Source organism: Manacus candei, unplaced genomic scaffold (assembly GCF_025592945.1).
Source record: "Manacus candei isolate 608988 ecotype Guabito, Panama unplaced genomic scaffold, ASM2559294v1 h1tg000050l, whole genome shotgun sequence".
Classification (NCBI taxonomy): Eukaryota; Metazoa; Chordata; class Aves; order Passeriformes; family Pipridae; genus Manacus; species Manacus candei.
In genome coordinates this window covers 2170974-2243062 of record NW_026138098.1, presented here as the reverse complement: position 1 = coordinate 2243062, position 72089 = coordinate 2170974, and the positions used below count along the sequence as shown (strand labels likewise).

At 40.4% G+C, this 72089-nt stretch overlaps 1 protein-coding gene across 3 annotated transcripts; it reads right to left on the bottom strand.

Moving 5' to 3' along the window:
• Nucleotides 1–16056: 16056 nt before the first annotated feature.
• Nucleotides 16057–67601, bottom strand: PLPP4 (phospholipid phosphatase 4). Of its 3 annotated transcripts, XM_051800422.1 has the most exons (8): nucleotides 66108–66374; nucleotides 49280–49388; nucleotides 45464–45554; nucleotides 42128–42191; nucleotides 40528–40652; nucleotides 23741–23911; nucleotides 18875–19063; nucleotides 16057–17531 (listed from the first exon to the last, which is right to left on the bottom strand). In XM_051800422.1, the coding sequence occupies exons 1-8, from the start codon at nucleotides 66287–66289 to the stop codon at nucleotides 17521–17523; spliced, it is 942 nt and encodes a 313-aa protein (XP_051656382.1). In that variant the 5' UTR covers nucleotides 66290–66374; the 3' UTR covers nucleotides 16057–17520. The 3 variants fall into 3 exon arrangements, with proteins under 3 accessions (XP_051656382.1, XP_051656383.1, XP_051656384.1); XM_051800423.1 differs by lacking the exon at nucleotides 66108–66374 and adding an exon at nucleotides 66883–67346 and having other exon boundaries at nucleotides 16057–19063; XM_051800424.1 differs by lacking the exons at nucleotides 16057–17531; nucleotides 18875–19063; nucleotides 40528–40652; ... (1 more) ...; nucleotides 45464–45554; nucleotides 66108–66374 and adding an exon at nucleotides 66883–67601 and having other exon boundaries at nucleotides 23786–23911.
• Between the last annotated feature and the right edge of the window lie 4488 nt (nucleotides 67602–72089).

The window sequence follows — 72089 nt, the reverse complement described above, 5'->3', positions numbered from 1 at the left end:
ATTTTAAGGTGGTGGAAGGAAAAGTTGCTTCATTTTTTTTTTCAACACAGATGAAGATCAGATCTGTATTTGCAACACAAATCCCAAATCCACCCAGATATTCTGAGCCAGTCCAAATTTTCTATCAGCTTCAGGAGTTTCAGGACTTGGCTGTTCCTCATCACTTCTTTCAAAATAAAAGATGTAGGAACAAGGCTTTGAGCCACATTAGTCAGATCCTTATTAAAAATAGTGGTTAAAAGTTTGACAGCTCTGTCTGACATGGGTTATCAGGAGAGGGCCGTGGCAGATACACTGTAGAAGCTGCTTAAAACAGACTAAAACCTGGATACTTTATTTTTAAAAAAAGAGTAAATTTTAAACAAAATATTAGAAAACATTCTTAATTGAAATATCTCTCAGATTGGAAAACTTTTAAAAGGAAATAATACAGTCAAGTTAACTATTTAATGCAGGCCTTTCCCAAACTGTAAGAAATTAAATTTGAAAGAGTGTTAAGTTCAAGTTCTCGATAGCCTGAAAATTGAAGGTACATCTGTTTGTTTTGTACTGGAGTCCCTGTCTGCAAGTCCAAAAGAGCTGAGGAGGATTTAACTCCCTGTTCAAACACAAGTGTCTTTAGAAGAAAAATTATCCATTTAGAACATGTAGGCAGAGGGTTCCAAGGGCCTAAATTTTGCACTCACAAGAGCTCCAGGTGCTTTTTAAAAGCTCCCTTGTGAAACTGGCTTTCAGCACTTTGCCAGTTCCCTTTTCTGATTTTAAATATGCTCTTGTAGATTATTAAAGACGTCTGTGTTTATTTTGGGCTAAGCACATAAGCTTTGAGATATTCTTGGACTTGCTGGGCAAATCATCACAGCTCACTTGATACCACTTCTACCACCTACATTATCATGGTTTAGGGCTCTCCCTAAGACCATTTTCCCCACATAACTGTTTCCTGATTTTATGATAATATTCCTTAAGTCCAAAATCTCCGTATCAAGTGTATTTCTTAAAATATCAAGATCTCTATAATTAGCATTATTGGCAAGGGGAAAGGAGTTGTTCTAATTAAGCCGTAAAACTAAGCTAATAAAAATAATTTTCCAGTGCATTTACATAAAATTTTAATTTCATGTTCATCGGTGTTTAGTTCCTTTATTAAGTCCACAGTGAGCTAATGACTTTCAGTGTGTTCCTTCTTCTAGAGAGGAAACAAACACCCATCCTTCTTGGGGTTACTTTTAAATTACTATTCATTGATTCTTGTGCTGAAACCCCATATTTTCACACTGGCTATTGCTTTTATTGGTCTGTTCTGTGGCATCTCTTTATTGAGCTCTTCTGGCTCCAAAACCACGAGCAAAACATGCTTTGAAGGAACCTGCCAAGTGCAGAATGATCAGTGGCTGCCCCTGAATCCAACACACCTCCCAGTGAGGTTTGTCCTCTTGTTCCTTGGCTATGCCAGGACATAGAACCAAAATTGTCAGGCATTTTTTCCAAGCTCAAAGCAGCCTCAGGGCTTAAGCTGCTTGAAATCAAGTGTTGACTGGTGTCTGTTTGTCCTACAGAGCTTCTCCAGGCCTCATTTAGAGTAAAGGTCACTTCTCTGCCCTGAGAGATGCTGTTACTCCTCTAAAAAGGGATGACATAAATTGTGGAGGGAGCCTGGAAAATGGACAGCTTCACAGTTTAAAAAGACAGCAGGCTGTGCTTTTTAGACTGACCCATCCAAGTTTTATCATTATGAAGCAGAATAACCCCCGTGTATTTGCTTTCTTACCCAGCATTTGATATTTCAGTGAGCCAAAGCCACACATGCAGTGCTTGACAGTCAGTGTGGGATCCACAACTGACTGTGGCAGTCGAAAAATATCAGCAAACAGACTGTTAATCCAAGATATCTTTTCTTTGGGGTGGGTGCTTCCTTCACCTGCTTATCATCCATCACCAGGAACACAGTGCTGGGCAGTGCTGTTCTCTTCCCACAGGGAGCAGGAAGGGGCAGCACATCCCCTTTGCCCCACGTTGGTTAAAACTGGGAATGGGAATCTGCACTGCCAGAAAGGAGGGGGCTTTGTCAGCTCAGTGTGTGTGCAATTCTTGTATTTGAGTTGTTGCTTCAACAACCACAGTCAACAAGACATTTTTAGAGAGCTTGTAGATAATTGGATTAATTAGTTGACTCTCCTCGAACACACAATTTGCAGTAAGCCTTTCTGCTCATTTCATAATTGACTGGCACAGTAATAAGAGCTATTAAACTTCACTTAACCACCAGGTAATACAAACATATTTTGTCATCAGATGCAGCCAGAAAGGCCAGGCACACTATTGCTGCAGTACATATATTTTCTGACACAATCAGCAACCTCGAGTTGGTATTAATCAGGAAAAAATAGGACTCTAGCAAAGGATCAATTTATCTCTTGTTACAGGAAACTTCCCTGAGGTAAGATGGTCACATAAGGTTTGTTTTGTAGGGATTCATCTAACACTTCATCTTTCTATTGCTAATAAGTCAGTCAATCCTCAGGGCAGAAAGTCTGGTCACTCTGAAGAACCAGACGAGCAGGAAAGTCAGAAATGGCAAGTGCCTCGTGCAAAGCATTTTATTCACCTCATCCCAACCCAGCAGCTGGAATTCAGGTTTTCATGTGGAAACCTCTGTCAGTGTCCTTTTGCTTCCTCCAGAAGCAAATCTCATTAACAAAAACACTGTGAGTAGAAGACTGTAGAAGAAACAGGTTAATGGCTTGGAAGAATAGAAGAAAAGAGGAGGTAAATAGAATCATAGAATGGGTTGGGTTGGAAGAGACCTTAAAGATCACCCAGTTCCAACTCCCTGCCATGGGCAGGGACACCTTCCACCAGCCCAGGTTGCTCCAAGCCTCATCCAACCTGGCCTTGGACACTTCCAGGGATGGGGCAGCCACAGCTTCTCTGGGCAACCTGTGCCAGGGCCTCACCAGAGAGTAAAAAGTGTAAGGACCTGCACCTGTGAGCTACAGTTGCTAAGAAATCCACTCAAAAGACAACTTGTTTCTAACAATATTTGTTTTTGAGGCACTTGCTGTTCTAACAGTTAACTCAGTTAACTCAGGAAGATGAGTTTAAACACTGAAACTCTGTTCCAGGACTTTTAAGAGCCACGCACTCACATGATGTATACAAAATATGTCCTTCAAATGGAGTTGATGGTATTTTCTGCAGTTTCACTAATTACACTGAATGGAAAACATTTTACCACACTGGCTGAGTCCTTTCTGGGACCTTACTATGATAAGAAATGGAAAAAGCCATGTAGGAATGCATATGGTCCAGAATCAGCTCCTGACCAGGCAATTAACACCTGCAAGGCAAAAGGACCCAGTCAGTCTCTGCAGACTGAGGACTATAAATGCAATAGAAAAATCAAAATTACTCAGTGAGGAGGTCTAAGCTGAACAGTTACATAGGGGAAAAGTCATTAATAACAGCAGAAGGAAAACCAACCAAACAAAAGAGGCAAGTGACAGTGTTGTAAGTATTGAAATCCAAAAATTTGACAAAAATATCAGGCAAAGCACAAATTCCCAAAACAGACAAGCTGCAGCACAGTTGGCCATCAGAGGGGTTAATGACAACACTGACTTCTTCCACCAGCTTTTGCAGAGCTGCAAGGCAAAAAGCATCTGCTGTGGTGAGCTGTAAAGCAGCAGACAGAGCTAAATTGCAGAAAGCAAGATTGGGGTTGGGAGCACTTAGTTCTGAGGAAGGCAATAAAAGAGAGAGACTGCTCTGTGACATATTTGATGAAAAGCAGCAAATGGTTCATGTAAGTGATTATCAGTTGGAGAACAGCAGTGTCCTGCCTGTGTGATGGTGTTGGATGCTGGGCCATGTCCCAGGATGGGGCAGATGCCTCAGGCAACGGAAAGGCAACAGCAGGAGGAGGGAGAGAGAGCTCTCACCAAAACATGGGACCTCAATGCATACTGAGGGGGACGTTCAGTAAAATATGTTGGCTGCCACGTGGGTGAAAAGGGTGGGTTCATTAGAAAAGCAGGGGAATTAAACATCCCATGCAGAGAGTAAGGATGGATTCTAACAGCAAGGATGGATTCCAAGAGCAGGAAGAGACCAGATCTTGGATCTGTGTGGTCCAAGAACTATGCAGCCCTTGACTCTCCTACTGCAGTGTGTTACCTGGTCATAAAGAAAGAGGACCCAATCCTTTCCTTACAGACCCAGCTGTATCTGTTTGTCAGAACCAGGAAACACATCCTATTGCCTACAAAGATCAAAATTCCGAGGGAGAATGAAAATATCCAAATGCTGCCCATCACTGGGGTATGGATGGTACCCCTAAAAATATTAAAAAGAATATCAAATTCATAGCAGCTATTTTTGAGCTATGCTTGGCACCTTGGACACTGCCCAGGCTGGGAAGGGTCATGGGAGAATTGATGTTGGGAGCAATGAGAGCTGACAGAGGGAGCAAAGAATCACAGAATGGGTTGGGAGGGATGTTAAAGATCATTCCATTCCACCCCTGCCATGGGCAGGGACACCTTCCACTAGCTCAGGTTGCCCCAAGCCCTGTCCATCCTGGCCTTGGACACTTCCAGGGATGGGGCAGCCACAGCTTCTCTGGGCAACCTGTGCCAGGGCCTCCCCACCCTCACAGGGAAGAGTTTCTACCCATTATCCACTCTAAACCTCCTGTCTAAGTTTAAAGCCATTCCCTCTTGCCCTCAAGCATGCAAAGCACTGCTTGGTTTGGGGGTCCCAACTCCAACAGGGCAACACAGCACTGACACAGGACACCTCAAAAACAGGCAGCTGTGCTCATCAGTGGCACCAGGACAGGGTATCCAAACTTGTCTGATGGCTACCCAAAGTTGCTTCTCCTAATATATGTGCAGTGCATTAGGTGAAGCCACTTGCAGTCCCCAAGGTGGGTGTAGAAGATGCTAAATTGGGTTTTTCAACTCTAAGAGACACAAACTCCAGGAAGCTGGTACAGCTACACTGCAAGAATTGTAGCCAGAGCAAGCCAGAAGATCTGCTGCCATGTAAACGTCTGTCTTTGAATCTTTGAACACTGAATTTTGGTTTTATGAAGCCACATTCTCTTTAAAACACTCTGTTCTGATGGACACGTGCAAAGTACCGATGCTGCCTGGGAGGGTTAACTGGAGAAATGGAACATGCTAGGTTCTATGAAATTTAATACACAAGATAAAAATTAATTAGAGATGCATGAATTACAAACAGTGGATCTTTATAAATGTAGCTATGCTAATAAAAAAAAGAAAGGGGGGGGAGAACTTTGCCGAGTAGAATATCAAATATTAAATTAACTGAGCTGAGGAAGCAAAGACTTGTTTCCAGGAGATCCAATCCCTATTTTGTGACTAATGCTAGCTGATAAATTTTCCTTCCCTTTAACAGTTATTTGCTTATGCAAATAGCTATTTGCTTTTGTACTAGCAGTATCTTGCCCTCCTTAAACACAAGGTAAAAGTGGAGAAATTACATAGTTGATGAGTCAATGCAGTGTTTTCTGTCATGCAAAGTATGGATTAATGTAATTTTTAATAGGACAAAATAAGATATAGATGTAGGATAATACATACATCAGGTTATTGTATATAAGCATTTCACAGAAGTCAGATCTATAACCTCCTAGAATCAATTAGTAGCAAATTGGATGGTCACCTAAGGATGGCAGTCTCACTGTGGAATTGGAGTGGACTTTTTTGTTGCAGTTTCAATATGTCCAAGGGCATTTTCTCAGTGCCCTGAACACTGTTTTGATCTTCTCAATACAGGACTTAAAAGAAAGAAGAGATTTACTAAGCTGCAATGAGGCACAACAAATGAAGCTGCCTCCTTGTAAGATTTGTAGTCCCTCGTTGTTTTAGAGCTTGTACAACAATTTAGGCGTAAGAAACCTGACTTATTTAGGTGTCTAAAAGTCATATAACAGTAATGAATTTGGCTATTTCAGAAATAAAATATTCTATAATGAATCTTCATTATCTTTCAGATTTTAAAGTTATGCTCAGAGTAAATATAACTGATCCCACATGATGTTCTTCATTTTGCTGAAAAAATCACAAACTGTATTTAGTGGAAGTCCTGAAATACTTGCTTTCACATCATGTGTGACGGAAATCTTAACTCCCTATTTTTTTTCTGTAGGTGCTTTTTTATTTTTATATGAGACAAAGATGGGAATTTTTTTCTATTACTTCTGGAAAATTAAACCAGGGTTCCAAAGGAAACTGCCACTTTCCTAGTGCCCTCCCTTGACTCCTGATATTGTGTTTTCTGTTCATTTAAGGCTTTGCCAAATGTTATGAAGTCTCAGGCTCTGATCTCCTGCTGCAGTCACATTGTATAACACTATTGCACTTTCCACATTGCTCTGATTTTAATTTTGGCCAACAGCTAGACACACAAAAAGAAGGCAGCTTAACCATCTCCTGAATGGCCTGCAGCCGGGAGCCAGGGAGTCATTACAGCCCAGCTATCCAACCAAGGCCAGACTGCAAATGACTGACCCAAATTCAGCCTGCAAGGCTGGAGGGTTGGAAAAAAATGTGCAGGATTATTTTATTAGTGTCACGCTCTGCAGCTTTCCAGGTGTTCTTGTCCTGGAGCATACACAAAGGGAAAGATCCCAAAGACATCAACAAAACAGTTTAGAGATATTTTTGTGCTGGGAGGCGTGAAGTTGGAAATATTAAAGGTGTTCCCCAGAAGTGACTGAAATTAATGAATGGCTTCAGATCAAGGCCAGAGGCAGGGAAAAATGTCACCACAGTCCTTCCTGCTTATCTCAAGGCAGAGTAGATCTCTAATCACTGTTGCATGCAGAGAAATTACAGAAGCTTTCCCATGGGATGAGGGATACATTCCTGAACACCCAGGCAGCATCCCAGGGAAGACACCTGATGACAACACAGTGTCTCACAGGCTTCCATTCACAGCAGGACTTTGTTTAATGATGCTGGTGACTAATGACATTGTCACTGCCATCCTTCACCCATGTAATGAACTGGCATTCTGTGGGAACCCAGCCAGGAGATGCCACCTCAACCTCTTATGGGTCACTAATGCTGATGGCAACGTTTCATCTTTGTGCAGAAAGCCACATTCCTATGTGTTTCACAGAAAAATTGTTACATCTAGCACTGCAAATTAATTTAATCTTACATATAAAAACCCCACCTATGGGACTGACAAATCCAAGCAAGTGATCTCTGGAGTTCAAATTGTTGCATCCTGAAGAATCACTCTTCTCATTGTTTCACAGGTAATGAATTCCCTGACTTGCTAAGTTGTGAAACAATCAGCTGCCATTAATTTGGACCAGGCAGAGATTGAGTAGGTCACTAGTGGTTGTTTACTCTGTGAAGGACATGTTCCAGTTATTTGCTGTGTAGTGTGTATGCTCAAGTGCAAGCTGCCTCTGGTCCTTTTCTCCCAAGAAGGAACATCCCTTTCCCAGCTCCAGGCTCAAAGTTTATAGCACACAGCACATATTGCTCTTTTCCACACTCCTTGGCTTCTCTCATCAAAACAGAAAGGAGGGACTATTGCAGAAATGAGTAACTGCACTGTGGCCATAAAATATCCGTGACAAATAACTCTGTGGTCAGTCAAGTCCCTGAAATCTGGAAGGAAAACCAGACCTTCTGACATCCTGCAGTCTCAGGAGTCACAAGAACTGGAATGAACAGAAGGCAGCTGCGTCCAGAATAAATTCCCCATGCCTGTCAGGTGAATGGCATTAATCTCCATCTGTCTCAGGGATGGGCTGGTGGAGTGTGGGATAAACAGCCCTTCACTGAGGAAGCCTCTGGGGCTCATCCCAGCCATTCCCCAGCTTGAGTTTTGGAAAAGATAAACCTCTGCCTTGAAAGATTGCAAAGATTACCTGAATCTCCCTTTTGTGCTTTGCATGAAGATAAGGCAATCAAAATGAAGGCAGCCACTGCCTGCACAAAAGCAAAATGCTCAGCTGAAAGCATCTCAGTCAGCTGCTGATTGTGTTCCTTCAGCTCAATCCTCTCTTGTGATCCCATCTCAATAAAATGTGTTCCTTCAGCTCAATCCTCTGTTGTGATCCCATCTCAACAAAATAAGGAGGGACCCCGAAGCCAGACACACTCAGGGGACAGAAGGGTCACAGCACAGTCATCTGACAGTGAAAAGCTCTCAGTTGTGCAAGAAAATAATAAGAGGTAGAAAAAAACCCCAAACTCTCAGCCAAAATAAAAAAAAATCCACAAACAAAGCAGGGAGCAACCCCAGTTTCATGTCCAGATTCCAATCAAGATTTGCACTTAGCAAAAAATGTAAGGAGGAGGAAAGTATAATATGTATGATCAGTAATTAACCTACTTGATTTTAACTACCTGAAAGAAAACTTTATTTAGTACCTGGCACTTAATATAAAAAATATGAATATTTCTAATTAGAACTAAGCATTAATACTTAATTGCTTTAAATATTACAGGCATATTGCTCATAGAAGGGCTCATGGAAGCTTCACATCTTGCCAAGGCTGCAAGGTAATTTTAATTGTTGTGGTGGTGTTAAAATTTCTTTAAATCTACCCTTTGTTTTGATTTGCCCTGTTCCAGCACTTACTAGATTGACTGCCAAGAAAGATGCACCAAAAGGCATCTGAAGAGGTTTTGGAAAGGGCACTTCAACCACATTCTCCCAGACTGGAGGCAAAGCTTGATCATGGAGAGCAGCTACAGAATTGAAAAGTGGGTAAACTATTTTGGGAGTTAACAGCTGCCAATACCAGCAGGAGCAAACCCATTCTAAAGCTTCAAGAAAAGAGAACAGAACTATAAGTTCTTTAAAAATGTGAGCATACTAAGAAAAAGAAGTAATTTTGTTGCTTTTCCCTAGGACAGCACTTCTGTGGGGAGGAAGAGCCCTCAACGTCAACAATTATTTCTGTAAGATTTAAACAGCAAACGGCTTTGCTGATGATTTGTGTGGCCTCAAAAAAGAATTGTTACCTAAAAAACGAGTTAAGTTGGGTTTACATTTCACAGAACAAACCCTGCAAGTCAGTAACTTTTGCAACATCACATTTCTAATGAGTTGCTCTGACATCTGGTTACTGTGACCCTGGGAAGTGTTCACTGGTGAAAGTTTTTTGTTTTGGCCATTACAGCACTGCAGATGAAGAGCTGAGGCTCAGCTCTCACAGAGCCACGGGGGAACCTCAGAGAGCTGGGATGGCAACTTGTTTCAGTGGCCTTTGTTTTAACAAGCACTGAACAAAGGATGAACAAAAAAAAAAAACAGCTCCTGCCTATTGGAGTTTAATGCCAGAAGAGTAAAAGGAAAGATGAGAACTACTTTCATCCCTCAAGCCCTTTCATGTCCTTCACTGGATGTTATCAAGGATTAAAAAAAGGAAAAAACAACCCCCACAGATAATTAGAAGTGATCCAAGCCCTGTTCAGCACATCCATCCCCCTCTGCATTTACTGTGCTGTAGGAAAGAGTGAAAGCCTGAATCAGAGCTCAAGTATCAGTTTGAATAATTGATATTAAGATTTGGTGAAATGGAACAATTTGACTGACCCAGTTTTACACTTCAGGGAAGTTTATTTCCCATAAAGACCTATTTTGAGTTTATGAGGACTTTTTTTTTTTAGGAGCTCTATTATGCCTGCCAGCTCACCTTACCACAGACAAATTCACAGAAAATAATGCACAGTATTAATGCCAATATTGCCCAAATTGATTTCACCAGTGATCAAAGGACAGTTCTATTTCTCAATCACTAGTAACCACTTTTATTTTAGTATAAACTCTTCATTACCAGGTTTGTAGATATCTGTATTTGTCTTAATCATAGTCAGGGATTCACTTGCAGCTGGAGGTTTAAAACTTCCTCTGGAGTAGCCTAAGCACAGAGTTGTCTGGTGGCTATAAAAAAGCCCAAAGCCACTAAGCCTCATTTAAGGGCCTGATGTTGAGTGAAACTTGGCTCAGACCCCACTTATATGAGCCACTTCCAGCTTCTCTGAATAAAATCTGGACTGTTCAGCTGGATAACCTGCACTGCTGAAAGCAAAAAAGATACCATCATTTAACTGGGATAGTCAGAACCACTGCTTTGCAGGGGAATCTCACTTCCTCAGACCTCGGGGAATCACTGTTTAATAACAGTGAGCAATCACTGCACACTAAAGATATCGAGAGCCCACTTAAAAAACCCTCACACCTAAAAGCTCAGCTGGGAGACTATTTTGCTTTATAGGAGCATCACCTGGCACAAGTCAGCAGGGGCACTAATGGAAGCGTTTAGAAGCGACCCCAAACATAAATAAACAATTTAGCCTCAAGACAAGCACGGGGGGTTTTCTGAGAGCACCGCACTGGACCATAAAATGTGAGTTGTGATGTTACACTGAGGGGAGGGCCAGAAGAAGAAAGTGTCTGAATCTTTCTCCACTCACCTGAACACTGTGTGATCAGCCAGCCCCTCTGAACCTAACCTTTATTCCTTTAACAAACCCAGAGAGTAAATGATACCTCTTGCCTTCCTTTGAAACTAAGTGAAAATTTGAACAAAATTCACCAGAATGGGGGAAGTGACAGAAAAGCTTTTAATCTACTTCAGCTGACAACAAGATGTATTTTTGTCCCAGCCTCTCCTCGCATTGAAATTCATGTCACAGGATTGTTTTGGATCACATTGCACCTGTTAGTTCTGGTCTTTAAACAAGTTCCTCACAATCTTGATGCACCCAGGTGAACTTCAGCAAAGACTTCACAGAGGAACAGCAAGATTATAGTCCCTAATATCTCACTCACTCCTCTGGGGTCAGAGGGTATTGCACATCACACACAATCCTGAACAGTAATGCTAATTATAGCACTGACTCCACTATTTAGTGCATTATCACAACCTAATGAGGCACCCTTTCCACGATTTAACTTGTAAGCACCTTTCTTCATAGCTGCATTTACTGCCTTATAAATGGTTTTTATTGGACAGCCATTACCAGTGCCATTAAACTCCTTAAACCATCCTGTCATGGCTGTGGTTTTACAGAAAGACTGTAGGAGTGGTGTAACTTTTTCTCTTATTTTTGCAAGGACAACATAAATGGTAAAATACGCATTTACTTGCCTAATAATTCTGTATAGCTTCTAAGAAATTATTATGAGCATTAAATTAATACACATAGAAAAAAATAATTGACTTCTTCAGCACAATTATCCCATAAAAGTGAGGAAGGAAGAGATTAATAGTATTGATTGGTTATAAGCCAGTACACCTTGGGTTAGAAGCTACCCTTTGTTTGGCAGATTGGAAACCACAAACGCTGGTGTAGCTCCATTTATCAGCAGTTCACAGAAAAAAATCAAAAAATGAAGATAAAAAATTTCCTTAGGTGATCAGTTCTGGTTCCCTCCACTGCAGAAGCCTTCCACAAACTAAGGGCCATCAAGAAACAAGGTCAATATTTCTGCTTCCCCCTTTATCCATAACACATAAGCTGTTCTACAGTTTCCTTGCATTAAACCAAGCACTGCTTAAACTTCACAAATTCAAAGCTGGAAGGCACTCAAACTGATTTATTCCCATTTACCTTGGGAAATCCCAAATATAATAGAGGCTGTTTTCATCTCTTCATAGAAAATGTAAATCCACTTACCAATAATGAGTTCCTGTAGCACCTCTTCTTGCACCACCAGCCAGCTCCCTGTTCCTTCCCTGCCAGCTCTTACTCCAAATTTTGGTGCAGGAGGCTCAGTTTGTCTGGGATTGTATTTGTTCCCCTTTATCCTGCACTGAATATTGAGATCAGCTGTGCTCATCCCTTTTGGGCTTTAGCAGCACAGGTGTTTCCTTTCAGTATTTAAAGAGGGGGGATTCCAGCTGATGCTAAAATAAACTGGTCCAAAATTAAAAATGAAACTGTTTCCCATCTGAACAATTCACAGACACGGAAGACTCGCATGGAAATTTTGGGGAAGGTTTCTCAGCTCAGGATAGAATTACGAAAGGAACAAATTAGGAAGGAACAAATCACCCACTCAAGAATAACCCTGTTACTGTGGGCATTTGCTTGACGTGAGAGGGTTGGAAGCCTTGAAAGAGCAAGGGTGGAAATAATTCTCTCCACATGTTGGCAAGAGGTTTCATACACTGAGATGTAGTGAGAGAGCATGTTTGTTTTTTTTCATTAAAATATGCCTAAAATTATGAGTTTAATTAACACATTAAATTAAAGCTATTTCCTAGCCCATTACGTGCCTATGAAATGGAATTTTTGTTTGCCAAACAAGCCTGAGAAATGTAATTTCCAGCCTTTTGCTTTGTGCAGTGATGTGTTTGTGCAGGCCTGCTCCAGTTTTTTTTCACACTCACTGATCCAGAGCATGTTTTAAGTTGCTTTACCTTTGTTGGACAAAGCTGCAGATACAAATTCCAGCACAATCACTGCCTAGACAAGCTCACACCTCTTAGATCAGAGTGACATTGTCATAATGTTCTTTTCCCTTTCCTTTTTTTACAGTGTTATATTGGTTTCAATACCAACCTACATCTGAAATCTTTTCTTGTGCCCTCAGTCTGCGGGAGTGGAAATGAAGATGGAATGGATTTTTGTACACACAAATGCTCTGTAATGCTGATAAGGATGTGAATAGAATACAGAAAGGAGATACTTATTCAACAGTCTGTTGATAAATGATTTGTAAAGCTCACCCTCGATAAAATGGGGACTCCTTTCTCCTAATGATGCTGATAGAAGGAATTGAATAAAAAGCTCAAGGAGATTTTTGACAATGATATGACTCCTGGGAGCCTTCAGAGTCACATCCTCTGTGTGTCCAGCAACAGGCAAAGGCTGTTGGGGCCAACAAGTCAAACTTTCCCTTGCTTAGACCTCTTCCAGCAATTATGTAATGGGCATGGATCTTAATCAGTATCTCTTCTCTCTTAACCTTCTGACTGGTGTCAGAAAGTCATTTAGAGAATGAGGGTAACTAAATGACAAAAAGTGGCAATAATGGCCTTAGCTGTGGCTCTGGCATAATTTTTTCCATGGTAGCAGTTGTCTTTATTTCACAGATTGTTCCCATTCTGCTGCAGTGACCAGATATGAAAAAGCCAGAGGATAGAAATGGGCTCACCAGTCCCTCACAGCATCTCACAGGTCAGCTGTGAGTTGGCTCAACCTGTAACACCAGAAATCTGAAGAGCACAAATCTGCTTTTGGTCCACCTGTGAATTTGGCTGACAAATCCCTTGAAGTTAAAAGTGAAAGGGCATTTGGGAATTTCTCTTTACTTGTTACCCTTTCTCCCTGCAACACCAAGAATTGCAAAAGCCTTAAAAATTCTTAAAAAGTGCCCTTTGGTTTAAGAGTGAGAAGTTTTGTGTATCAGACAGTGGCAACAAGAGTTCTCCTGTGGAAGCCTGTCTGGATTCAGCTGGGCCATTCTGTAATGACACCCAGTCCCTCCAGAGCTGCACCCTGTGCTGTGGGTGAATGATGATTATAATATGCAAGTACATTAATTAGACTTGGAAAGTTACAGATATTGATGCTGTAAAAAGCTCCCACTCTGGTATAAATGTCTGTGTAAGGGATGAAGCTGGGATAGGTTATTGCACATGTGTATTTGATTCTCAACATTTCAAGCTGTATTTTACTTCAGTGTTTTCCTATTATTAATTTATGTTCAGCCCCACTATCACCACTGCTCTTCGCAGGTCTCAGTTTCTCCATTTGTTATCCATGTGAAGTGGAGGTATTCCTGATTTTTCCATTCCTTGTATTTTCCAGGAACAGTGGTTCCTCACAAGGGCTTGTTTAGAGCAGCCACAACTGGGGCTGGTGAGGAAGAGAAACTTTGTTTTCCTGCTCACAGAGGAGCTCTGGAACAGGTTCTTGCCTGGAAATGAAATGGAAGAAGGCAGACATGATCCAGGAGAAAAAAAAAGTCACCATCAATTCTCTTCTTCCCATCACCAGCACAGAGGATGCTCTGGAGATGAAAACAAGGGACCTGAAGGTGCTCACAGGACGTGATTAAAAAGCACACTTATATCTGTGAACAAGAGGCCAAATGAAAGCAAACCATACATAAAAACCAGAGCTTCTTGTGCCCAGCCCCATCTACTCCTAGAAATAAACTTGTTTCAGGCCATGTTAAAAAACAGTATTTTACAGAATAACGCACGACTGCTGCAAACCTCCCAGTGAAATGAAGAGCTTTTTTGGCAAGCTAACAAAGGAATTCAGGGCAAAGGTTGAAGGTTCACAGAGCTGGTTCAATCCCATTTCATGCCTGACATCCTGCAGTACTCATGCACTGCTGTGTTTTTATCCAGTGGAAGCACCGAGGGAGGATTCTCCATTTCACGCCCCATTCACACCTTGCTACACAGCCCAAGAACGTGGCTCATCCCAAAGAAATGCCTCCTGGTTTTCCCCTTGGGAAGTTTGCTCAGAACCTGGCAGCAAAATGTCAATGGGCACATCTTCAGGAACTTCAGCACACATCTGCTGCAGCTCAGATGTTTTTAGTTGTCTGGGTCCAAACAGAGTCCTAGTCTGCTCTGAATGGTCTGTATGCTGATTTTTGGGGCTATTTCTGCAAGTTTAAGCAAAAACCCTGTAGCATTCAGTCAGCATGCCAAGCATCTCTAAAAGGAATCCCAGTTCAATTCAGTGTATCAGGAGTTATCCACCTAGTCTTGTCATTTTACTTTTATACAGTTAAGTTTCAATTTAATGGCAAAATGATAATGTTTCTTCTCTGTTCAGAGCAAGTTCCTGAGCAGGGAATGATTTGCACACCTGTAGAACAGGAGTTCTCTATATAATAAACTGTATTAAACTGGGTGCATCCTAGTGGAAACTTCTAATTTAATTTTAGCCTCTTAGGACAGAAATGTAGACATTCTGCTTATCAGATGAGTCTGGAGTGTACTCTAAGATAGTAGATGGGTATATATCTTGTAAAATGGGTAAGAATAAGAAGAAATAGGACTTCAGGTTATGCCTGTGGGTGCTAATCCTAACTGTTCAGCAACATGGTCGTGTTTAGTAATTTTAAAATGCACTTTAAGCTATGGGAATAAAACCCTAGTAGGTGCTTTAACTATCTGAAGTAGAGTCAATTAAATTAACTCATGTGGAACTATTTCTAACTGATCTTTACATTGTGTCCAATGCACTAGCTATACTGGTGTTTCTTATATAATTTTGTTCATTTTGAATGCATTGTGTGCATTTGAAACATGAAAGCATATTAGCATAGCCTCAAAATTTATTTTACAGCATTCTCTAAAGATTCTCTAAAGATAACCAATCCTACTGAATGCACAGTTACCAATGATCAATATTGATATTATTTTGCTTTCACTGTGCCTGTCTCAGCTGGCAAAGCACAAACTGCAGACAAATTAGTTGCAATATTTTGCTAATTATACCCCTAAAAATGTAAGAGTGTGAGCAAAAACTGTGTGAAGGTTTTATTCCACCTACAGGATGTGATATGCTCAGTGATCCAGAGCAGTTGACTGAAGTCATCAGAATTTTAGTACCATAAAACAAAAGTGAGGCTTTTTCATCTGTTTTTTTCACAATCCATAACAAAGTACTTTTTGCCATGGGAAGAAAGAAAATGAGGTTCTATTTCACATTAAATAGAAATAACTGGTTCTGTGCATTGGGGAAAAAAAAATCCAGAGGGCCAAATCAGACTGGACTGCACACAACAAAATCTGAATGAATCAGTATAAATGCTCCAACTCCTTCCTAACACAATACCTGGTTAAATATTCCAAAATTTCAACCTTGCAGGCTTACACTCTACCTTTTCCTGGAGGAAAGCTGAAGAGCATATTTTGGTTAAAGGAGGAATGCTGTCCCATTTCAATGGCATCAGTTTGCTGCTTATCAATAACACAGTCACTTTAGGGCTTGGGGTTTTTTTGTAATACTCTACGTGGTTTATTAATGAAAATAACTTGCTAACTTCTATTCTTCTCAAAAAAACGGTGACACACAGATGTACAAACCCACATTCATGTGTTGTTTTATTGGTGCATTACAACATTACATTTCCTTCACACTGAGAAAGCATGAGATTAAAATACACTGATCCACAAAAATGCCTTCCCTATGCTGACTTTGCACTGGTGATTATGGCACCCACAGATCCCTCCACAAGTTTCATTCCATTAAGTCCTCCATAATTTTAATTACATTTTAATCAAAGCTTTTACATCGTCTATTTTATGACTTTCAATTTAATTATTCCCATTAAAACGTGTTATTCTTTACTGCTTTTCCAAGTCCACCAATTACTCTTGCAATTTAAGTTTTTATGCTGTGTTACACTTCATATCCAATCTTTTAACATTCACCACTCATCTGAGGGCTGTATAAGCTTTCCCCATCCCAAAGAAGACAGCTTGTTTGTATCACAAGCCATTAAAACACTGGGAATGTGTACAGCACAATTAGGAGGCCCCACTCAATTCTGAGAATAAGCCAGATCTATATAAAAACATGCAAAATGCTCTATGCATCAGTATTAAACTTCTAATTTGATTTAAGGGTGTTTGTTTTTTTTAATATTTGCATATAACCTGGAAGACTTAGGGTTCCTGCTGAAAGAAAAAGCTGATGGCTGAGCCTTCCCCTCCCTCCAGGGCTTTCTTTAATCCTCACAGGTGAAGCTACAGAAAATTATATCTGTCACAGAATTCCATAGGATGGGTTAAAACCTTCATAGAAAGATTACACCTCCACTAGGCTGTGTGGGTTTCTAGAATTAAAGACCTGAATTACACTAAAGGAGTGTTCTGTTAAATCCAGTGCAAATGCTGAATAACTTGGCTTTGCTGCTGCTGGTTTGGGGAATTTGTATTCACCAGCAAACCCACAGCTATGTTTGGGTAATGTCTCTGCTGTAGGGTTCAGAATTCTGTAACTGCCAGTAAAACATCCCACCTCTCACTGGCAGAGTCAAACTGGTATCAGTTTTAAAGCAGATCAGGCCTGATTTCTACAGAACACTTCTGGGTTCGTGCCTGGTACATTCTGTTCCCTGATGTCACTTCCTATTTATAGTTATTTCCAAATATCATATAAGTTTATACATAGCAAGGTTGCATCCTCTTGTACACAATTATTATGTTTCCTTTTAAAGGGACTCTAATTTACTTGCTTTCTATAAAAATTCAAGTGTTGCCAATCAGGAAGTAGCTCTTCTCAAAAAAAAAAAAATCTACAAAGCTTAGCTTTGAGAAAAGTAAATGGCAAGCCTTACATAAAGACACTGAGCTGTCTGAATCACAAAATGCCTACAAGGCCAATGCATATTCCAAGAGGAACACATAAATTAGGGTTATGGCAGCAGTCTCCTCCAGTCTAAAGCACCGTAAGAATGGTCGTTGGCCAACATTCTCTTGATCTCTTTAACCAGCAGCTCCAAGTGCCAAGATGTGGGCTGGAACATTTGCCTGCTTTTTCACAGGATACCTAAGGAAAAAAAAATCTGGAATCTGACATTCTGCCATCCAAAGGTACATCATTTCACAGGAATGTGATGTGTGCTGCATAGTGCATACACATATCACACCAGAACCCTGCTAATAATAAATTATTAACTCAAGCCCCACACTTATGAACCTTCTCCACACCACCAGCAGTTTGATTTGTTGAGTTGGAATCCAGGTACCAAGCCAGCCTTCCCAAACACCACGATGAGCTGCAAATGTGGAATGGGACTAGCAGAAAACTGTCTCCAGCCTTCCTCTGGACATGTGACAGTGCTGGAAACCACCACGAGCATTCAAAGTCACAAATGAAAATCTCTGCATTTCTTCAGGTCACCAATGCTGCAGTGAGTCACCACACAAGGATGAACATGGCACACCAGGTTCACAGGAAACTCTGTGTTTCCTTATTCTCTCAGATTTAGGATTTTTTTTAAACATTTGTTTTAAAGACTTCAGCTTGTTGCTCTTTTCTTTCAATTTGTTTGGATGGTAACAGTAATTACATGAGCTCTCAAAAAATTGCTGATGATGTAATACCAAATTTCTAGTCCATCCTATGAATATATATGTTACTGTAAGTTGATAATTTGAACAGCATGGAATTTCTTGAATGTGACAATCATCCTGAAGAACTACTAATGCACTAAGCCTGGCTCTTCAAACATTTAACCCTTCATACCTTTCATCTGTTTTATCATTAGGAGCTCAGAATGACCTTGTCAAAACTTGGCAATTAATGCTAAGTTTTGCCAACATATGGAGATTATTTTTTTTTATGATAGAAGGCAACAAGATAAACATAAGGATGATGCCCTAAATTATCAAATTATATGAAGAAATGGCTGGCCCCAACAGATGCTGAACACCTGGTGGAAAGTGCTGTGTGTTCTCACCACCCATCAAAATCAATGAGTGCTGAAGACGACCAGAACTTTGTAGAAGATGAGTCAGTACTTCAGAAAAATCTGTTTCCAGATCTACTATATCCTCAACCCCATCTCCTTAAAATTACTCTCTTAACCATTCTCCATATGGGAGTGTTTGTAATTCTCTCCCCTTCCCTCAAGTAGTCTATCTGTTTGCAGTAGACTGAAAACAGGTGATTCAACAACAAGCCAATACGAACCGAAAAATTAACTTCGAAAGTACGATGGTATTATGGCATCAAAAATAAAATATTTAAACTTCTCTTTAGAAAAAGGAAAGAAACAAAAGAAAAAAAACAAAAAAAGCACAGTAAGAAACACTGTTAAGAGACCAGTTTGGAGGAAATGTGAGAAGGCTAAGAGTTCATTCTGCACATTTCTCAAAGTCATACGGGACCTTCAGTTATTCCCTCCAGAGGCAGCCCAGTAGCATTGTCTGCTGTCGGTCGCTCTTCTTTCTTCACAGAGTTCTGATCTAGCAGGCTGACGTAAGATTTATGACAAGCTGTGTTACCCAGAGGGGGGTAGTGCTGTCTGTAGCAAATATAAGCAAAAATGAGGCCGATGATCCCTCCAACGAAAGCATCTAGACAAAAAGAGCAACAAAAGCAGAAACATGTTACCGTGGAAAGGTCAGCCAGAAGTGACAGCTGTAAACAGAAGACATTTGCTTGACGTGGAAGTGTTCAACCCAGAAAATGGGAACTTTTTCACAAAGAATTTGGAGCCAAATACCACAGTCACACAGGACACATAAAATCAGTGCTTTGTGGGGACATCTCCAGTGTTTTGAATACCCCAAATGTAGGTGGTTGGCTGTGTTTTGGGAGATGAACAGAGGGAACAGAGTGGCCTCCACGGGGCATTAAACACCCATGATGCTCCAGAGCACTGCTGACCAACATTTGGGGGATGGCAACCCATGGATCTTCTTCCAGTGTGCCATCAGTTAGAGTGCCCACAGCCAGGTTTTCCATCCATGGCAACACAGCTGTCCTGGGCTGTTTGCCACCCAGAGCTCTCCTGCTCACAGGTCCCCCCCAACCTACTGCACTGACCACAGGCTGTGCCCTGCCCAAGCACCCCCAGGAAAAAAGGCAGTCAAAGTGCCAGATCTGCTCCTGACTGTTTGTATTCCAGGGGGAATTCTCCAGGCAGCAGGCAGGATGGAAGTGGAAAATTCTCTCCCTCCAGGCCACTGGAGCTACAGCAATTCATTTCTCCTGCAGCTCCTGCAAGGCCCCTGGGAAAGACAGCTCTCAACAACCACTTCAGGCTGGGTGAATTCCCACTAAAAGCACCTGAAAAGTCAAAGATTGACATGCCTGTGAACTGACTTAACACCTTCTGAATATCTTTCTTTTGATGCTTTTTACTGTCCCATACTCCTTTCAAAACAACCCAAAATAAAATAAGACAAAACAAGGCCATTGTATGAGATATTTGCAGCTCTCTCACACAGGTAATTTTAAGTTTTCTATAGAAACAGAATAGCACCTGAAGTGTAAGAAGATTCCTTCTGCTGTCAGGTTCTGCCTCTTACTAAAATACTCCTCTGATCTTGTGTTTTATTTCCAAACAACCAGAGGAGAATTTCACTGGAAATACAGCCTGTCTTTGAAAGCCTCAGATTGAGCACAAACAATAAATGGAAATGAACAAGAGGCAACGCCTGGAATATGAGTTGGCAGCACATTTTATTTTAACCAGACTTACTAAGCACCATATCACCTGTGTGTACCTGTGTTTCCATCCTTTCAATTACAAAGAAACCACAGCGTAATAAAAATGGTGAATCATTGAGTTTAGTGACAAAGAAGGCTAAATCAATACAAATTATTTTTGTCTAAAGCCGTTAAATAAAGATTAAATTCCCTAGCTTGTCAGTCTGATATATATTAGAACAAAGGCATTAGAACAAGGTTCAATTTTCAGTGGGTGACAAATGGTTTGTATTTTTTTTCTCATCAGAGAAGTGAGATTTCTTTTAACAGGAATAGCTAGGGCCAGAAAACATGAAAAATTTAATGCTGAGATGGATAAATTTAAGAAATGTGTTTATAAGTCACGGTTGAGTAAGAGGAGATCCCTTCTAATCCTTCTACACACAAAAGGACATAACAAATCTATCAGAAACAGATGTAATAGAGGTTCAAGCAAGATTTTAAAAGGTGATTGTGTGTACACAGTATTTGGAAGCAGATGGAATCTTGCCCTATGCACACAGAGGCTGATTTTGTACCATTCAGCCTGTCCCTATCAAACTGTCATGGTACAGAAGGTACCCAGGGCAACATTTTTCACTGTTTCAGCATCAATCAACTTGCAAAAAATTTAGTTATTGTGACAAGATTAATTTTCTATAAACCTGTGTTGGGTGCAATTCTCAGATTACTCTGCTTTAGCTGTGATTGACTGAATATTGTTCCAGCTGGTTTTTTATTTTGCTTAGCAATAAAGTCAAGCCTATGATTACTATTTTTAATCATGGAGAAACACCACATTTTTGCCAGTCCTCTACAAGTTCCCTGGTATTTTAAGACTTGCTGCGAACTTGCCCGGATTTTATTTCTTTCAAAACATTTACATGCAAATTATGCAACTCAGGGCCTCAGTTTGGGCACCACAGTAATACAGATTCATAAATGAGTTATGCCAAAGATTTCTCGCTTACCGACCTTGTCTGGGGGTGAGGAGCAAACACACAAGCAGCTATTTTGACTCCTGTTTTTGAAGACAACAATTCTGTCTTTGTTTGAGCTCATGGAAGCCATAAATTACTCTTGTTGTTTTGTTTGTTTGGGTTTTTGTTTTGGTTTTGGGGGGTTTTTTTGTTTGTTTGTTTTTCCCATAAAGGAAAAAGAACATTTAACATTATTTCTGCTTATTCCATGAGTAAACTAACATTTCCAGAATCAGAAGTCTACAGAGAGATTTAGGGACTAAAAAGCAGTCAATTCATTCTGGATTCACAATGAAATATCCTAATATTCACCAATATCAACACTAAGGTCTGGAATATTACTTTCTTCAGCCAAACTGAAAAGAGCTCATAAAGTTCTCATAATATTAACCTTCTGAGCCCACTCAATGGCTTTTTAATATAAGGATTCTCCACTCCATCTTTCACCTACAGTGTGCTCAGCCTTGGACATTAAACTGATGGTCCTTTCTCATTCCCCACAGCTCAGAAAAGGCTCCAGCACAGAGGCACCATAAATAATTTAACACAATTAGCTGACTCTGCTGAGCAGAGAAGTCAAGGCCTGAGGTTGTGTGCTGTGTATTCCAGAGTGAACTATTCCCTCCCTCGAGAACACAGTTCTTTTCAGGCAAAAACACAGGTGACCTGCAGGATAATGTCTGCCAGCACTGCTCTTCAGGAAGAGCTGAGTTTCCAGCTCCATCTCCTTAAAATTCAAAGACAAAACACCAGCAGCTGTGATGAGCAACAGGCACAACCCCCTGGGTGTACTTTTCCTCTGTGGTGTATAAACCAGCCATAATAACCCTCCTCACAGCCAATGTTTCGCTACATAAATAATTCTTACTCTTGGCAAGAGACAGGACACGCTGGAAACATGTGTCCAAAACTGGAGAGTAAACCTGTACATCCTCTTCCCATTCATTTACATGGCTCCCCTTCTCTTTAACAGGCAGCCCAAACCAGCCCAGTGTTATAAGAAATAAAAATATGGATTTTTATAGGTGTATCACGAAGTTGTAAGATATTCAAGTCCCACACTGGGACTGGGTATCAGGGACTTTTTCAGCCAGATGAGGGAAATATAAAAATTCCTAAAAATTAAAATCTTTCGGGGCCATGTGAGAATTTTGTACATGGGGGTTTCTCTTTGGGCTAAGAACAAAGGAAGATCCACCATTTTTGAGAGAGGATGTCCAGTGGCCAATTGGAAAGAAGGGAAAGCCCCTTTTCAGAGAAAAAAAAAACATTTTTAGGCAAAAATGAATATATTAAGGTTATCTGAAAAGGGTGGGGATTTTGTGAAACTATAAAATGTATGGATTTTAAACTGAAGGGGTCTTTTTCCCTGGAAATCACCCACCCCCATCCCTCTGTGCCACTGGAGGGCATGAAGGAGAGAAATTGGGAGTGAAGTTGATCCCAGCCAGGAAAAAGGCAGAGGGGGAAGGTGCCTTTAAGATTTTCTTTTATTTCTTATTATCCTGATTTGATTGGTAATAAATTGAACTAGTTTCCCCAAGTCAAGTCTGTTCTGCCCATGCTGGTAGTGGCTGAGTGATCCCCCCTGAACTATCTGAACCCATGAACCTCTCATTGTATTTTTTCTCTTCTGTCCATCTGAGGAGAGCAGTGACAGAGTGGCTTTGGTGGGAAGGTACAAAGATGGCAATAAAGAGGGTCAAGAAATGGCAGAAGAAAGAAGAGATGGCAGTGTTTTCTGAATTGTACCTCAGTAATATAAGTGTGTAACTAATAAATGGCAGTCTTCTGTTGGATTCCAAATTTTAGATATGAGAAAAGAAACTGCTAGGTTTAAACAGAAAACCTTGAGTCAAAGAAGCTGGGGAAAAATCCTTTTTAGTAACTTCATCCTGTGGATTCTTCCTGCCTCCTCCAGCACAATGGAAGAGACTCTTTGCATGATGTTATCACATGCCCTGCCCAAGCCAGAGAGACCAAACCCTGATTTGATCAACCTATGCAGAAGACCTGTTTTATCTCTCCTTTTGTGTTACCTGTCCCCCCCCTATAAAATCCCCCAAGTTAAAGTGGGTTTTTCCCGTGAGAAGTAATTCCTAAGACCCCAAAATTTGTCAAACCTGGTTTTTCCCTTACCTCATCTCTGAAAAGCTCCCTCTTGTAACAGAAAGAGTATGCAAGCCCCCTGTTGAAAATGTAAACCTTGAGCCCTTTAAATATGAAGTTGTGAACCCAATAAAGGATTCCAGTTTTCTGCCTCCCCTGGGATTGTGACAGCTCACTGACCTCCACAGTCTTCTACATCAGTTCTGTCTCACACCTGAATTTTAAAGGGCTGAGACAACAGTCTTTTTGTGACAAATACACTTAATCTGGGAAGTGACTGCTGTGAGGGAAGAGAGGGGGCTGTGGCAGAGACCTGAGGCTTTGAAGGTCAGTGTTGGTTAACTCAACCTCTCTAGGAAACCTCAGCATCCACCCACCACCGTCTTGATGTAATTAAAAAAAAATGAAATAAAATCAAAGAAACACGCAGAGAATTTGAAAAAAAAAAAGCTGGAAAAAACCCTGGCTCACCTTGCCAGTGATGTTTGTAATCACACATCCGTGAGAGGGCAATCATCATGGCACAGTAGAGGGGCAGGATGGCTGCACAGAGCCTCCAGCTCTTGCCCCGGCCGCTCTCGGTGAAGCAGTGCAGCTTCCCAGCCAGGTAGAAGGTGGTAAAGCCAAGGCCTGAAAATGCAACTGATAAAGCAAAAACACATCACTACAGGGTTTGTTTTTTATCACAGCACAATACTGACCCTCAAGGTCCTTTAAGGTCTGACAGCAGGGTTCCTCTGCTGCAGAGAAGGGTTGGACATTCCAGGGTGGTAATAAAGTTGAGAAGACCCATCTGCAAAAAACTGAGGGAGCTTCATGATTTAAATGATGATTCCCATGTAACCATATCAATGATGCTGTTATAACTTAGTATTTTAAGAGGATGCAGTAAATTGCCTTCTTGCTTTGTTTAGTTTTTCAACAAAGCAATCACGACCTTACAACCTTTAACAAAACCCCATTTTTGAGGGGCTGAATGGGAAAAGATACATTTTCCACAAGATCCAGGACATCCTTATATTCTCCACAGCAGGGGTGTCATCAGTGCAGCAATGCAAGCAACCAGGCAAGTGAACACTGCAAAGCAAATTGACTTTCTTCTCCTCCACACTCAGCTTTCACATCGTCTGACACGTCTGCAAACCCTGTGGTACCTCCAGACATTCACCTACGCAAGAGAAATTTAATTTATTTCTTTTTCCCCTTCAGCAATTTGCCCTCTTCCTCTGGGGGAGACATCAGCTGTGAAAAGAATGCCCAATTTTATTTGCACACTAAATGAAACGTTTAAGCAAATTTTTTAACTCCAGTCACAAAAGCTTTTTCAGGCTTCAACTTTCAGCACATCTTTCCTGATTTCAGACCTATTCAAAAACGTCAAGGTTCGAAGCAGAAAAAGATTCAGACAGTTTGTACTGTAATTGAATTACATTTAAATGAGATTTTTTAGGTTCCATTAACCTGTTTCTATAGAACATGCACAACTGGCAGTGATGAGAGAACTCAGGCCCCAAGTTTCTGTACTGAACTTCTTCCTTGCTGTGGCTCCTCACCTTCCAGAGAGATACTGGACAGATTTTTTTTATTATTATTATTTTTTAATATGCATTTCTATTTCTTGAAAGAACCAAACATTTGAATCTTTTTTTCTGTAGGAAAATTAGTGCTGCAGCTGAACATGTGAGACACATCTCTTTTCTTCAATCACAATGACAAATTTCATACTCAGTTTTGCTTTTGACTGCAGAGATCAAAAATTAGAACGTGAGCACACAAACCACAGAGAGCAAAATCATAAATATTTATCACAAAGAATTTGAAATATTTTTTTTTCTGATTACCTTTATACTTTCAATCTTTGTGATATCTAAGCAACTCTATAAGAAGTAACAGGTGGCATATTTATCCAACCATTTGAAATCTTTTTTTTTTTTTTTGTGACTATAGTTTTTATCTTTGTTATATCTGAGGAACTCTATAAGGGGTAATAGGTGACATTCATAATACATAATATATAATTCTGTTCTGGTTCTGCTTTCAGCCAATGTAATGGTAAAACCACTATCAGTGCTGAGTCAGATATAAATCTTTCTTTCTAATCTGATAGAAACCTTCACCTCAGGTTCCCAAATGTCAGGTGGGTAAAGCAACCCCTTTGTGTTCTGCTGATAAATCCATGGGAGGGTCATTTTTAGCTGCCAGTACACCAGAGTGCTTTCCCAGGTTTGCATTCCACGGCCTGGATGCAACTACTAAAGATTTGCATTTCATCTTCAAACACCCAAATAAATCCCTGCCCTGCCTGGCTGTGGTGGAGCCAGACAGAATGCAGATTAATCATCAAACCAGCACACCAATATGTTGCTTTCTAGATGCTTTTTCAAGCACTGCTGATTCCATATTTGTCAGAAGACGGTGGGAGGCAAACTTTGAAATGTTAACAATCCTGAATAAATAAAAGATTTCTTGCAGACTGGGCCACCTTCCCGTGTACAGACCTTTGAGAGCTGTGCAAAGCTGCTCTGCCTTTCAGGCTGTTGAACAAGAAGAAATAATTTCTTCTGACATTTCAAAGAATTCTTGAAATTAATGTATTTTCCTAAAAGTAGCATGTCATGCACAGAAAAAGGCTGTGAGGTGCACAGTCAAAGCTCCAGGCCATACCCACCATGAAAAAAATTAATTTATGACACTAAGACAGCTCAGAAAATTGGAATACCCCCCCTCCTTTTCCAAACATCCTCTCCAACTGTTAGTACCCAGTGTAGACTGACCTAAACCAACAAATTAACATTTCTTCTTGTGCCTCTCACATGTGTTATATTACCCATGACAAAAAAACAATTCTGCTCTTGCCTGTGCTCTTCCTGTTGCACCAGGTGATTTTTGTGGCCTTGTCTTTTGTATCAAAAAATCTGCAGTTCTTTACAGGGTTGGTTTTGGGGTGGGGTTTTTTGGATGGCTAATAAAACACATTCACATCTGTGGGAGCAGACACAGGGGTTGCCCATTCTGCAGACCTCTGGAATCAGAAACACATCTAAACTCACCTGAGACTGCAAAGACAGGATTTTTTGCATCATTCCATCTTCCAGTTGAGTAAATGGAGTGACCCAAATGCAATCTGCCTTGGATATGCACTATCAAATGAATACTTTCAAATACTTCTTCTCAAGAATTACTTTTGTCTTTGTGTTTCCATTTTTCATCTCAGGTTATTATTATATTTTTAGATCTTCAGAATTAAAATCTGAAGACAGCACTCCCAGGCAGAAGAATCAATTGCTCTGTGGTTTCATTTGCAGGCAATTCTATATTGCCTTGCAATTTAGAGGGCTTACAGAAATACTGCCCAAACTATAAACTAGGTGTTCAGTTCACACACTCATATTCAGGGTTACCAGCATTTACCAGGCAATTTTATCAGCAGTTTTCAGTAGCAGCAGATTTAGCTAAAGGGGCTTTAGAGAAAATCTAGTAATATTTAAAAAAAAAAAACCACCACAAAAAATCCCCAGAATTTGTGTTTTTTTTAATCAGGATCTGCCACATTTCCAGGAGGAGGAGGTGCTCAGGAAGGAATATGGAAGTTCAGGAGACTTGCACAAGACAAAAAGGAGGATTTTGTCTTAGATGCCTGATGTGTTCCTCTGAACCAAAATTCAGGAAGAAACTCACAACCACTCCCCTAGGAGAATTTACACCTAATATAAGATGGAAAAAAGTAATATAATGATGCTCCAGCTTGTGGCCATGGAACTAACATCTGCAGAGATGCAAAAATTCACTCTTCAAGAATCCTGGGCTTAAAGGTGCTATTTACCCTGAAGAATTGGGCAATTAGTAGAATATATATGAGTCCTTTTTCTAAAAGCTGAAGTCAGTATCTCACTATATCACCAAGGAAATGCAAATGCACACACACACATATCAAATGCCCTAAATTATTACATGGTGCCATAATAAAAATTATCACTTTGCATAAGAAGATTCCAAAGATGCAGCAAAGCAAAGCTCTTCATCTACAGAAATAGTTCTAAGATGGTTTCTTCCAGAAAGAAATTAAGACTCTGTTTATAGAAAGGAGGCAAGACCACAACATAAAATGCCAACCAGGTCTCTTTGGAGACATTGACACAAAAGGAAATGAGAAAATCAGTCTGATTTAGTTTAAAACAATTTTTACACAACATAGATGTTGGTGCAAATTCCAGACACAAATATTTAAGTTATCTGAAGTTGTGAAAGAGGAGAAAGGAATGACTCAAACATATAGTAAAGGGAAATGAGATATTTTAAACCATTAGTGTAGCTAACTCAAATCAAAAGTCCTGACACCACAAGCTGCTGGACAGAGGAAAACTTCTCCTAAGAAAAGCCAGGGCTTGACAAAATGCTGTATATTTTGTGAACTGTCATTGAACTGTTCTCTCTAAATAAGCCAGCTATGGTTTCTTAAGAAATTAACAGAGATAAAGGGAATTTTGGAATGAAAAGGAAAAGTTTAAGTCTTACAGGAATAGGTGCTATGAAGTAACTTAAAGGAGATAAAAGAATATACCATATTGCTACTTGTGGTATGTAAAAAACTGCTCCCTCTTGGGCATTGTGATTATTGGAGTAAATAAAACTACATTAGAATCAATTGTTCAGGCTGTTTTATCATATTCTTTTTTAAAAAAAAGCATCTGGAGACACTGCAGGCCCCACCCTGACATTGATTCTCTCCAGACAAGGGGTCCAGGTGAGATCTGTACAGACCAAACAATCAGCAAGTTAAAATGCAGAAAGTGAGAAACTGTGAACAAGAATCTGATCTAAAGCACCTCAAGTAAATTATTCATTTTAAAAAAAGTAATCACTTTTGTGAGTGTTTTGTGAAAATTAAACTACCCCACGAGGATCTTCAGCTTCTCAAGTTTTAATGGATGCTTTGCTAAGCACACAATAAATGTCTTTTTTTCCACTAAGCAGTTTTTGAGCTGAAGAAAAAAAAACCCTCAGCTTACTTAAGTGGCATCACATTATAAAACTGCAAAGCAACCATTCAAATGGCCTGTATAAGAATCAGACAAAATGATCCATCTCTTTGTCTGTAATGCTTTAGACTTGCAGTGATTACTCCATATTTTCCAAGTGCAAACACATGCTATTCATCTCTGGAATTGCACAGCAGCCTACTGGGTAATTCCTGTAGCTGGGGCTGCTGGCAAATGTTTTCAGTCTCACACTGTTCAAAGAACTGAACTATTTATCTTTCTTGAAGGAAAAAGTATGATACCAAATGAGGGCATAAATTTTAATGCTGAAATTCAACTCAAAGAGCATTTTATAGAAGTACAATTCCCAAAGAATGTGTTTTGAGCTTATTATCACAGGCAAAATAATTTTCTTGGTTTTTTTTCCAAGTGGGACAGTCAATCACCTTCCCTTTGGCTCAGCTTTATTAATTTCTCTTCACAAAGAAAGACAGTTCAGCAGAAGCAACATGAAAAGCCCATCACGAAATACAAATGTATGCAGGGGTTTATTTGGGAAACAAAAAAGAGTTATTGGAGACAGAGATGGGTTAGAACAAAAACAGACCTATATTATCTGAAAAGCAAGAGTGTTAGTCATCAGGTTGTTTTTGCAGGACTGTCCCAGTGAATTCTTGTGAACATTTTTTAGGTTATTTTCTGATATATTTTTAATACACTTTTCAAGATACTTCATTTTACCTGAAATACCTGAAGTGGTCTTGGGGTGCATCTCATTGCTACCAAGAAAACTTCCAGAATAAACCAGGGAAACCCCAAGACCATGCACAGCCAGAGCAGTAAGAGTTATACAGGAGATCTCTGCTTCTCTTTTCATGCTGTGAGACACAGCAAAATGTTATTTATTCCTGCAACACTGCAAAATGCAGAGCAATGAAGCCTGATCTACCCACCATCTGCAAAAGGAACTTATCACTGGGGGTTTTAGGTAAAGAAGAAGAGCTTGGGGAGGAAAAAAATGTAAATTATTTGAAGTTTTCTTCAACTACACCTCAGGTATCAAAGTAAAGCAGGACACCAAGGGGTGAGTGGCTGCACAGTGACATTATTCTGTCACTGAACTCAATGCTGGGCTCCAAACTTCTAAAAAACTCTCTGGAGAGAATAAGGGACTCTAAAGTTGGGCATTTTCAATTCAGTCTAGATCCCCTGAAGACAGCAAAACTGAAGTTGCTCTCCATTCTGGAGTACACAGCACACCTGGGATTAATCTCTTTAATCATGTAAAGAAAGAGGAGAAAATATCCAGGCATATAACAGCATAAAAAAAGCACTGTTGTGTTGAATAACTGGGGTTGCTCAGCATGAAGAGAAGGCTCTGGGGAGACCTCATTACAGCCCTGCAGTATCTTAAGGGAGCTTATAAAAAAGGAAGGAGAGAGGCCTTAAATCCAGGCACAGTGACAGGACAAGGGACAAGGAAAACTGAACTCCAAGGAGATCATCCCACAAGCCCCTCATGAATTCCAACAGCCCTTGTTCTTGAGGACTGAGAGGTAAACATGTCATAGAGCAGGTAAAAGCATTAAACACAACCATTCCTGGCTGTGTTTCTTAATTCAGCTCCTCAGAGTTTGAATTAACAACCCAATAAGCCCCACAGGAGATTTTATTTTATTTTTTCTTTGCCTATCTAAGAAATCCGTTTCTTATTTCCCTGGATTCTTTTATAAAAGGGTGAATCATCTCAGTGAGACGGTGCCATGCAGCTGTTAATTAAGAGATTTATCTTGAAAATAGGGGAGTAGCAGCAATTACTGCCAAAAACCTGTGGCTTGTAGCTCATTTGTTACTTAAAATCCTCACTTTCAACTGAAGGAAGTATGATTATCCTCCATGAAACTGCTAGCTAAAGATAATTAACAGTTCAAATTTAGATACCCAACTATAATTACATGTACTGAAGTAATATTTTGTATGAATTATCTCAGGATAGCAAACAATTCTATTGAAATTCAGTAATTTCTTCACTCCGAAGCACATAATTCTAATTTTTCAAACAAATTAATGGCTTTTAAAAATGTAAAAATATTTTCATTTTTACAGCTGACTAATTTTAATTATTTAGTGGAAAAGGGGAGGAGGAACTACCTGTCCCCTCACTCTGATGATATAATATTTCCCAATCAGCTTTATTCTTTTTAGTGGCACAGCAAGAAACACCACAAATACTACACTCATTTAATTAGTGCTTCATCAAGCAAATCTGGTGTGAGCATGAACTGCATAATCAGCTTTGATATCACCAGAGGAGACAACTCCTCAGGGGGAACACAACACTGAGTGGAGCAGTCAACTGCCAAGATAAAGAGAAAATAAAATATTAGCCAATCAGCCAGTCAACAGCAAAGGGGCTGGGTTGTTTTAAGAACTGTTGCAGTGGTTTTTTCCTGCCTAAAATGACAACTCACACCAAGGAGACCCCTGGGTTGACTGTCAGGGACTTTATGACTGGTTTAGAGAAAGAAAAGAAAATTAAAAATAGAAAAAAAAATCAAGAGGTTTCGCTTCTTCTCCCAAAAGATAGAAACCTAATCAAGCAGTAATCTTTAGAATTCTTTCTGCCTAAATAAGCAGAGTTTTCCTAGGAGGAACAGGACACATCCAAAAAAATGCAGACATGGGGATGTGAACGAGTTCTGAGGACTAAAACTGTCAGAGATAAATACACATTTCCAAGGTATACCATAGAACATTTTTTGGTAACAGCATCAAGGGCAGAGCCATGAATATTCATATCCAAATTGTAATCCTGCTTCTCATATTTAACTCCTGCTCATCACCTGCCCTACTGCAAAGAGGCATTCTCTGAACACAGTGATACTCTGTTTTCACCCAGATTCCAGCCTCCCTGCCACACTAAACAACACCAGAAAGTGATATTATATTCTATTGCTTGATAGCACAAATAAATATCTTTTAACCATTACCTGTTGACCATTTTGTTATTTACATCAACCAGTAGTTCCATTTTTCCAGACAGGATCTTGCTGTGTTCACCCACATAAACTTATTGACTTCAAGCAAGTCATGAACATTTCCAGAGCAGGGAACGTGGAGAACAGAATAAAAAATAACAGAATATTTCAGTTGGAAGGAACCCGCAATTATCATCTAGTCCAACTGCCTGACCACTGCAGGGCTGACCAAAAGTTAAAGCAAATTTATTATTTATTTTATTTATTTTTAAATTTATTTTAGTTATTATTATCCTGTTGATAAGGACCTGCTTCCAGTCAGAACCTTCCCTGGCACAGCTTTGAATCATTCCCACATGTCCTGTCACTGGATCCCAGGGATATCAGCAAAGACAGGCTAATACAGTAAAGAATAAACTGGCTTATCATATGATAGACAACTTCTTGCATGGCTGAGCAAGTGATGCATTAAATATTCAGTGATATTCAGATACTTTTAAAAATACGATTTATTATGACTCACCGGTCATATTAAATCATATTTAGTCCCCAGTGTCTGTGGAAATGCTATGATAACATAAACAGCTGGTCAACCATTCTGATTTCTATTTTCTGATTAATTCCCTCAGTAAAATAATCCAAAGATTTTTTTCCTTTCCCCCAGCTCCCCTGCAAGTAATTTTTTTAAGACCTCCCGCGCTATTATCCACTGGCAGTTTCATCCACAAATCCAACTTGCACTGCCTTTCAACACAACCAGAAACTTCCAACAGAACCATTCTCCAAAAGTTCCTAGTTGCTTAAACAAAGTGCAGGAACCCCAGACTGAAAGACTTCTAAACCCACTGTCTTAGTTCAGACTGAAACAAAGACAAACCAAAAGTCTCAAATCACCAGACAAATCCACGGATTGCAACAAAGCTGTATTAGTTATAAAAATATTTTGCATAGATATTTTTCCTGTAGGTTTCATTAGATGAAACACTGAACATTATTTGCTCACTCCTCTGCAGAAGGAAGTGGGGAAAAAAATTACCTATTTACTTACCTATAATAGATTGTGATTTCCATGTAGAAGTGACAGTAATAGCAAAATCCAAATGAGGTTTTCTGCAGATTTCTTTTTCTTTCTGGCATAAATAACATACTTGATTTCCTGTATTTATCTCATAGCTTTTATCTCAAGACACTTTTAATATCCCCTTGTTTTCAAGAGACTTAAATTAATGTTTTCAGAAAACATTGTGACTGAGATTTCTGCCATTTGATAAATCAGTCAGCCACCTCTAAAGAAAGGTGCCCAGCATTTTAACTTTATCATTCCATTTCAAGGCTTTTTATTGATCTATTTTTCTTGGGCTTACAGCAGAATTGCACTTGGTACTCTTGTTTTTATTGAAATAATTCTGGATTGACTCAGGGTTATTCCATTATGAATAACAGCAATAACTGCTCATTCTGTTGTAGCAAGCTTAAATGTATATAAGGAATTTTTTTCTTTGGAGTTCCCTTGTCCTTTCATTTCATTTCTTTCATCAGAACATGATCTTACATGAGTCAGCTCTATCACTCTTGCTGCTCAAAAGGGTTTTGAGGCAGCAAGTAGCATTTGGAGACGGATCACCCACCCCAGCTCATGAAGGTGACAACCCTGTGGAGTTTTAAAGTCCCCTTGGAAACAGGATGGTTGGATTTACTTCCAAGCAGCTCCAGTCTAGCCAGAATGCTCTCATACATATTCTGATTTATGTCTCCACAGATGTGAAAAAACTGCCCTACCAAGATGAAGAGCAAGGATTGCTTTTGGGAGTCCTTACTGATCAAAATGTTTCACAGCTGAAGGGACTGGGGCAAATTCCCACACAAATATCAGCTTCTGGTTCTCAAAACAGGAATTCTGACCAGTCCTACAATTCTCTGATCTCCTCTTTGCAGAGAAGGATAAAGGGATATCCTTCCTTGACCTGAAATTAAAGTTGGAAGAGAGCAAAGAAACGTGTTTATGCAGTGAATGCAATGAACATGCAACTAAGCCAATTTACTTGGGCTATTTACCTGCTTCTCATCCAAGCCTGTCCTACCCCCCAAGTGCTGCCTCAGTCAGCCCACTGTTGAGGTGATCCACTTTAAAGAATATTCCAGCCTGAAAGACATCACTAAGGAAGAGCTAAAACCACACCTGATTTAGAAACATCTCTACATTTGCGTTGTTTTTATACAGAAATGCCACACAAACCCACACAGAATGGATCCTGGAGTGTGATGTGTGTCAGTGCTGTGCTGCAACGGGAATTTCAAGGAATCTCAATATTTGCCAGTGCTTCTTCCCCAAAAATGGTCAGAGCCTGATGTGCCAGCCTCCTCTGAGTTACCAGCCATCCATTTTCCAATCAGACTCGAGCTTTCTGCCCCATTTCACTGCAGAGAAGAGCTGTCACTGCAGTTGGCAGATGAAAATTGATCTTTAGATCTCTGGTGTGACTCCAAGTCCTTTTAACTGAAAAGGTCAGGCAGAAGAACAATGATCTGATCTTTAGATACAGCTGAAGTCTACAGCTTCACCACGAAGTCTTCTGCAGGCTGGGAAATCAAGCATATACCTTAAACTCAGCTTAAAAAGTTGAAGACAGGCAAAAGAAAAGGAAAAATAAGACTGAGGTAATTAAGCTTCTTCCCTACACAAATGAAAGCAATTTGAACAGCTATAATAACCAAGGAACAGCAGTAACTGCTGGAAAAACTGGTTTCTTGAAGTTAAACTCAGAGATTTACTCATATTTCCAGTTCACTTTCTTTAACTTCACCTCTCCAGCTTTTGAAGAACCATGCTGACCCACAGAGTCATTCACTGTATTCCTCACTAATGACTCAGGATTTAAGATGATTCCATGTTTTTGCTTCCTCTCCTCTGAAGTCTCACTCTACTCTTCCTGCATGGTTTGGCCTCCAGATTAGGAAAAACAAACAAACAAACAAAATGAAGACTACACATAGATCCCTCTTTGGTATTCTGTGTGAATCACAAATTACAGTGGATTGTAAAACAGCAAATCTCAGTCCTGAGACCAAGAAAGCAACAGGCTTAACTGACATAATTCTGATTTTTCATGCAGTCTTTAGTATTGCTAAATAACATTTTACTCTCAGCTTTTCTTCAAGAAGGTCTGATGAATTTTTCTAGAGAGCAGAGACCTGTAACACCTCATCCTTCATCTGTTTTAGACACTTTAATGAAGAAGGCTGGGTGCTGGTGAGGGGCAAAGAGCTCTTACCTGGCTTGGCAGCAAGCCTACTGTCTGCAGAGGAAATGAGGGAAGGATAAGGGCCTTTCTTCCCACCTTTGGTAAATTCTCACACAGATAAGTGGCAAGCACTGGCAAAGATGGATAACATACCTGCATGGCTCTATCTTTCCATAGAAGAAAATAGCCAGAGAAACAGCCACCTTGTTTATCACAATGTGCATTATAGCTGCTTGAAAACCTGGCTCCTGAGCCAGTTTATGCTTAAACTAGTGAGAGCTTGTGGGAATTAACTGTTGATTCTTGGGAAAAGGATGAAGAAGAGACATTCAGCATCCACCTTCTCTCTTCTGGATAAGGGAACTGGCTCTAAAGTTGGGTAAAGTGCCATTCCTGGACAAGGCAAGGGATGAGGCTGATGATGTCCATGGTCATTTCTCCCACTGCCACCTAATTTCAGTGACAACCAGCAAATCCAAACACCAACAGGACTGCTGGTTTTCTAGCAGAGACTTTGTGTTCTGTGAAGAGCCTTAATAAAGAGCAGTCCTAAGAAGCCAACTTAGAAAGTCCACTTGTGGGAAATATGTCAGTGTTGAGGGGGAAAGGCAGAGCAGGAATATCTGTAGGATTTGGGAGTGGACTTTTCTCATAAGGAAGAAACATTTTTGAGGTGAAAAAAATCAGCTGGGATTCCTCTGTCTTTATTCAGAGAAAGGATGAGGGAACTCGAAACAAAAAATTTCCTTATATACATTTAAGCTTGCTACAACAGAATGAGCAGTTCTTGCTGTTATTCATAATGGAATCTGGCTACTGAGAGCAGGAAATTACTCTTCAGGACCGGCCTGAAGATCTAATCCCATTTATTATGCCAGAAGAAAAGGGTAACTAATTACTTTTTTCCTACTGCTGTTTGTACTTCCTTTCTTAGGCCACCACTACTCTTATAAAGTGCACATCCTCTTTTTAATACAAACAGAATCTACAATGTGTAACATGCTCCACTGGCAGCCTATTAAAGTGCACAGTAGGTGTTAAGAACCTAATTCCCAGACCACTGCTCCCATTAACCCTATTTGCTGAAAACTTCTTTGATGTAGTAATTCTCACTATCAATAGATTAGAGTTCTTCAGGCAGTGCAGTCCTGGCGCAGTTTTTTTGAGCAGAGCAAGATTATGCTGGAAATGGATGTTTACTTCGATTTGTGACGAGTTTATACCTGCAAAGGCTCATCCTGAACAATGAAACTGGGGGAAAATCAATTCTTCAGGATGTTACAACCACTTAAAACCATGACAATCTGGCCACTGCAAACTTCAGCTGCAATTGCACTGACATATCACTACCTAGATCTTAATAGTATAAAAAGTGCCATTTATTAAAAAATAAACAGTGACGGGAACTGTTTCTTTGGAAAACAAAAATTCCTTAGGAAAATGGGGTCAACAATATATAATAGTTGGGTTTTTACATATTATTTAGCATCTTATCTGTGAGGGCTGTGAGATAAGACTAAACTAGACTCGAAAGGCAGAGAAAATAATTTTCTTTTAAAAGGCCATTATTTTCTCAAGTGGACCAAGACACCCTCATTCATCAAGGAGGTAATTAAAAAACATATAACATAACATACCACTGTTATTGTCCCCACACTGATTACATTCTTCATTTCAGATTTATAATTAAATTCTCTGATTTTTTCAGCTATATTAAACAGTAATCACTACAAACCTCTTTGAGGCAATAACACGAAGAAGAAAGACAAAAACACCCACACAAGAAATAAGAGCTCTTGTATAGTTCTGTGTTAACATTCACTCTGGAACTGTACAAACAAAATTGAGATGTTACCACAAAATAATTTCTTCAAAACTCTACTTTTTTTTTTCCATGTAAAAAGAAATCTCTAGAATCGATAAAGCTTTCTTTTTAAAAAAAAAAAAAAATCAATGGCACAATTTAGGGAAAAGTAAACTTTTCAAACTAATTTAGGTAATTAAATTGCAGCTACAAAAATAAAATCACAACTATTTTATTTATTTGGCTGCTAGCACTTTTACACAGAAAATGCTCATTTTTAGTTGATTTTTTTCCCCCCATAAATCTCTCCTATCCAACAGGAAATTTTAAGTTCAATTATCTCTGCAGCCACTGTGTTTTTCAAGTGATTAATTTTTTATCGAGTTGGGTTTCCAGTCATTTGATGTGAAATCCATTCATACCAACTGGGATCTTTCTTTCTGGGGTCTCCTGAAGTTCAACACAGGGAACTGCAAAGCCCTTTACTGGGGGAAATTCATCCCAACTCTTCTCAGTGGCAGCCAGGAAAAGGAGAAGAGACAAATAATAAGCAGCACAGGCTCCAAGGAGGTTAAATTAAACTCTCATCAAGCCACTATTTTTTCCTTTGGTACAAAGGTATCAAAACCAGTCTCATGCAGCTTCCTCTTATCTAAGGCAGCAACCCCTTAACTGAAAAATATAGCTGAAATAGTTCTGACCAATTCAGAAATAACACATTTAAAAATAGGCACTAAACAAAGCTGAAGCCAAGACTGGCAATTGCAATCTGTGAGCAGAATAAAAGCCTAAAGGGAGTTTTATCATGATAAATTAATCACTTCCTCTAAGAAAGCAAAACAGGGTCAAGAATTTGGCATTTCATTCCCACAGGATTTTTGGTGTTTCTAAATAAAATGTGTTGTGCTACTATTATTTACCCACAGTTGCTTGTACAGGGACTTCACTACTACAGAGATGGCAGCTCAGAAGATCTCTGCCTGGCTAGGAGTTTGGTTTTTTCTTTTAACCTGAACAGCCCATTTTACTGAACAATATTCGAAGCAATTCTGTATTGCTGAGTTGCTACATTTTTTCTAAAAAAACTTCAGGAGAGAAGCCATTCAGAGACTGTTTACAGGGCAAACAGATCAGAAAACCACACTGGGGGGGTTGCAGCTGTTGCAAATCTATATTTACATCAGAATGGTCTCTTCCTTATTGACCTGAGGTATGAAACAGGTCTCTGGATACACCCTTTCTCTGACAATATGCTGTCTAGTTCCTTTAATTTTTGGTCTCCTTACTGTTCTAGAAACATGTGAACATAAACAAATATTTAAGGTCTGATCTAACCATGAAGTTGTCCTGGTTTTGGCAATAACTCAAGACTCATTCATTAAACTATAACATAAACACATACTACTTTAGCAGCACATTTTTGCTTGCTACTGGTTGTCTGCCCTCATTTTACAGGTGAAATCCAGGTCAAAGTTTCAGTTTAAATGCGACAGGTCAGGTCTTTGCTCCTCTGAGTTAGAGCTCTGTACCCAAAACCTGGAGTCACCAACTTGGAAGGATGATCTGGGTTCATATTCTAAGCCAAAATCATCACAGTTAAAAGCTTAGGGAATTACAGCTGGCATCAAAACAGGAGTGAGTGCTCCATGCACTTTTTTGATTTCTCTTCTGTGCACTCCTTGGCACGGGGAGAGGAAGCCAAGAAAATCATCTGTGCTCCAATAAGGAGAACACTCCCTCCTTCAGGGCAAAGGTGAAGGGACTGGAGCACAAGTGCTGTGAGGAGAGGCTGAGGGAGCTGGGGGGGCTCAGCCTGGAGAAGAGGAGGCTCAGGGGAGACCTCCTCACTCTGCAACTCCCTGACAGGAGCGGGGAGCCAGGGGGGGGTCGGGCTTTTTCCCAGGCAATGATCAGCAAGACAAGAGGGCTGGGTCTGCAGCTGTGCCAGGGGAGGGTTAGGTTGGATATTAGGAAGGAATTCTTTCCAGAGAGGGTGATCAGCCATTGGAATGGGCTGCCCAGGGAAGGGGGGGATTCTCCATCCCTGGAGGTGTTTAAGGACAGACTGGATGTGGCATCAGTGCCATGGGCTGGGAACCACGGCGGGGTTGGATCAAGGGCTGGACTTGATGATCTTCCAACCCAGTTGATTCTGTGACTCTATGATTCTGTGACTCTCCAAGTGGTAACAAGTAGTTCACAACATTTTTAAGGAGTACCCAGGGTCAGGTCAGGCCATCTGAGAGCATCAGTGTTGTCACTCCCCACACACATCCCTGTGTCCCATCCTCACAGCACAGCATTCACAGCACCCCAGACTTTCCTGGTAAGGGCCTCATTTTGCATGGATGAGGGTTTAGATTCTGGTATAACAAAGCATTTGATTGACAGCCTATCCAAGAAATGCCTCGAGAGAAAATGCTTTGAAGATGAAAATGGCTCTTGACTGAAGCCTCTAACTTTGCTTTATGAGCTGCCCAGCAGCTCTTACTGGTGATTTATTTTCCTCATGTGTTCAAGTAGGAAACACCAAACTGCAGTGGACTACTTGGAACTATCATTCCAAGAGAGGTATTATAGTTTATGTCAGCTCTCATCCTCCCCACTTACATTTCTGCAGTCATGAAAATAGAAAAAAAAAATCCCTCAAACAGTAACAGAAACCAAAAAAAAAAAATATATATTTTTTGATGCTTTTTCATGAATTCCACCACACACAGAGAACGGATGACAAATGTGAAGAATCAAACTCCTGCATTTGATGTAGTGGCAATCTTATGCTGAAGGGAGGAGAAAGGAGCCATGAAAAAAATTTTGGACTGACTTGATGACAGGACAGTTTAAAAACACCTACATGTTAAGAAGACAGGAGGGACAGCTTTATAAGACTGAGATAAGAAAATGCAGAATTATGGAAAAATTTACACACATGAACTGTTATATCCCAAACATCCTCATTGCTCCATAGGTCTGGGAAGGTGAGATAATTGCATACTTTCCATCATATTTTTTTCCCTTTTCAATCTTTAATCTAGTGGGGATGAGGAAACAGCAAGAAACTAAATGTATGATCACAACTATAAACTATTCTTGATACAATAATACTGACAATCCTGGTTATGTAAATAATTTTGCTGCACAGGAGGAGCAGGGGTTAGCACTGCCAGACTGACAAATTAAAGACAAATTAAAGGTTTCCTTCTCTGTTATGAGACTAAAATATGTGTGGATTTTAAGGCTTGTCAGAGATTTAGGTATTACAACATCAGTCTTCAAACAGCTGAGCAGTTCAAGCAGCTGCAGTTGATATTGTCCTTTTAATGTAATCAAAGCTTACAAACAAAATTTGAGACAGCTAAGTTGGTTTGTGGTTTAGAACTATAAAGCTAATCCACAAACATTTATTGCTCTCTTATCCATTTCTAGCACTCAAACAAGAAAAAGGAATCAAGATTAACTCACAGTTTCCTTCATCTCATTACCCAACTTGTTCATAATATAGTTCTGCACAATTAGGCAATTTGAAGTTACTACTTTGAAAAAAGATCAGAAAAACAAATTCCATAGATACAGTTCTCAGCAACAGAACACCAGAAGGCAACAAACAATCCTGGCCAAAGAACCCAACCAACCTCACAGTAATCAAGTTATTTTACTGATGAAAAGAAGTTTTATCAGACAGTTGACATGAAACATGCTGGAAGTAAACTCTTTAAGACAGAGGAAGGAACCTTTGCAAACATCTAAGTTAATACAACTGATTAAATCAGACAGACAGGTTTTTATGAGGCCACCTAAATGTCTGTCAGGATAAAGGATAAATTGGGAATAAGTGATCAAACCATCAGACCTAAACTGAGGAGCACCTCAAAGCCAAAAGTGACAAGTAATGTCCTGCTTCCTACCTCAGTGGAATAGAACAAAATAAATATGTACTCTGTAGACAAAGGTTGCATTCAGGGGTCTGCACTGGGGAACAGACACCCCTCAGGATCCCACTGTGTTCTGTAACCTTGAACAGGGTTTCACTCTACTGACAGTCCTGCTGGGGCTCCCAATGAAGTCAGGTGGTTCTCAAGGCAAGAAAGGCTCACAACTCATTTCCAGAAGGAAATTTCTGAGAGTGGAGAGCAAAGTCAGAAGTGCAGACCCCTCCAGCCAAAATCAGGTGAATTATCGAACAGCAGAAGAGCAACTCCAAAGCACAGAAAGGACAGCTTTTTACAGAAGAGGTACTGTATTTAAATGAACTTACAGGAAGAGTGGATACTGGGAAAGCTTTTTCTGCCTTCAGACACCAGATCTGGATCACCTGTGCAGTGCATTTCCGAGTTCATGACTCCATCTGGAAAGCAGCGGTAAAAGAAATCGGGACGCGGTCTACAAAAAACACCATGGATATTAAAAATATAAAAGCTGTAGTAACAGATAAACCTCAAAGTGATTATCACATTTACTGCTCATTACATACAGAGTTCATTCCCTCCAGCTCTAACACAGTAACAGAAATCACAGAGTCATTTGGGTTGAAAAAGACCCTGAAGACCCCGGAGTTCAAGAGCAAACCTAACCCTGCCAAATCCACCACTAAACCATGTCTGTCAACTCAAGGTCACATTGTTGGCCTGCAGGCTCTCACAGGGAAGCTTCCAGCACAGCATGACAGTGGGAGCTGTCTCTAAAAACACCCATGCAGGGCTGCTCTTGCCTGGTGATCAACCTTGCACAGCACCCCAGTGACAGAGCCAGGCAATGGAATGACTCACAAATTCTCACAAGTCTTGCCAACACATCCAGGACTACAACTGAGGCTACAAGGCTGGCACCAGAACAACCACCAAATTCTAATGCCAGCCTTGATGCTGACTAAGTGCATTAAACAAACCTCTGAGTTTCTTGTGACCCAGCTCTGAGCTGGTTTGACTGTTGTCATCCCGATCCTGAGCCAATAAACCCCCCAGAGAAGTAAAGGGAATAATCACAGATTCAGAGACAAGATGAGAGAGCCACCAGCTGGCTTGGGGTGCAGGCAAAATGAGCAAAATGGATTCTGAATGATTTCAAGAACACTCTTAAAATAAAAGCCCCAAATACCATTACTGTCAGGGCATCAATACCATAGCAGAGAGGGTTCATCAGAAACCAAATACTGCTCCCTCAATGCTGCAAAAGAGGTCAACAACAAAAGCAGCAATGGACTCTTAAATCATCTATGAATTCAAGTCAAATATATATTTTTCAGCTGAAATTATTCAAAATTTGATAAAGAGCCAAAAAATACCTTAAAAATCAGTTTTCAGGGAGTTTTGTTTGCTATATTTTTCTGAGCCCGTCCTTCAAATTTATGTTTAAAAGAAAGGTCTGTCTGGGAGTTCATTTATTGCTTAACTTCAGGGTGGATGTTGGTGTCTCCTGGAAACCCCACACTCACTAACATGCTTCTCACAAAATGTAGGCACTGAGTTACACAGAGACACAACTGATTTCCACTTAATCAGACAAGGGGCACTGGCATCTCAGCTCCCACATGCTGTGACTCTTCCCTTCTGTGTTGCCAATTTAATGGACTGTTTTCAGCTCACACCGTTCCTTTCAAACTCCTCACCTGTCTGGATCTGCCAGATCTTCAAAAAAATAACAAAACACGAGGGCATGGATTCCTGCCCCAGTGGGATGTCACAGAATGGAGCTGTACAACACCTGCACCACATAAAAAACAACCTCTCAGGGGCCTATTCCATCCCCACACCTTTTGGAACAGCAGCCAACTATTTATTAAGATGTATTGTAGTTGTCAACCTGTCTCCATTCATCTTAATATTTAAAGCTATCATTTATAACGTGACAAGACTTACCTTCCCACTATTAATTTAATTGTATTTGTGCAGACACCATTCAGAGCTAGAGCCAAGGAAACAGCTACAAAACAGAATGAACAAACAGAACAATAACAACCTAAATACCAAGCAATAAATTGCAGCATTACAGCATTTGATTCCCAGACTGAAACCTTTGCTGGACTGAAAACTGACTGATCTTTGCAGCCTTCTGTTTTACTTATTACCCAGACTAAGAGCAGACCCCAAAGCATCATAATAATCATGACTTACTTTGTTCTGCTTTCACTCTTGAGGAATCTTATTTCCCCACACAAAGCCAGCTCTCCTGTCATGCCATTTGCACAGGCATAAACCACCAAATGGGAAAAAAATCAGAGAATAAAGCACTGGGGGGTTGCAATTTTTTAGTTTAGTAATTTACCAGGTGGAAATCTTAGGCTCTTTGGGTCAAGGAGAATTCCTGTATATGTAACATATATATATATATATATATATATATACACACACACACACACATGTGTATGTGTGTTCATATATATATATTAAACAGTCCAATTTCAGGCTAAAGAATTGACTTTTGGTTAAAACTAGAACTGGATGACTTTTTTATTTTCCTTTAGAAAGGATGTGGATGTTTTGAATAAAAATTTCCATGTTTTCCCCTTACTTCTGCTCCCAGGATTAACCAGTTTTTCTAATAAAATTGGAGTAATAAACAGGAACCTACCTACCAGGTAGGACTGCATCATCTTTTTTATTTGTTGTTGCATGCCAAGTCTGTAGACTTTCTGAAGAACCTCATCTCTGCCTAGATTTCAGGAGCACTTGGATCTAGCCTAGAGACTCCTTTTGGGTTAAAACTGATTTAATTTTGCAGTCCTCACCATAGCTCTCTGTTACAAAACAAGGGCCACTGAATTTTATTTCCCATTAGGAAAACAGTTACCAGGTAAATCTCTAATTTCCAGGAAAACATTTACAGTAATGTAACTTTGGATTCTGACAGCTCCATCAGCTATTTTCTCATTGGGCTGCTGCCCCAGATGCTGCACTTCAGCAGCACTCACCCATAAAATCTTTGCCTGAGGATGCTACAGATCCTAAAAATGTGTGTTATAGATTCTATTTTTAAAGTAAAAAAAAAAAAAAAAAGCAGGTCCTTCGTCAAAGCAAAAATAAGGGTTTTCTCAGATTACAGCAATAGCTGCCAGCAAAAATAAAAGCACAACTCAATCCTAGAGACACTCATATTGTCAAAAAAAAGTCTTCCTCTTTCCACCTCTGGTCACAGTGACCACTCAATTCCATGCTCTTTTTTCCCTCCTCAGTTGTTTTGTCTCAGTTTTTGATGGTAATTGCATGGGGAAAATTTTCCACAGAGTCAAATGCATGTGACCAGCAAGGTCACAGCACTGAATTCCCCTTTTTAAAAAACACTTTGGAAGACATGCAGTATAATTTACTCTTTTTGTTGAGCTTTGTCTTGATTGTTCATTGTCCCCCTGACTGAACCACACTTGCACTGTTGCATATTCCTCATGCTGACAATCAAGGGATCAAATGACAGTGTGACTGTCAGGATGATAAATTCAATTTGCTCTCATTTTGTTCCCTTTAGGAAATATTTATATTGCCCATTGTATAATCCAGCCAGTAAGAGATTTAGGCACTTCCAGGGGAAGGCTGAAGGGCATCTCCATGTAGGAATTTAACTCCTCCTTACCCCTGGTGCACTGAACCACCTTCTTTGCATTAATGGCTGTATGAGGGGCAAAGAATTTTCATGTGCTTTTAACTTTTTTTATTTCTTCTACATGTCATGCCCAGAGAAATTCCTTTGGAGGGACTTCCTGATCATTCATTAGGAACATTATTTGTCAGATCTCTGCAAATCAGCAAAGCTCCACCACAGCTAATGAACCCTCACTTCACCAGACACATTAATATACTGACTCCTATTAATGCAGAGCACACTTGAACAGAAATGAGCCACAAGAAGTTCCACACTTATGGCACAAACTGAACAGAACATCAAGGCTGGTGTTTCCTCCAAGTCTGTGTAGCAAGAGGAGTGCTGGGGAAGCTGGCAAGTTTTCTCCTAGACATTAGAGAGGGTATCAAATCAGAAGGCAAAACAGCAGGAAAAAAAAGTGTTTTTAGAACAAAAAGGTGAGAATAAGTGATGGAGAAACTACTCCAAGTTCCTTTCATTCTTTACACAAGGGAAGGTGAAGCTCAGAACTGTGACTGTGTGCATTTTATGAATGAAGGGTTTTTTCTACTGAATGGACTTGTCAGGAAAATATCACTGTAAGACACTTCAGAACTTACTACAAACGAGTGGCAGCAGCCAAAACAAAACTGGGATCATTTCACACTTGTGCTAAAGCAGCTGGAGAAAGAAGGAGCTGAGGGAATGCAGCCTTGTGCAGGAAGATTTTTCACATAATGTCATTTACATCCTATCTAGCTAAGGCAAGGCTGAGTATTGCTTTGGTTTTAGTATGTAAGGGCCAATAAATTAAAGTGTAAATTAGCCAGGAAAACAGAATTTCAGAAGGATGCGTATTTCAAACATAATGCCAACAAAAACATTTGCAGTTCTTAGTGCTTCAAAGTATCTTCTGCCAGTGGAAGTGCTTTAGTCAATATTGGTCTCTGGCAATATCTATGTAAAAAAGATCTGGGCACGTATCACTAATATTTCAAAGGATATGAAGAGCCAGAATTAGCTGGAATAGCTTAAGACTTACCCTCCCCATTGTCTACCTGTTCCTCTGCTGGAATTTTCTGCCCACAGCTGTAATTAGATGGGACCCAAAACAAGCCATTGCAGTTCACAGTCCAGGATAAAGTGCATATCCAATTCCATGGGCAGTTTAAGATGAAACATCAGCTTTTAATTAGAAAAGCTGAGCCAAGATCACAGATTTTGCAATGGGTAACAGTAAATTCACTGAGAAGCTCAAAGGAAACAATGAGAGGGGTAAATTCCTACACTAAGCAGTTGAGTCTCACAGGACTTTCCAGTCAAACCTTAATTTACAAGAGCTGCAAGTGTAAATAAGAGGCAAGTAAGACATGGGGTGTGACAGAAAAATATCCAACTGAACAGTGTCTCAGATGGACTTGCCTTTGCTGATCAAATTCCAGCCCTTGCTAGCTGGACTGTGGAATTAAGGCACAGAATTTGTCCATCTAGAAACACACCTAAAAACAAAGGCTTTTGTGAGATGGCTTGCACAGAAAACTACTGTAATGGGCTGGGAACAGAGACAGGTTTTCCACAGTTGGAATCAATCTCCAAGAGCTATCACACATTTTCCATCTTTGAAGTAGGACATACTTTACCTAAGAAAGCCTCTTTAATTTCAGTCTTGTCTGTTCGACGGATTATTTTCACCACAAAGATGACTGCGAGTGGTGTGAGGAACGAAATGGCCTGTAAGAGATAACAAATACCATGGGTGAGAGCAGCAATCCCAGTTGATTAATAATTAGCTTCAGTTAGCTCCATTTAAACGGGGAAGCTGAATGATCTTTATCCAGCTCCTGACCTTCAATAAAATGGGATGATTTGTCTTTGGATACATTAAAATTCCAACATAGCCGTGGGTTATAATTGATTTGTAATTGCCTAGAGCTGCATTTAAAGTGTCAGCTTCTCAAATGAAAAAGTAACAGTCTATAAGGCCCACAATATTCATACACAGACCTTGTCCATTTTTTCCACGCTGAGCATTGCTGCCCATCCAGGCTGTGTGCTCAGCAGGACCCTCCTCAACACAACAGACTTCAGCACCAACTTCCCAGCATTTTAAAATGCTCTTTAGCTTACTTTTTGTTTTTAACTGCCATTCCTGAATGCATTGGGAAGATCGTGTCTTTATGATTCTTTTGTTTGCAAGTGCTGGATGTGGAGCAAACTGCTTGGTTTTGTTCCAAAGCAGAAAAACAACACCTGAGCACCTACAAGTGCAGTCACTGCTTAAGCAGAACCTTATTCTTTTATTGTCAGTACTGCAGGGCAGGATTCCTCCTCCAAGGAACCTCAGGTGGCATCTGTGCATCAAAGCACACCCCTGGTTTCCAGGAACAGCAGCTCTGTTATCACAGAGCAGTCTGGGCTGGGATGATTCACTGTAAATGGGAGCCAAAAGGCATCTTGGGGCAGTGTCTGCTGCAGCCTGGCCTCCCACAGCAGGTATTTATTGCCTTTCTCCAGAGAGACACATCAGTTTGTCCCAAGCACAGCACCAGGGAGTTTTTCATTACCAGCTTGCCATGGGAATTACCATTTTGTTCCCAACTGGCCCTTCCATCGTCCCTTCTGTCTCAGAGTTTCAGCTGCAGAGGTGAAAGGCAACTTGTATTTATGCTTCTTGCTGGTTCCAGTCTAAATTAACCCATTCCTTTCTTGACCCTACAAACCTCTTCACGACCACACTTGTTCAAAAATAAATCCCAGTCTTTCAAAAGCATTTATTCTCTTAAAGAAGAGTGAAAATTACTGTTTTCTTGATTATTGGTTTGTTTGGTTTTGTTCTTTTTTTTTAAAACAAGGCCAAAATTAAGCTGTAAATGGCACATGGGATGCCAGGGCTTAAGTAAGATTATTTTTACTGAGGCTGAGCAGTGCCTTACTTTTTAAAGAGCCCCCATTGAAATAAAAAACAAAGAGGACAGGTATGACAAAAGACGTGTGACTCAATCTTCTTTTCATAACACAGATTAATCCCAGTCCTCAATTTATGCTTTTAGAATATCTGAGTAGGCAACAACATGAGAGTGCACTGTATTTGTTATTTTGGCTCTGCATCTTGCACCAGCTGCCCCTCGCCTATATCTGCAAAATATTATCTAACCCAGTGAGCCTCACACATTAAAACACAGTCTGGAGTCTGTTCCCCTTATCTGCATTTAGAAAGGCAGTTTCTAAATGCAAATACCAAGTAAAACCAAGTTTTGTTGGCAAAAAGATGCACCATTTCTACTCAAAATTCCCTTCTGTCTCCAATGTGTGTGAGATTCAAGCTCGGATGCCAATGCCACGTTAGTGCTCCAGAAACGTTCACTTCTCTCCATCCTCAGCAATAGTTTAATTTCTGCTTTCAGAGACAGAGAGTGAAATGCAAAAAACAAGTTAAACCAAAACCTGGAATTGCTAATTTCTTTCTAAAAAGTAAGGATTGCCAATCAGGAAAGGAAAGAAGAAAGATATCTGCATCCCACTGTTGAAAAACACGGTGAAATATAGCCAAGGCCAACATCAGAGTGGTGGTTTAATGGAGTTAGAAATCTTTTGAACATGCAGGAGCAGCAGAAAATATCAACAAAGAATAGCATTCAAGTGGCAGCTTGTTCCAAACCACTTTCCAATCAATCTTCAGAAACCTGGCAAAACTGCAGACTTCCTCATATTTCACAAGCACGTGAATTTTGGAGAGAAATGAACTATTCACGTCTGCAGCACATCACTGTTCCTTACACAAAAGCATTAGCTGGAAGGTGCTTTTTATTCTGCAGCAAAATGCACATACAAAGAAATCTTGGCTTGCTAAAGCCTCCTTTATTTTGCAAAAAGATTCTGTATGGCTCATCTCTATAACAGATTTGGCAACATTCTGATGAGCAATACTCTCCTCACTGCATTTCAGCACTGGGGTTTTTTTTCCAGCAGTGAAATATTCCAACATTTGCCTGGCTTTTGTGAAACATGGACAAAAATCTCTCTCATTTATTATAAATCCTGGCAAGTCAGAGATGTGCTGAAGTTACAGGGACTCCCACACACTTCCATGCACTCAAGGGAAGTTGGCAGTACCTTAAACTTTCCAAGACAAGGAATATCCACTGATAGACAGAACAAGGTTCAGTTTTGGTTTGGAGTATTCACAACATTTCAATTCAAATCTCCCACCATATAAATTAATCCTGCAGTTCACAGTGATTGTGTTCTGGTGAGCCATAACCATACATTTCAATATCTGAGTACAACACTAGTGGTGAGAAATTGTTTATATAATGAAAGCTTGTCATCAATGCTAGAGTTGGATTTTTCTTCTTTTCAATTACATAAATTAGAAAATAAAAAAAATATCTAGAAATTAGCTCCATTTCTTAATTTCAGAAGCTGTTCACTGAGTTACTGACATTTTTAAAACCTGAGCCAGAAAGGGAACACAGTCCATGCAAAAGTTGCTGACACAGAGTGGCCTGGAAGTCCCACCCACCATGAAGTTTATAAAAGCTGGCTTTGGGAAGTGCTCAACAGGGAAGTGTATTACAGTTATATCCCAAAATTGTGCCTCCCAGTGGCTACTGCCTGGAGAACAAGAGGATGGACTAATGATTATCACAACTGGTTTGAAAAACAGTTCCACCATCTGCAGCAAACCCTGGGCAATGATTCACTGTTGGCTCCTGAACTCTTCAGTTATAAACACAGATCAGAGAAATCATGTAGCAAAGTAATGCTCAGCATAAGGAAAAATAACAGAATCCAATTCAGCCTTTCCCAATTTAACGTTTGATTTGAGGTTTGTTTTTGCTTGTTTGTTTTTCATTTGTTTGTTTTATTTTTTTTTACACGGCTCTTTTCAATTTCAGGAAAAACATATATTTTCATTCATCCAGGCTGAAAAAGTCCACAATAGAGCTGCTTCTTAATTCAATATAAACAACATGTTGGCAAATTTAAAAGCAGGCTTTCAGCCTCTGCCTTAGAAGGCTGGGATATGTGGTCACCTCATAAAAGGACTCTTTGGAGTCAAGTATCTCAGTGTCTAACACGTCTAAACCAAACTGGATTTCAGAATTTAAGCACTTAACCTAATAAAAGCATGGCAAGGTTTTGTCAGGTCACCCAACCAGCTAACTGAAAAAGCTTCTCCACTCATTTCTCTAGCATTCCTCTAAGCTAAAACCACCTTAACTCTTAAACTGAAAAATCAACAGCCATAAATTCAGCCACCTGACAATGCTGCTTTTTACAAACTCCCCATGATTTGCTACGTTTTGTCATTTTGGGCATCCCTGGTTTGGTAAATAGTTGTCTTTAGAATTAAAGGAAGATCCTCTGCTTCCAAAAGATTTCCTGCTGCTTAACAAATGAAAGTGTACTTAAGTTTACAGCCATCAAATGACCAAGAAGCCTTTGGTACTTACAAACATGAGCCGTGTAGGGATGTTGTCTGATTGCACCAGAGGATTTTTGTACAGCCAGATCTCTTCTGGTTGGATCACCCGCTGGAATGGATCCAAAAACTCTGTAAAACTGAAAACAACAATTAAAGACACAAGTTTTTCACAGTTGGAAATGATGACCAAAAACCCCAGAAGAGTTCTGCTGATTTAAAACTTCCCCCAAAGTTAAATATGTATGAATTGTCTGTATTAATACATTGCTATCCTACCTCATGGATTTTTAGTAATAGAATCCTTACAAATATACCCCTCAGAAATGGCTTTTAAAAGTCTATATTCCACAACTTTAAAGAAGTTCCATAAACACTGCTGTGGAGAATAAATTGCCTTCTTTGTTGTTTGGGTTTTTTTGGTAGGAAAAGTGTGCAAATAACATTGTGGGATTAGATAAATCCATGTAGCAGGTCTTTTACCCTGAAGAAATTTTATACTAGATATCAAATCCAAAATGTCTTTCAAATGCCAAGATTCAGACTTTGAAGCATGACTGTTGTATTTGCAGGATCACAAAGCAGGAATAAAGAAGTAGCCCAAACAATTCCTTCTACTGATGGAAAGAAGAGATAACTTTAGAGGGTATCTCCAAAAGAGACTTACTCCTAAAACAGAATGGGCTGTCAAGCTTAAGAAGAATCTAGTTATGCCAGAAAAGTCTCATTCTACCAAAACAGACTGGTTTTAATTCCATTACTATGTCATTTAGCTCTCTTACAAAGCAAGCAAAAAAAAACCCCATCCAAACAAGCCAAAAACCCCCATGCTTTTGTAACTGTATTATTTTGAAAAGAAGAGCATCAAAATAAAATGTTGAGGTTACACTGCTTGATAGAAAGTAAATTATTTGTGTGGGTACCTTTCATCATGCACTGAGAGGGAAAGCAGGAATTGTGATCTCTGACTGTATTAAGATTCAAAAACCTTTTATGGCTGCATAATTTGTCTCACTTCATTTAAACCACACTCCTTTTTCCACAGTCCTTCACTGTTCTTTAAGTTTTTAGGCTTTGAAGTCATAACAGACTTCCTGGGAAGTTTGGCCTTTGCTCTGCATTGCTCATTTCAGGTCTGGTTTATTGGCACTCAAAGAAAGGCTGTGGAAAGAAGACACAGGGACCAGTTTTCTGCAGACTGGTCTCACCCAGTGAGCCCAGCCAGAACACAGAAGTGCAGCAGCCCAAAGCTTTTCTTAGTGTAAATTTTCCAAAGCCCAAGGGCTTTAAAGCTCTCCTGTAATACCAGGTTTTATACCAGTAACAGGCACATCCACTGACTCTGTAAGGAGAAAAAGCTCAAAGCGATTTTTAAAGCAGAGTAAAATTAAACCATACTTATATATGCAACTCTCCCCAGTGAAGATGAGTCCTCAAATCCAGCCAGGTCAGCTATTTCCTAAATACAGTCTTACTCAGTCTTCTGGGTCTGGGGAAATCCTCCTTTTCTCCCTTCTGAGGGCTGACCTGCTGCTCTTTGTTTCTCCCTGTGCTCTCAGATCTCAGCATCAGCTCCAGTTTCCAGCCACACTCCTGCCCACGGGGGGTTGCAACTGGATCACCTTTAGAGGTCTCTTCCAACCCCAAATTTCCTGTGATTTTCTGACCCCCTTCACCTGAGGACAGCCAGACTCCCACCAGACAGAGTACAAAAAAGCCCAACTGGCCTCTCCTTTCCTTTCCTAAAGGAAAACAACAAATCTGAGGACCAACCATGTCAAACACGCTCTTGTCACTTGTAACAATGGTTATTTTTCCTTCACTGACCTCCATGGACAACAAGATTACCCTGGAAGCTTAAGGAGCCTGGTATTGCAAGGAGAATATTTGCTGTTATACTCAGCTCCTTCAAATCCAGAGTCTGACCCCGCTCCCCAAAGAAGGTGCAAGGGGAGCTTCAGAAGTGTCAAAACACTTTGTTTCGGTGTTTTTCAGAAAGAAAAATCGAATTTTTTAAGTTTAAAACTTCATTTTTTTTTTAAGTTTAAAAAAACAATGGCTTGTGCAAGACATGAAAGTGGAAGACATTTCTAAAGAACAGTTCCAGGAAATAAACAACTTCATATATGAAAAATTCATTTTACACTTCTCTCTTCAACTAGAAAAATAAAGGTCAAATCCCAAACCATGCAAGCAACTTTGCTTCTAAATTTCAGCTAAAAATATATTATTTTTTGTTTCAGTCTTTAAAGATATTGATGGCAATATAGAGAAGCAATTAACTGCTGGTTGAAAGGGTTCAGTTGCTGAGCAGGGTCACAGGCCTGGGTATGATGCACTGTCATAAGATTTAATGCCTTTGAGAGCAAAATAACAGATGTGCTAATGAGATGAAACTATAATAAATAATAGAAATAATATCTGATTTCAGTTGAGGACTGATTTCCTGATTAATACATACTCATCCGTACTCATATAAAGAATGAGTAATTTCAACAAATCTATCAATGACAGTAATCATTATTATTATTTGATGTAACAAGTTTTGTATCCACTACATATATAAATCTGATTATGTATTCATTTATCTCTTCGGCTTTTGTTCTGAATGTCTTCCAAGAACAGTGTTCAAATATGCTGAAACAAATGAAAAAAAAAAAAATCCTGAAAATGGGTAAAATAATTTCAAAATCACTATTGAAGGAGAGAAAAAAAATAGATGCAGAAGGCTGCAGATCCCATCTGTGTGAACAACACAGAAATAGAAAGTAAACAGTTAAAGCAAAGTGACTGTATAAAAAGAAATCACTTTTTTTTTTTTATCTTCTGAAAGAGCTCAACAGCTAATTAAATTTTTATGCCAAGACTCATAAGAGAACAATTCTCTTCTTTTTTAAAGCTTCACCAATGGGTGACTGGATATGAGATTTCAGTAGCTTGAAGGCAATTCCCCTTGTACTCTATTAAACAGTCATGAGGACACACTGGTTTCTGAGCTGCCTGACACTTGGTGATTTATGTTCCTTCATCCCAACCCAAAGCACAGTCTATCACTACTCCTGAGCCAGCACAAGCTTGTTTAAATGACTGGATCCTACTAGAAATGATTGTATTCCTCAGATAAAGACAGCTGATTTCTAGACATTTTCTATTATGGCTGGAACTACAAACCCAGCCACAGAACGTCCCCTGGTAGCAGGTGGGCAAAAAAAAACAACTTACTTTGTATTAGTACATAAAGAATTAGTCTTAGGTTTTTGGCCTGAGATTTTCTTCAGATTTACCTATTTGTCCAACACTTTTAACAGTTTAACAGGCACGATTTTGAACACTTCAGCCTGATGATATTTATGTTTCGGGCATAAAAGGACTTCCATGAACTTCAAGAGCCTTTAACTGTGACTTTCAAAGCAAGCTAAGGGAAACAGGAGCCCTAATTCCATTAAAAACATCCCTGAGCAGCAGGTGCCTGAGTCTCTGCAGTTGCTTTGGACAAATCCCAGGTTCATTAGCTTCATTTCCATTTAACAGCACGGAGCCCTTTTAAGATCATTTCATGCAAGCACCACATCACAGCCAGACCCAGGTAAAAGTGCATGGAAGTTTTGTGATAATATGGACTAATAATACTTTTTGGGGGGGATTTTTTATGAAACCATTCACTGGTAAGTGCATGAATCAAACATTACATAAATATCTTGACCACTGCCTGGCCCTCAGCAGCACAGCCCTCAGCTGGTGGGCAGGGGGAGAGTGGGAACAGGGAATTTTTGCCTTTTACTTTGTCCCTTGCAGACAAGGCTTTTCCCAAGTGACAATCCCTGAGAGGACAGAGCAGTACATATGGGATGGTAAGAAGAGAAGGAACATGAACTCGAGGGAGCCGGGATTTCCAAGAAGTAAAAACAGGGGATAAAGACAAGATAAGAGATATTTAACAGTGCCACAAGAAATTAATTTAGAAGAACTATAGTTTGAAAGTAAAAAAAAGGATTACTTCTCCTTTCTTCTTGGACTCTTTTTGAAAGAAAGGAGAAACTTAATCTAATGTAATATATTATTTTACTGCAGAAGAAATAATTAAGTTTATATATATATATATATATATGGTGTACCTGCCGTGTTAAATTGTGCAACAGGTTGTTCTGACACGAAAACTGCGTGGTTGTGAGCAGTGTCAGGGGTGCTGGAGTTGTCAGCAGGGCTCTGTGTTGCTTGGCCTATTTACAGTGTATTTACACAACACAGAACTCAGTGAGGGATTCTCACACAACAGATTCACAGCCCCAAACTTTTGAAGGAAGAGCCATAAAACACAACACATCATCAGGCACCACAGCTGAGAAGATAAGAAAATTATATCCTCAAAGCCAGAATTTGCTTTAGGGGTTTCCCACAAGTGATTTAGGCTAAACAGAACCTAAACACACATCAGCTGTGTACACTGCATTGAACACAGTTTATCCACATCCTCTTTGCTCACATTTAAATCCAGGACTGCAGCTTACCCATTCTGAAACATGCTTAGAGTGGAAAATGCCTTCATGTCATGCTGTCTGATATACCTGGAGAGAACAACTTATTTCCATGCCATGAGAAAACCTAGGCTTGTTTATTCCCTAGAGGTAATATTAAAGAAAAAAAAAATGTAACTTCTTGGTGGTTATTTCACAAACTCCTGCCAAGACAGACAAAATATGAAAAGCTTGAAGTGGTGTGTGGCTGGAATGCAGAATTCACAGAACTGAAGCAGAGAGGAGAGTGATGAGGTGAGATAACAATGCCTGTGGTTTGTCCCCATCATCCTGCTCCCCACGGAGCTGGAGGAGTTCAGGTTCTGCAATGCTGCTGTCTGTGCACATCAGCACAATGAGACAGCTTTGTGCCAGCTCAGAGGTTACCTTAAGGAAAGAGATGTGAGACATTTAATATCTAAAGTAATCTGGGAAATCCACAGCTCCTCAGCCATCAAGAAGGGGTACAAAAATAGGGCCAAGACTCAATTATTAATGAAGAAGTGCAGTTTCACCAAGGAAGAAGCTACCATGAATTAAAAATATAACTTCAACAACATAAACTTTAGTTGGATAGAAGAAACTTTCCCTGTGGTTAAGGCACAACACTGGGTATCAAGAGATTTGATGTTTTCTGCCACTGTTTCCCAAAGGTAGGGAAAACCATTCCAGCAGGAAGTGTCAGTGCCAGTAGCAAAGCAAGACTCCTAATGCTCCAGTTTGCTCTGGCCTGGTACTTAGAGATGCCAAGTACACCCTGCTGGCTGGCAAACATTCTGGTAGGAAAGGAAGAGCTTTAACAGAAGAGCTCCACAGAAATCAAAGAAAAGAGTTATTTAAAAAATATATTCGAATTTATATTGCAACAGATGCTGAATGCAAACGAAGTGTGTACATCAGAACAGAAACCAATGTTTTATCAGTTTTATTCTTCATAGGCTTTTATGGAAATGTGCTATTGCAAACATCATTTTAGCTGCACTAAAATCAATTAAGGAATGTACACTCACACTGACATGGAAGCAGCTGCATCAATAAATTATCTCTACCTTCTTAACAGTCAAAAACTTGTTTCCCAGTACAATGCCATGCAGTGTATATACCTACTATTTCTGATTAACAATGTACAATCCTGATATAAAGCTTTATGGGGTTTGAGTGTCCTGCAGGATACAGAGTAGTTAATATCCAGCAGGAACACCCAAAAAAGAAAATTCAGAAGCGTTTTTATTGCCACAGAAATGAGATCTGATGCCTCTTTTAATTTGTCTGTAGGTACAAGTATTTATAAAGGCTGGGAGGAGTCTTGGCAAGAAAAAAGGTTGCAGGAGGCATTTTTCATTCAGTCCCTATTCAGTGCCCAGTACACCTGTGGGAACAGGGCAAGTTCATAGATCTTTTATAACTCCTCTACTTTTGAGAAGCCAAAACCAAAATCTTTATACCACTTTCTATAACATTTGATACTCTGATCTGAAAGTATACAGCTTTCCCCCACTTTTAATTCAGTGGGTGCACTTTTATCCAGAGAGGAGCCAAATGTCAATGGAATTAAATCCTGGGACTGATAAAGACAAAGGGGAAGAGCAATTGTTTTGGTTTTCTTATTTAAGATCACTGGCAAGTAGATGACTGGTTCTTGAGGGCAGGTTTGGCTTCAGATGAGTCACTATGACTCGATGGAAAATATATCTGAATATTTTAAATTAGCTACCAATTGCAGTGTGACATTTAATTAGCACATATGCCCACGTTAGCCCTTCAGATATATGAGAAATCATTTTGATTAAGAAGGGATTGAAAATAAATTCTGATGCAGTTTTACAAATGCAGATATTACCACAGCAGTCATACTTCCCAGCTGTGCTGAAAAAGGGTTTTTTTAGTATTTTTCTTCACCTTCACTAGCAGGTTTCCCAGATTTGCCTCACACACCCATTGATTTTACAGACATATATCAGGGTATGAGCTCTCCCAAAGATCAATGGCCACTCTTTTTACTCTGACCCCAGTCAGGGTGACCTGTGCTATTACTGCTCCAACAAAACCAACCATGATGCAAGACAGGTTTTTCAACCAGGATGTGTTTAACCAGAGTCTGTGCCAGTCAGGGTCTCTGAATTACTGTTCCTAAATCTGCTACAGCACCTGACTTGTGCCACAGGTACCCACATTGAATCCCTACATGAACAGAAACAGGTTAAAACCTGACCCAAAACTTCTGCTCAGATTTTATCTTCCTTCTTGTGCCTTCTGAATTCAAGAAACAATATGAGCTGCAAGAATCAGCAAGGAGGCAACAGCTGAGGAGTCCTGGTTCAGCTGAAAGCTCAGATCTTGAACTAAAACCAATATAGATTCACAACAGGAGTCCTGCAGCTTATATATCTCATTTCTATGTTATTTCATATGTCCTCAGAATACCTGTATGAAATAGTGAATGAACAGTCTTTTGAAAAGCTGAAAAACAAAGAACAGCCTGGAGTTTTAGAACCTAATGTTAGTTTTCTTAGTAGCACTTAAATTGTATTTCTACTGTTTTCTCAAGCTCTGGCATTTGAACTCCCTCTAAGTAAACAATTTCTTTCTTGTGACATAATTTAAAGCTAAGAGGAAAGGGAAAGGACTATCTGAGCATGCATGAACAGCCCAAGAACAAGGAGTTTGTGCACCTGAAAGAATCCCTAACCTTCCAATCCATATGTTCTCCTTGCTTAGGGGCTGAGCACTTTGAAAGCAAGTAACACTAAATATCACTGAGCATCCTTATTGCCACTGTGAGGTGACTGACTTTAGAAAACTCTCACATTCAGTGGGATTAAAAATGGCTTTCCAGGCAGGAAACTACTTAACTCGTTTAGATACACCTTTCCACCATCTTATCTTCCTGAAAGAAGAGGAATATTTGGGAATGAGCAAGGTGAAAGGAAGGAAAGAGGGGAGAGCTGGTCATGCTGCATTGCAGCTTTGAACAGAGGAGCAGGAACCAAGGGTGGCTATACTGAAACAGGAAAAAAAAAATCACTGCAAAATGACTCAAAGTCACATATTTTGGCTTGGTTTTAACTTTTGAAACTTTCTGTGACCTGAGATTGAAGGTGATCTTTGCTTTCCGGTCAGCAGAACATCAAAGAAACCCTTCTGAAACAAAAACCATCTTTGGTTTGGCGTTTGGCCGCTCCTGAGGTGAAAAAGCAGCTCAGCCCTTGTGACCCCTGCTCACAGGGAGCACTGGGGCACTCCAGGCACAAGGCAAACAGGTCAGAGCTGCTCCTCACTGTGTCAGGGTGCAGAACTTAGGTAACCCAGCACAGCTGCAGTGCTGTAACACAGAGTTTTACACAAATAACAGGTACCAACAAAGTGAAGACTATTGGTTCCTGCTTTCGTTGCATTATCTCTCATTTTAGTTAATAAAAAACGTGATTTATGGTATCAGTTGTTGCCTCTGGGCTCTGTTTTTATTAAATATACTCTACGATACAAAATATTCCACAAAAGCCATTTTAATGTGTGTTTGGGGAGGAGAAAGCAGAAGGAAAGCAAATGTTCAGTATAGGAACACTGGTGTAGCTGTTAGAAGTGTCAAAGCTGGCAGCTGTACATGATCTTAAAATGAAAACCAGAATTCATATTACAGGCTTCAATCAACTAAGCACATATCTGAATAATGAACCAACACCCGAGGGATGCAATCTCAATAAAAGGGAGGATTAAGTAGTATCAAAAAAATTGTCCAAAAAAAGGTGACCAAACACATTTTCAGACCATTTTTTTGGATTAAAAATTCAGGAGCTCATAAGGAAGCAGGAGAGAGGAGAAATACTGAGGCCCAGTCTAGAAGGCTCCAGCAAGAGTTTCTTTGTGTGAAATTAAAACATTCATTGTTGTTCAAACATAAGCATAGCATCTTAACCCAAACTGAAATGAAATATTTTGTTTGGGCATCCATTCAACTTGCTTAAATAAAAAAATGCATTTTAAAATAAAACACTTCGGTATTAATTCCGAGACACTTTTTTTGGCCAAGTTATTTAGTAAATGTAATACAAATTTACAAGTTTGTTCCAGTTTTTCCTTCACAGTTGCTGTGGGCAATGAGTTCCTTTTACTGTTGGGATAAAAAAAACCATGATCTGCTTAATTATATTCACAATCAAATCCAACTATATTAAAATCACTCAACCCAAAAAGAACTTGTATGAGTACTAAATGTTCCAGAGTATTAGTAATTATTTAAAAAAATAGTAAATTATAATTATGGGGAATAAGAACATCACTTTTTGCATTTTGTAGCACTCACTGAAGTCCAATAACAACAGTTACACTCCTGGAAAGCACCTTGGACAGCAGATGAAGGAAACTATTAATGTTCTCTCTGCAGGCTGTGAGAGCACAGACAGGCTATTAGACCTGCTCTCCCATTAGTGAAAATTGGCAGCTAATGAAAATATAACACTTTATATCAAATGATCCTCTCCTCTGTTGTTTGCCACTTGCCAGGCTCTCACCACACAGGCCACAAATCCTTCAGAACTGAACTATTTCTGAGCTATCATTTGCACCTCCATTATATCATTTACACCTCCATCACACACCCTGAAGAAGCAGAAAAACTCTGCACTCTATACAGGGTAAAATGTTGACCTGCCAAGACTGCAGAGTAAAACATTTCACCTAATCTAGGATTTCATTTTCCCCCCAGTCTCATCAATGCAGAATATTTAGCACACAGACTCTGGCATCACTCAGCTTCTGTTCAGTGTTTGCTGAAGTTTTCTCCAAATAACTTCATATTGGTGCTGCTGTTTCCTCCTCTGCCCATCATGACGAGTCAAAAATCAAGACATTTTGCTATAATGTCTTTAAACTTTTCCCTGCACACTGGGAAAGTTTCAGGCAGTATAAACCTCAGGCCACTAAGCTGATTTTTTTTTACAAGACCACCCAGTCTTGTCTCCTCACAACAAAGCAAAACCTGGTGTAAAATACACTCAAGACACTTCAGTGTAACTTGCTTTTTAAAATTTCCATTGGTGGAGGATTCTACACGTGCCTCAGGCACTCTATCACAGCACTGGAGTCCTCACAATTAGTTGGTATTTCCCCACGTTCAGACCAAGTTTCCCTTGTTACAATTTTAAAAATCTTTTCTTTCTGTGCAATTCCCAGCTTGTCTTCTTCACACATCTTTATGGAGCTGCTTACATGTGAAAATTACTGCCACGTCCCCTCAGATTTCTAGATTAATCAGCTCAATTATTTCCACATTTTCTCAGAAAAACATGTTTTCTACACCACTCTTACCATCTCCCTCACTCCCCCCCAGCTCTCTGGAATTCACATACATAATTAATCTTAATCATCCACTTACTATGAAAACACCAGTTGTCAACCCTCTTACTCTACCCTACAGCAAAACAATTTCCACTTATGCATTTTATCTATAGGCACTTTTAATTAGAAGTCAGTGGTATTTTAACAGGGAAAATATTTAGCCATTTGGATGGTAAAACTGTTTTGTAATGCAGAGAAACAAACAAATGCAATACCCAGTGATGGCAGCAATCTGATTTTCAACAGAGAAATAGTCTTAATCTATTTTTCTTTTTTACAGAATCATCTCAATCCTTGACAGAGTTTCTTGCAGAGCTTTCAGACTTTGTCCTTTAATCCTTGCCAATATGGATGTGGCACTCAAGCCTCCCCTGTTCAGTGTCAGCACGGCCCTTACTGCGCAAAAAAAGTTACAAGACACACTAAATATAATCCTTGATCCACTTTTAGCATCAAGAATTCTGTCAGCTCTTTCCAAGTACTCACTTTTCAAAGTCAGTGACAGACTGGGAGACCATAAAGATCTTGATTTACTGTGCCAGATGAGTGCATTCTCAGCAAAAAGATCATACCTGTATTAAAAGTCTTTCCCATCAGAAACACAGTTGTGTCCTATCTTGACTGTGCTTAGGTCAAAGTATATAAAAATCAATTTATTAAAGAAAAATTTCCCCTATGAGAGCCCCATCAGTCTCAGTAGCAGTCTCACTATAAAACACCCTCAGTCGGGCTAGAAGCAAATAAATACACATGTCAAAGTCTGTGAGTAAATAGGATTCAACAAGAAGAGACACAAAGTCACCATTTACTCCTCAAAAACTCTGGAGCAGATGCTTTGGCATTTACAATAACATCCTTTTTTAGCGTGTATTCAGCTGTGAGTTTAGCCATGGAGATCCCAGCCTATTAGCAGGACAATTAGAATTCCTGCCATTAAATCCCCTTCCAGCTTCCCTTCCCCCCCTCCCACGGGACTCGGGGAAGACAAATGAAATAAATTTGTTCCACAATCTGAAAGTATTGATACAACAGTCTGTAAAAACAGTTTATCTCTGCACTGACCAAAATCTGCACAAAAAGACAAGCATATTTTCTCCTGAATAACTGTTAGCAAAGTCAGTAAAATCATACCCTAATAAATACAATATGAAAATGATGGAAACAGAAGCTTTGACAAAGTGGAACACCAAGTATCTGAACACCAGGTTGACCCTGAGTGGATGCCAAGTACCCACCAGAGCCACTTCATCCCTCCCCTCCTCAGCTGGATGGGGGAGAGAAAATACATCCAAAGGCTCTTGGATGGAGATGAGAACAGATGGAGATCATTCCACAGTTACCACCCTGGGCAAAATAGCCTTGAGGGGGGGGAAACCAGTCTAATCACAGCAGAAAAACGAGAAAATAAAATCTAAATCTCAAAATACCTTCCCCCCCCTCCCTACCTTCTCCCAGCTTTACTCTGATTTTCTCTCCCTCCTCGCCTCCGGTGGGGAACGAGGGCTGTGATCACATCATCCCATGTTGGCTCAGCAGTTCCTTCCTCCTCACACTCCTTCCCTGCTCCATGCTGAGGTCCCTCTCCCAGGGCCAGTTCTCCATGAACTCTCCATGAGTCCTTGCCCAGGGCTGCAGTTCTCCATGAGCTGCCCCAGGAGGGTCACAAGTCCTGCCAGCAAATCTGCCTCCCACATCAGGGCAGGCACAGGGTTCTTTGGTTGGGTGCTTCATATATTACACCAGGTAGAATAAATACTTAGGGCCTTTTGTTTTTACAGTAACCTGTCAAGGACACAGTGCTGAGCACAGTTAAAATTCAGGTTACTCTGTGATATATCAGCTACATTCAGGAGCTCCATGTCTGACTCTCCCATCACTTCAAAGGTACCACAGACTCTGCTGAGCACTGGAACAAGTCTGTTGCTTGCCACTGGAGCTCAATATGCAACCTTTGATATGTGTTCTCAGATCCTGAGCACCAAAGAGGCTGTCTTTTTTTATAGCAGGTCTTTCCCTTAACTGTTTGTTAACCCTAGTCAGTGAACTAGACTTCAACCTGTGCCACAAAACTGAATCTTTCCCTCATTTTAACATGTCAATTATGGTTTACAACAGTGCACCTATTTTGAAACAGGTTAGCAAACATCTTAGTGTTCTCATTTCTTATTATCATTACTAGCTATGAAATATGAGAAATAAAAATATTATTTTTATAAGTGTATCGCGAAGTTGTAAGAAATTCAAGTCCCAGACTGGGACTGGGTGTCAGGGACTTTTTTGGCCAGGTAAAAGAAATATAAAAATTCCTAAAAATTAAAATCTTTCGGGGCCATGTGAGAATTTTGTACACAGGGGGTTTTCTCTCTTTCAGCTAAGAACAAAGGAAGGTCCATAATTTTTGACAGAGGATGTCCAGCGGCCAATGGAAAGAAGGGAAAGCCCCTTTTCAGAGAAAAGAAACCTTTTTAGGCAGAAATGAATATATCAAACTTATCTGAAAAGGGTGGGGATTTTGTGAAACTATAAAATGTATGGAAATTAAACTAAAAGTGTCTCTTTCCCCAGAAACTTGGTGTGAGAAAGACCCAATGCGTTGAATAAATTCTTCCTTGTTTCTTTGTTCCTTGAGTTTATGCCATCTTTCTAAATTTAAAAAGAGGAATATTTCCCACAAAACCAACACTGAAAAAGCTCTGAAGTTGTTCAAGGACATTGGCTACCTCCCAACACAGAATTTATCAATTAAGTGAAGGAAGGGTGAGCAAAAGAAGTATTACTCTCACTTTCTTGGTGAGAAATTAGGGTACACAGAAATGAAGTCCAAAACTGTTTGGATCAGAAGCCAAAACTCAGGTTCCAAACCAGGTCAGAATTATCAGATATTCAAATTGAGAAGGTAGGACACAAAAAGACCAAGCAGCTCAGGTGGCCAAACACCTACTTCACTTGGAAACCTTCAGCTATAGAGCCCAGGCTTAAAAGGTGCTTTCAATTCCTGGTCCAACTGATTTGTGTAATTTTGCAGGGTTTGAGTCAGAGTGAGGTAATAAATCTGAATGTCTCAGACTGGTGATTTCTTCTCAGTCTATTTTGTGTGTGTTCCCTACAGATCTCCAGCTCCTCATGATTCTCAGCTCAGTCTATCCTCCAAACATCCAGTCAACATGAGAGAGAAAAGGCAAGCACAGTCTGTGAGAAGAGCAAAGCCAAACTGCAGCATTGTAGAATTTCCTCAGGTGATTGATTTTCTGTCTGTGTTAACAAGACAATATTTAGTGTCATTTATAAGGGCAACGTATCCACAATATCCAGATCACCACTCCAGGACAAAGAGAGCTACCTAAAAGAACTTTCCATGCTAAATTATTTCATGCATATTCATAACTTGATTAAAATCTTAACACTGTAAACATGCAGAGAAACGGTTTTTATTTACTTACACCAGAATCTGACCATGGCCCACACACAGAACATGTCAGCATCAGTCAATCCTGCAAACTCACATGTGTGTGATGTATACATGTGTTTACCTGCAGATAAACATTTATTCCCAAGGGAGGCTGCTAATGAGACTGTGCTGTAGGGAAGATATCCAATTACTCTAAATGACATTCATATTTTAGTCACATCACATGCCCTGAAGAGCTCGAGGTTGGGTGAAGAAATCCCTGAAACACTGTCTTTTTAATCAATTAGCTCTCAAAACATCAGCAATATGAGGTTGACAAGTCATTGGGTTAAATATACCACAGCACACCCAAATTCCAGCTTCCTACCAAGAGACAATGGTGTGGCCTTCTAAAACTTTTCAAACAGATGCACAAAGTTTTCCTTGCAAGAGATACCTAAAAGAGACCATCGTGTATTTTGCTAAGAAACAAAGACATCCCTCAGGCTCACTCTGAGCTACCACTCATTGAATTCTTTTGAGGACAGATAAAAAAACATTGTTTTAAGGGCATCACTCCTGTGTAAAAATACCAGACTTGCTCACAAATCCTTTTACAACTGGCTTATCTTAAAAAAAACACCAAGTCAGTCAAAACAATTTGCTTCCCTCAATCATCCTCTAAGTGACAAATGCCACTGGGCACGTGGATCAGATGAAAGATTGGCCACTTTTACCATGTTTTAGCATTAATCAAGCATCTTAAGATGCTCCAGGTCATAGAAATAAGTACAGAAATTAAGAAAACAGAGATGCAAGACTCAAATTCAATCATTCTTCAAATTAGCACTGGATATTTTCCGTAAACAGAGTACATCCTCATAGTTATTATATTAAACAATAGACCATTTCTACTTCTGAAACTTTACGTCAAAAATTTCACTTCTAAAAAAAAATTCAGTTCTGTACTCACATATAGTTATTGACAAACAAAAACCTAAACAAAAATATGAAGTGAGAATTGATTAAAGCCAAGGTTTCATTGAAAAATATTCCGTTATGCAGTTTCAAATAACAACATAATGGTCAAATTATAGGATCAGAATTTTCTTCACCTAGAAAGTAGCAAATCATCCACCTTCCATCAAATCACTTCAGCCCAGTCAAAGGTGCAAGGCTACATATTTTGTAAACTTAAAATTATTTTTTAATGTTAAGGAATTGGGAAAAACCGTGAGGCAGAACAGAAATCTCTCCTCGCAGCTTGTAAGGTGTACCTTGAGAGCTATTTTGCTGAAGGTACTCAACCAATTACATATTTACCTCCCCAGTCAAGTGTGCATTAAGCATATTTTTGACTGCAGCCACTTGTGTTTGGGTTTTGGGTGTTTGTTGTTTGGGGCAGGAGTTTTGTTTAACTCCTGCTTCTCAATTTCAGGCAGCTGTAGTTCTTCTAATACATCTCTCCTAACTAATCCCTCCTTCAATACCAGTAAATCCTGAGGGCTAAAATGCCCTTCAGCACAGATCTCTCTAAATGCACAGAAGCCCGAGTTGCTAAATTTCAATGCCTAATCCGGTCTTTAACAGCTAAGTGAACACTTAGCAACTGCCAAGAACACGTCTAGAACCGACTCAGTTGTTATCATTATCCTCCCTAAACGTCTGTAGAATTCAACCCAATCAACACACAGCCATCAAAAGCGTGTGGTACTTCTATGGCTGTTCATTTGCACGATGAAAGATATCTTAAATCATAAGTATAGGTTTCTGCCCTTGGTGGAAGGATTAAAGTTGGTAATTGTGGCAACTGGAGGAAAAAAAAAGGCCAGTCTTTAGTATAGAAAACATGGTTGTTGTTGCTGTAAAACACATCCCAATTGGCAATACATTCCATTTCAGCAATCAGCAACAGAGTTTCCACACCTCCATTTTTATGGAAGGACATTTATCACCAAGCAAGGCTACAACATGGAATATGCACCTTGATTCTTTTGCATTCTATGGTACAAAACATGCCAGTATCTTACTCTGAGTTATATGAATTGTTAGGCTGAAGCTAAAAGACATCTGGGAGGCACAGATGGTTCACGACTGTCAGATGGATGTGGAACCATTACCTTCAAGGTCAGCCTTCTAACACCACAAAGGTTGGTAAGGGCCCAAAGTCATCAACACTTTATCAGAATGAGCTAATTCTCTTCTGTCCAGGTCCTCGTGGACAAATATCCGTGTCCCAGCTGGCAATCACAACAGGGATGAGCTCAGACCAACCTCCACTCATTTATGTTAATGGCATTCCTTTCCAAGGGAGGTGGAAAATGTGCAGCCTTTCCATTCCTAGAAATCTCTTCTGCAGTACAGCTCAGAGAGCTGCTGCCTGGATTCCAGTCCCAGGGCTTCCAAATTCACCAGTAAAAGTTCATTCTTGAAAAGATATTTCACTGAACTCAGTGCTCCATAAAAATCCTTGCACTGGCTGTGTATAAAGCCACAGGAAATACCATTTTTAAACCTCTGTAACATAATAGTTTCAAAACGTGAGTAACTGCCACTCAAGAAAACTGAGAGAACTACTGAGTATTATTTCAACAGCAAAAGATTACTTGAGTGTTAAGATTATCTGAATTATAAAGCTATTTTTTTTTTGTGTACTAGAGATTATATTCTCGGAACCATCGCAAGCAAATAAAGTGAAGTTCTTCATGGAACTAAACACCAACCTGAATTTAGAATACTACAGTGCTTAGTGCTTTTAATGAATGCTCTGAATGACCTACTGAAACATCAGAATTATTCCCCAGAATTCCAAGGAGGAAGAGCTGAGCTACATAAAAATGCTGGAGGTTTTTCCATAGGCATTTGCCATTCTTGGTGACTCTACCAAAAGCTTTTCCATCAGCTACCCTTCAATGCATTTTAGAACCACAGCATAAAGAGCAGTGAGAAGTACAGAACCTTTTAGAGAGGAAATAAAGACAGAAGAGAAGCATAACCAAGAAAGGATCCTTCAGATGGGATATGACTTACACATCATAGTAATAAGCATTACTGTGATGGTTCAGGTGATGAATTACACACACAATCATAATGAAGAGAAAGGTTCTGATGTAGCATCAGATCCTGAGGTCTTGGCTCACCCTGTAAGTCCATGTGTTCCAGAAAGGAGTTCTGTTGAGAGGAACAGGTCTCCTTTCAAAGTAAGATGCAACTGAACTGACAGATATCAAAGGTACCTTACAGGATTTTCAGGGTATCAAAATTTACCCCTAAAACGAAGATGATTCCACTTAACGAAACATGTTGTAAATCAAAGGATTACCACCAATATTCCAGAGAAATGAGCACTGAGGAAAAAATCAAGCACCAGTAAATTGGGCAAGTTCTTAATTAACCATGAGAGGTTCAGAAAGGACTCGCATCAAAGCATTCAGATTCCCCAGCTGTAAATCAGTCCCACAGCTTAACAGATATATCGCCTGCAGCTGTGACCAACAGCCCCCATCGTTAAGAAAACAAACAAGCAAACAACAAAATCTGATTTCCGTGATACTTCTGAGAGGCCACAAAGACTGACAACGCTCACCTTTAAACATTAAGCAACGGACATGCGAACTTACACAGAGAGGAACTTTTCTTTGCTCAAATGCACGCAGAACACAAACTGCCTGAGAGAAAGAAGCGGGCACCGCTCTGAAAGGCAAGGGGGGAGCCTGCCTGAAGTACACCCGGCAAAACAGCACGGAACTGCTTTCTGCTGAAAAAGGCAGAGAGCGTTCCTGCAGCGATAGCTGCACATCATTCGGCACCCAGATCTCCCTGACTTTCCTCCCCACACACCAGCGCGCGGATAAGCATTCCCAGAGCCAGCCAGCCACGTTCCATCATCTCCCGTTCAGCCCGAGCTCCTCGCTCAGCCCCAGCCCCAGCCCTGCAGCTCCCCGGCACAGGGTTCCCAGCGCGGGGCTCCCACTGCTTCCCCAGCCAGCTTTTGGGGTGCATTTACCGCCGAGCCAGCTGAGACCTCACAGCGCAAACCACAACCCCCCGAACCAAACCCGCAGCACGTTGGGGGGTCGCGGTGTTTTGGGGTTTTTTTGCACGCTTGTCTCCGGCAAAACCCCGAGGGGCGGAGAGAGCTCCCGGCTGCAATATTCCAAACCCCCCGCACCGCGGGGAGGAGAAGGGTGGCAGCTGCCCCTCGCTCGGGCATCCCCCGCGGGGTCCGCCTGAGCATCTGAGCCCCCCGGGGCGGCGCTGGTCAGGGGATGCAGGGGCTGCGGGATGCAGGAGATGCGGGATGCGGGACGGCATCCCAGCCCCACATCCCGCCCCGCTGCGAGGAGGGACCCGGGCACCGCGCGGCAGCGGAGCGAAGTTGCTGCGGGTACTCACACGAAGACCCCGAAGAGCAGCACCCGTATGCCGATCTCGATCGCCAGCTCCCGCATGGTGGGTCCCGGCGCGCTCCCGCAGCCCCCGCGGCGCCGCCTCTCATCCCCCGCCCGGCGACGGGGGCACCGGGGCAGCTGTGCCGCCTCACGCCGCCCTCCCGGTGCCCCGAGGGGCCGCGCAGAGCCCGAGGCAGAGCCAGAGGGAGAGGGAGAAGCAGAGGCAGAGCCCCGCCGGGCGCAGCCCCGGCCCCGCCATCCCGCGGCTGCCGCGCTGTGCGGGGCGGGCACTGCCGAGCGCCCGCACCGGGGGAGGGTCCCGGGCTCTAACGCCGTGTTCCCCCGTGCGGGGGCCGGGGATCCTGGGGATTTCCCCTCCCCTCCTCCCTTTCCCCGCCCCCGCGGCGCTGCGGAGCCGGAGCCGGAGCCGGAGCCGGAGCCGGAGCCGCGCCGTCCCGCCCGCCCCTCGGGGCTCCTTTGCGATGCCCTCGGCGGGGGCACTGCGGGCTCCGTGCCCGCCTAACGCCGGGAAGCAGCTCGGTGGGGCGCAGGGAGCGCTTTTCCCTGCCCCGTTTAGCGCAGCACTCGCCCATCCTTAGCTGGAGAGCCATTAACCCGTCGCCCATCGGTGCCCATCGCCTCCCACGGCACAGCCGGGTTCCAGCCCGGCTCCGGTGGCGGGCTGGGCAGGCGGTCCGCTCTTCATCGCGGACTCCTGCTGAAGCCCTGCGCTCCGAAAAGATGGAGAAACAAAAATTACACGGGGCTGGGGGGAGGGAGCACACCGCGCACAGGTAACATCAGGTATTCATGAAGACTTATCCTGCCGTACCAGGGGCAATTACGCACCAGACCACCCGTGCTGGCACCGAGCCCGGCCCATTTACTTTATCTTTGCATGAAGGATTAACAACGTTTGAACGCATTCTACAGGCTGTCCACCCTTCAGACATCTGTGCCATTTTAAACCCTGTTTCTCACTGTTAATGCAGATAACCCCAGCAGGTCACTCCTGTGTCACTTGGTCAGATTCTGCCCAATATTATGGCCCAATTATGTCAATGGTTCACTGTCCATTCCCAGAGCTGGGTCCAGCTCAACAAATGGGCAGAGGTTGTACTTATGACCTCAAATTGCTGTGATGGGAGAAAGTCAGCAAAACAACCATGGCATTAATTTATTCCTGTGTTTCCTCCAATCCATCTTCCCTTCCTCCCAATGGCAGGCTCTGAACCACCCTAATCCTTGTATTGCCTTAGCCTGCCTTTGCACAGAGTTCATTTAACTTCCTCTGCATGGAGAGACTGGATCCTGAACATCTTTACTGCAAAGGAGTTTCAGCCTTGAGTTATGAAATGCAGCAAACTAATTCACACTTAAATATATTTAATTATCTGCTTTCTTGGGGCCTTTGAAGGCATATCCTTCAGGAAAGTGTTCATAGCTATTAATACTGCGCAGTTACAAACCAGCCATCATTGCATTGCAGTGGGGATCCAATTCACTTTACTACATGATTATTGCTAGAGAATTAATGCCAGAGAGGCTTTATTAAACCTATCTGCTTAATATATGCACTATGCATAAAATGGAAGCTTTGAACTCTGAATTAACTACCATGTAGTAAAACTTTTATTGTCTGTGTTTGTGGAAGAAAACAGAGGCACAAGCTTCCATCTTAACCTCATCTACAGATAAATACACCAGTGCTAGATTTGGTGCAAGGAGTATGACTGAAGCCCAGGAAACACAGGTGTGTGACTGGCATTGGAGAGAGCTTTTAAAGTGTTGGTGTTACTTAAATCAGATCTTTCTCCCTTGTATGCCTGATTGCACTAATTTTCAAGACAAAGCTTGGTCAAGTACTTATATTCTGGATTTTATAAAAGGTCACTCTCTCTCAGGAAACAAAGCTCAGTGGTGAAATCTCCTTACTAAACTGGTGGTGGTGACAAAGGACATGTCACCTTCCTTTGAGGACACTCAGTTGGTTTGTCTTCTGTTGTCAAATATTTGTGCTCCCTCTCCCTTGTGCCCCCAGTGACTCGATGTGTATCTACATTGCAGCTAGGTGTGCACAAGAATAATCTTTGTTTTCATTAATAGTCCTTCCTCACAGAAACAGCCTCACAACTTGTGTGAGGCTTCATGCCTTGTCAAGTCAGGCACGAAACAAGGAGTTGCAAAGACTATCAGATAATGATGTCAGAGAGTGTTTGCTCTCCTTGAGCATCTGAGGAAACAGTTACCAGTTCCAGCTCTGGTCACCTTTCCATTTTTGTCCTATAATTGCATATATCTTGTCAACTGTGTTGTCGTAGCCTATGGATCTTAGAATAACAGAGTGGTTTGGCTTGGAAGGACATTAAAGATCCTCTTGTTCCACCCCCTGCCGTGAGCAGGGACACCTTCCACTGTCTGGTTGCTCACAGGATCCTTCAGCATCTTTGACTTTGCTACAGTGTCTTTGCTACTATCCTGCTGCAGGAAAAGGGGATTTTCTCTCGGGTTTCTATTAGTGTTTGGAATCACTCAACTGTTACCAGCAGAGCTAATAAACAATGCTGGTTAGAAATTAAACAAAATTTGTCTTGCTGCAGTGTTCTGATTTTCCAATACGTATCAACTGATGGGGATTTATGAAGCATGAACACATCAGATTGATTTTTTCTTTTTTTTTTTTTTTTTGAAACTAGACCCAACTTGCAGCTGTCTGCTGTACAAAACTTGCTTTGACTTTTAAACCAAATACGAGTTAGGGGGATAATTAGGAAGGAACAGATTTTAGGCTACATTGTGGCATTGAGCTCCAACCCAGGTGCAGCACAGAATCACTGCAATACAGCAGATTCTGGGAGCAATCACAATGACCCTGAGAACATCCCAATTTCCTGTTCATGCCATCCCTGCATCAGGCACAGCAAGTGTTCTCAGTGCTATTTATTTATTTTCCTAGGTGAGACTGCAAAGAGAACTGATCCCACCCAGGTGGATGTAGCTGTCAAGCCTTTTAGGTGTCTAACTCGGGTTCTCAGGACTTTCCTCTCACAAGGATTAGTTTCTGTCTGAGCCACCTGCAGCCAACTTTCAGTCCACAATGGGATGTTCCCAAGCAGAAAGAGCTGCCCAGCTGATATGGCTTTTCTGGGGGTGACAGCTCTTCCCCAATGCCACAGGACGTGTGCATGCTTCTCACCTCTCTTGGGGCAAAATCTTGCAGCTCATGGTAAGCTGAGCTTAAAAAAACCCTGATTTTTCCATCAAAACAGATAAAATTCATCCTACAGAAAAGCTGTGGAAAATACCAAATTTGCAGAAAAAGGGACATGACAAAAAAACCGAAGTGGTGGTAACAACTGAAACTGCAGAAGCTGGTTTTTCCCTGGGATCTTCTGGGATCTTAAGAGCCAAAAAACCTCACTAGAAATAATGTTGTCTGTCCAATTCTTTTAGTTGTGGAAGCACTTGAAGCCATGGAGTTTCCTGGGCTGCTGATGGCTTTTGTTCCATGTAAAGGATTCTTAAAAAGGTTTAATGAAGCTCTAACTTTTTAATGTTACATGGCTTTGTGCAAGTTAGTCAGTGAAAAAACCACAGATCCAGCCCAAAATGCTTATTAGACATATCCACCATCTCTACCTATGCTTTTTTTACAGGTTTGTATCAGAGAAAAGCATTCCCTATAAAAATTGAGAAGTCAAGCATTCCCAGGCTGCACAGTTGGAGAAAAAAAATAACCTGTGAAGAAACCCTGGTAGTGTTTCAGAAGTTCAAGACAAACATTTCAATCCTAAGGAATTTATCATCACCTGGACAATTCATAAGATTTAGGAAGGGAAGTGATAGCAGAATTAATTAAAAAGAAAAAGAGTATAATTCAATTGTTTCAGACTTTGGATTAATACTTCTAAATAATCTCTGTTTTCCATATCACTGCAGAAATGCAGAGGATTAAAAGTTGTATTTAAGCCCCATTGAAGCTGAGAGGAACTTTTCTACTGATTCAGAATGTTAAAATGTGTCATATATCTCCTAAAATGAAACATGGGACAATTATCCTGAAAAATTCCTATTTAAACGGAATTTTAAATAGGAATTTAAGATTCACAGAATAACTAATTATTATGATTGATAGAAAACAAAGGTTGTTTACTATTAGGATGTTACATTTGTCCATTCTTGAATCATTTAAAGTAGTCATTATGTTCACTCTTCTTAAACTTTTGAGGGTAAAACACTTTTTTATTGCTGTTCTTTCAATGCTTGGCCTTAGTGTCTAATCCATGAATATAAATATAAATACTTCCATGTAGTTTTTACAAAATCACAGAAATGGTACTATAATATCAGAAATTAAAATGAATTTCAAATGGAAAAATCATTTAGATCTCAAAAGTGTACCTGTTGATTTAAAACTTATCAAACTTGAATAATTTCAATTGTGTAATTTTTGTTTCTTTTGGTTTTTTGTTTTTTGGGTTTTTTTCCTCAAAAGAAGAATTTTATGCATCTGGGCAATTTTCAGAAGTTCAAATTGTCATTGTAAGGGTGTCTCACTGATTCTGAAGTGACATTTTTAACCATGTTAAGCTCTTCCATTAGGTTGAACTGGTGCAATCAGTTCACATGAGCCAGGGCACAAAAACCACAACTTTTTTTCTTTTTCATCCCAAATATTTTTTTTCCAAAATATTGAAGTTCCATAGGCCTTATCTGTCTGTCATTCACTATTTTAGGTTACTTAACCTGAGGCAAAATTATGAGGAGTGAAGAGAAAAAGAAATCTGTAACACATATATAATTTATTTCTGAGAAAATCTCTGTGTATCTGTATGAGTATCTCATGGGAAACTCCAAAATCTGCATAAGTCAGTCATTTCTTAATTACTAGAGCTCAATCCAGAAACAACCAGCCTATTTTTTTTTTTTTTGTAATTTCTGTGGTAAAAGGCAAATTTACAGAATGCTTTAGCTGGTTATGTGGGAGGTTTGCAGTACTCTGGGTGGGTTGAATGCACACAAATACATCAGAACCGTGTTACTTAATGGTGAAAAATGGCCATTATTTTGTGTTATTACCAAATTACAGTTATTACCAGTAATTACTGTTATTACTAATGAAATTAGGACTCCTTGAGATCTGAAAGATTCCCCAGAAAAGAAAGCCAAACCTAGAATTTTTAAATACTGTACGGAGAAATTTGTCTGAAA

What these genes read in the sequence shown, in the direction of transcription:
- PLPP4 (XM_051800422.1), bottom strand. Translation starts at nt 66,289, where the DNA reads ATGATGTGCAGCTATCGCTGCAGGAACGCTCTCTGCCTTTTTCAGCAG. An exon ending in TCCCTACACGGCTCATGTTT is followed by an intron (nt 45,555 to 49,279) that starts GTAAGTACCAAA and finishes TATCTCTTACAG; the next exon opens with GCCATTTCGTTCCTCACACC. An exon ending in TCCCAGTATCCACTCTTCCT is followed by an intron (nt 23,912 to 40,527) that starts GTAAGTTCATTT and finishes TTGCTTTATCAG; the next exon opens with TTGCATTTTCAGGCCTTGGC.